The sequence below is a fragment of the Lutra lutra genome, chromosome 8, assembly GCF_902655055.1.
Source record: "Lutra lutra chromosome 8, mLutLut1.2, whole genome shotgun sequence".
Classification (NCBI taxonomy): Eukaryota; Metazoa; Chordata; class Mammalia; order Carnivora; family Mustelidae; genus Lutra; species Lutra lutra.
In genome coordinates, this window is record NC_062285.1 from 128,010,924 (window position 1) to 128,082,711 (window position 71,788).

A 71,788-nucleotide genomic window follows, 5' to 3' on the forward strand; every position below is an offset into this window, starting at 1 on the left:
AACTCTCAGTCAAGAGCTTCTCCTGGTGCAGAGGGGTTGGTGATGCACCCGCTAGATCTCCCTTGGAAAGAATGTGCTGTGAGGAGTGGAGTTGGCTGACAGCCTCCAACTGCTGACACGTTAGGTCTGTTGTGTTCCAGCTGAGGCCAGGCTCTCTCTGGGCAGCTCACAGCCCAGTCATGGTACTAAGGCCATGTCTGCCCAACAAGAGGCTATCCCACAGGCAATCTACATTTGAAGTTCTGTTTGGCCTTGGCCAAGACTTTTTCAGAGAGGCTGTATAGTCTGAAGTTCTTCCTACCCAGTCCTCTTTATATATCCTTCTTCTTATTTCTCCCATGGGTATCAGACCTGCAAGGCAGCCTGAAGGCTTTCCCTGCCTACTCCCGATCCAACTCCCCTGGATCTTTCAGGAAGTACCCATACCAAATCTCCTGTACGCCCATCTCCTAACTGCCAGCAGATGGGAACTCACAGAGCCTCTGAGTCATCATTTCACTTTTGTTCACCTTTCTTTGGCCAAAGCCAGTCATAGGTCTGTGCCCATCTCCAAGGGGGTAGGAAGCCTAATCCAGAGGAGAACTAATTCAGAAGAGTTAGTACAAAAGGGCTCATATGTACTATGACTATGACTATGACTATATGGTTAAACAGCTATTAATTGCCTCCCTTTCCTCCCGGGGCAGAGCCCCAATTTGTTCAGGTGTCTCTCATGCCCTCCCTGTCATGACTCAGGGGTGAACTGTAACTTACCAGAGCCAATTACAGCTCTCCTCTTTACCTTCCCAGTGACCGGATCAGGAAAAGTCGCATGATCCAAATCCTGGCCAAAGAAATGGGAGAGGAAGTGTTCCCAGTGCCTCTCAGCTTTAAAAAGGGACCCAAAATGCAGGGGGGGAAAAAATCCCCCTTTGTTGCTGAGTTCTGCTGTGTGTGGATGAGCTACCCAGAGCTGAGGCAGTCATCTTGCAGCATGTCAACAGGGAAAAGGAGAAAAACAAAAATTAAACTCAGGCTGCCAAACACTTTGTGGGGAACCCTTTATGGAAGAAAAACCATGAAAGCTGAGACTTATTTAGCTCCATGTTCTCCTGTGTCTTGGTTTCCTTTCCTTGCCAGATCAATTTCAGTCATGCATATCGTCTCTCTCCCTCATACCACATCAGTTCTTGTCTGAAGAATGAAAACAACAGCTCAATGGTGTGATTTAACTAGGACCAAGATAGAAGCCAAAACTGACCAGTCAGGAATGAGACATGCATTAATGATTTTCTTTTGACTCATTGTTTTTGAAAACACCCAAATGCAATTAGCTGTTATTTATAAAAATAAAGTAAATTCCTAAAAAGGAAAAAGGAGATGCTAGACTTCTTCTTCTTCTTTTTTTTTTTTTTTTTTCACTTCACAACAGGGAGAGGACTGACATTTATGGGGCACTTACTAGGAAGTTTGTTAAGAACTTTGCATACTTTGTCTCATCAAATGACTTCACATTGTCCTTTGAATAAAATTTTAACTCCCTACAAAGCCCATCATATCCGGTGTGATCTGGCTTATCTCCCCAACTACTCTTCTCCATCTTTGCTCTAGTCCTGCCATCCTGGCCTTTTCATCTGTTTATGAAACATACTCAGCACGTTCCTGCCCCAGGGCTCTTGCACTTGCCGTATCTTTGGCCTGGGATGCCCTTTGCTTGGCCTTCATATGTTTGATTTCTTCTCAACAGTTACGCCTCAGCTAAAATTTCCATTCTTCAGGGAGATCTTCCTTGATGCTCCTACCTAGAATAGTACTTCTCCCGCTACCCCTCATCACTTATTTTAGTGCCAGGCTTTGTGTTCTTATCTTTTGTTTGATTTTGATCTGTCTCCTCCCACTAGATTTTGCCTCTGTGCCTTGCTCACTGCTCCATCCCAAGCATTTAGAAAAGTGATTAGCACAAAGGAAACACTCAATGGTGTTTGTTGAAAGAATGAATAGGTAGCCCACTCTATAACCTTATAAAGCTGAGTTCATGTCATTTACGAGGGTCAGTGTCCTCCCGCCAAAGACCACCAGGAACATGCCAGTAGTTAGGCAAGTTGGGTTTGTTAATTTTGCAGTGAAAGAGAATGTGTACCACAGGAAATCATGAGGTATCTCATTCATGGGGTGTTAGAAAAGATTCTATAGGATTTGGGCTCAAGTTAGGTGGCTATGGTTGGGGTTTAAGAAAGCAGGACATCTTTTTTTCCTGAACCAGATGTTGGCAGGAAGCAGGGACAATTCTATGGGATAGTCTTAATAAATTTCATCTATGAGGCAGGGAGCCTGGGATGAAACTGTAACTGGATTAAAAAAAAAAAAGCAGATCATTCAAGTTAGCCAGGATTGAGTGATGCTCTGTTTGTGGTTTGCCAGTGAGCTTGTCTTATCAGACAAGATTACTAACTGGTATTATTTCTCGTCTCTCTTCCTCAGAGTTAGAGAGTGGCCCTGTCTGAGATTGGTCTTCTATGTAGCTATGAACCCAAAGGCCTCACGGTGTCAGGCTGCTGACTGGATGTCAGGGTCTGTTTTTCTTTTTCCTCCAAGTCTCCTACGGCTGGAGTCCAGTGTCAGCCCAGAAGTAAGCAAGAGTATTTTGTTTGGTTATTTGATAGTCCTCCTCTCTTACTCCCCCTCCTCCCCCCAACCACCTCCAATTCTGGATTTGTAAGAAGGGAGCCACTGAGCAAAGATGGTGGAGGCCAAGATAGAGAATCAGAGCTTCTAGAAGTCAACTCAGAAATACCCTTATTTGCCCAAGAATTAATTCTTATCTCAGGACATGCCCAGATATGTCTAATTTTCAAAGGAGGGATGGTGTATCCTGAATGAGATTACCCCGTGCTCTCCATTGCCTCAAAGGTCATGATCAACAGTTCACCAGGGACTCGGTTCAAGTCAAGGTTTTCTCCAAATACGACTGTTTTGTTTTAGAAAAGTCTTTTAACTGGGATCCCAGCATCCTCTGGGCTCCTGGAGCACCCTGTATTCCTTTGTTAGCATCCCTGCTATACTGTAATTAATTTGTTTATAATCCGTCTGCCTGGTTAGACTGGCTCCTACATGTTTGTATCACTGGAACTTAATTTTAACAAAGGACTTGGCACAGGCTAGGCTCTCTATAAATATTAAATGGATTTAAAATGGAGATTTAATTCCTGGCTTGAATTCATCTCACAAAACACTTACTGAGTCTGTACTATGATCCAGGAGGACGCTAGGATAAATCAGATAGTCCTCACCTTCAGGGAATTATGTTCAGTTCTAACAGGACTTAAGAACAAGAATAGCTAGCATTTATTTGGGATCAGGCACTGTGTTAGGTGTTTCCATGTGCCCGAGTTATTACTGCCATCTTAAAAAAAATTAATTTTTTTATGAACATATAATATATTATTCGCCCCAGGGATACAGATCTGTGAATCATCAGGCTTACACATTATTACTGCCATCTTGCAGGTAAAACAAAGGATACACTCAGGTTAAGGAACTTTGCTGAGATCACGCAACTGTTAGGGGCAGAGCAGGGACTGTAACTCAGAGAGTCTGACCGCAGTAACAGCTGCCAAAGTGTTAGGTTGAAAGGTGCCAAGTGAATTCACAGTTCCGTCTCTAAATGAGCCAAGGTCCGAAGGCTATTGAAATTGCAGCAAATGCAATTAAAGTGGGGTAGGCTAGTATGACCGACCTAGGGAAGACTTCATGCTCTTTCCTAGCAAAGTGTATCGGGGAACAGAGCTGCATTAGCTTTCTGTTAAAGAAGGAACGGATTTTGGGGTTGACTTCAGACCCCGTGCTCTCGAATATCATTCGATAACATTTACTGGGCGCCCATAGGCAAAAGAGGTGTTTCCGCCGCCTCCACACCTGCCCACATCCTGAAGCAGGGAGGGGAAGCAGCGAAGAAAAGGCAAAGAGGGCCTAACGGTGGGTAGCTGGGCATCTCCAGACCTCCGCCTCGCTCCATGCCCGCGCCGGCCACGCCCCCAGCCTCGCCCTCGCCCCCAAACCCACTTCAAACTCCCGCCCCCTCTTCACGACGGCCAATGCCCGGCCGGAGAGCGCGAAGGAGGCCGGGGATTGGGCGTCGCCGCGGTTGCCGAGGTGACGGGTGGGTCCGGCAGGGACCCCGACCGCGGCTAGCAAGAGGGGTGCGGGGCGGTTTCCGTCCCGGTCCGCGCCCGGCCGCCGCGCCCTGGCCCACACCCCCCGGCGGCTGGAAGGGGGAGGCCCCGCGCACCCCCTCCCCCGCCCCCGGCCCCGCGCGCCCCCGCCGGCCTCGGGTTCGGGGCGCCCCGCCCTCCGCCTCCGTCTCCGCCCCCAGGACCAGCGGCCGCCAGCTCCCGAGCGCTGCTTCCCCGGCCAGCAGCGCGATGGGCTGCGGGAACTCCACCGCCACCAGTGCGGGCGCCGGCCGAGGTGAGCGGGGGCGCGGGCCGGGGACTCGGGGCGGCGGGGAGGTCTGGCGGGCGGGCCGCAGCTGCGGAAGAGGCCCGGAGAGCCGGCGGGGACCTGGGGAGGGAGGGCGCGCAACCCCATCTCCCCGTCCCCATTATCGGGAGGGGGTGGGTGGGTGGGCCAGACTGCCCGCTTTTGGAGCGACCCGCAGCGGGGCATTTCCCCCGCGCGGGGGCGGTCACGCCTGGACGAGGGGAGCCTGCAGGGCGATCCTGCGGAGGGTGCGTGGGGAGGACGCACGGCGGGGCTCCCCTGCAGCGGGGTGCCGGGTGCCCTCACGGAGGCGGGGGGGGGGGAGAGGATTCCCGGTAGTGGCCCGCATCCGCTCCCTCCTCTCCCACTCTCGCCCCGCAGACCTCGGCGCCAGCCCCTCGGAACCCTGACGGTGCAACAGGAAAGTGCGGCAGAGCAATTCAGGACTTTTTTGGTGGTGGTGGTGGTGCCAGTGGGGTTGGGAGGAACTGCGAGCCAGGCTCCAAATTCATCTGAGTCTGTCCTGATGCCTGAGAGCGGCTGGGCTGCGTGTAGGAGGATTCCTCTGAGAAGCCGCAGTATTAAGGATGTTTTAGAGAAGTGTGACAGAGTTTTAATATCAGCAGTGATTTGTTCACGTGTTTTTCATTAGAAAAATAGACTGGAACTTCTTTTACAGCACTTCATTTTGTTGATTGGCGGGCGAGATCTCCTATCCCCCAGTCGGCCAGGCTTTGTGTCAAGTGACTTATTCCAAAACTCAGCCTTCTTTCTTAACCCAGCTCGTGTCTCCTGATTTAAGAATCAGGATCTGTTTTGAGTAATATCTGCTGGCCTCTGTTAGTATCCTTTCGGGTAAAGAACTCCCATCTCCTCCAACTGAGATCAATCAGATGCCGCGTCCTATTCCCACCCCCACCCCCCAAACCCCAGCAGACGCAAACAGCAGTCTCCTGCTGCAGTATTTCCTAGCAGACTGGCATGGGTGCCCTCTCAGTCTTCGTGACCTTGGCCATGTCACTTCCCTTAACCCAGACATCTGTGGAAGACGGAGTTTAAAATTCAAGCCTTATTCGTTTATTTATTTTAAAGTTTATTTTGACGTTTACTTAGTGGGGTCAGATGTGGAAATCTGCTCTGTGGTCTGTGAATCCGCCAACTTTCTTTTTCCTCTTTGTCTGTAAACACACATAGAATATTTTGCTTTTCCTGAGAAGACACTAAAATATGTGGGGTTCCGGTCCTAGAGCTGTGAATGAACCCAGGTGATGATTCACCAAAAAGTTGATCTCTTACAGATAATCTTTATTATCTTTTTTTAAAAAAAAAGATTTTATTTATTTATTTCACAGACAGAGATCACAAGCAGGCAGAGAGGCAGGCAGAGAGAGAGAAGGAAGCAGGCTCCTAGCTGAGCAGAGAGCCGGATGCAGGGCTCCATCCCAAGACCCTGAGATCATGACCTGAGCCGAAGGCAGAGGCTTTAACCCATTGAGCCACCCAGGTGCCCCTAATCTTTACCATCTTGAATGAAATTCTCCTCGTTGGTATATGCAGGGAGCCACCAGAGAAGAAATCTTTTCCGTTCACATAACAGTGAGATATGTTGGTTATCGTGGTTGGTGTCTTATGCCAACAAGGGCAAATGAGATTCTGAGAGCAGCCAGAAAGCTCTGCATGGAAACCTACACCAGACCTCGTGTCTCTCAATCTAACAGACACTGGGGTCCTACACCATCCACTGCAATGGGCACCCTCTCTTTAAAAAGGCTAAGAACAGGGGTGCCTCGGTGGCTCAGTGGGTTAAAGCCTCTGTTTTCGGCTCAGGTTATGATGCAGGATCCTGGGATCGAGCCCCACATCTCTCTCTGTCTGCTCTCTGCCTACTTGTGATCTCTGTCTGTCAAATAAATAAATAAAAATCTTTTTTTAAAAAAGGCTAAGAACAGTTATCCATATTTAAAAAAAATCATGGGAAGGATTTGTAACATTTCCTTTCAAGTGGAGCTAGGTTAGTTCATGTACATTTTTATTTATTAATGAACTGCTTGTCAGATCTGGGGATAGGAGGGAGGGGCACTGTTGCTAAATCAGTGATGATAAGGTAATTTGGAAATGGTAATGTCGGAAAATGAGAAAATCAGGGGCGCCTGGGTGGCTCAGTGGGTTAAAGCCTCTGCCTTCGGCTCTGGTCATGATCCTAGGGTCCTGGGATCCAGCCCCACATGGGACTCTCTGCTCAGCAGGGAGCCTGCTTCCTCCTCTCTCTCTCTCTCTCTGCCTGCCTCTCTGCCTACTTGTGATCTCTGTCAAATAAATAAATAAAATCTTAAAAAGAAAAAGAAAATGGGAAAATCGGATTCTCCTTACAGATATTTGGTTGACCTTTTTTTTTTCTCAAAATGCACATCCCTTATACCCTATACAGTTGCATTGAAAAAACCACTCCAAGTGCACGCCTTTTTGTTGGGCAGCCTGTTTATGAAGGACAGTTCACAGAAGAGCGTGTTGTTGTCTCCTCTAGCTTGCTCTTGGCTAAAAATTGTGTTTTGTTCAGGGAAATGGCAGATAGAGAGTGCAGACTGTAAAACATTAAGGAGGGAATGTGATGAGTGGGGGACTTATCACATCACCTCGTTGAAGGATCTGCTCTTTGAGAGGTCATTCCCCAAACACGTCCTACTAGAGTCCAGCTGGCTAGCTTTGGGATGCGGTCGTTGTTATTTGGAAATTTTTCTGTCAGCTCGTGGTAGGACTTTAGTTTCAGAAAGGAAATATGTAAAATGAAGAAAAATAAGCCACAAGGCAAAGGTATTTGAATATTTTTCAGTTGTGAATGTTGACATCAGCATGAAATATGCTGTTGACCAAGTTGCAATTGCATGAAATAAATGCATTAAATAGATGTTGTCATGGGGTGCCTGGGTGACTCAGTGGGTTAAGTATCTGACTCTTGGTTTCTGCTCAGGTCATGATCTCAGGGTCCTGGGCTGGAGCCCGGCATTGAGCTCCATGCTCATTGTGGGGTCTGCTTGTCCCTCTCCCTCTGCTCCTTCCCCTGCTCCCCCGAACATAAATAAATAAAAAATCTTAAAAAAAAATAGATGTTGTTCCTGTCCTCCAGGTACTTACAATGCCCAACTTCTGAAATTTCCCAGGATCATACAATTCAATAGTTACACTTAAGCTTTTCAGCAATCAATCAGTCCATCCAGCCAGCCAGCCATAGATAGGTGAATAACAAAATACAAAGAGAAGGTGGGAAGAGCGCTGAACTTGCAGCCCGGAGAGTGAGGCTCAAGCTTGACTTCAGCTCTGGGCTTGTTGCTAGGAGCGTTTTGTTTCACATTTCTGAGTTACAGAGTGAAAGTGCTGTGTAAACTGTAATTATTATAGAGTAGTGGAATAGTACCATGTTGAAGGTGAAATGGCTTTCCCTGATCATTTTTCTACAAGACCATGGCATATCTACTTCCAAAGGGTGCATTAGGACATTATAATATGACCCTTAAACCTGAAATCTCTATTATAAGCCCTGTTTTACTCTGTAAGAAATTCAGCTAACACGAGATAATTGTTTGCCCTCTCCCTGAGCCATCTGAACAACTGCCTTGCCTTTCTTGGCTTTCATCTAGAGAAATTGGTTAATATGACAAATGGATATTTAGTAGTGTGCTTGAGTAAGTTTAATTCTGTATGTCCAATAGGTGGAAAAACTGATCTGCCGTAAAATGATCCAACAGTCATAAGAAATCAGCCCCCAGATCACTCAGGCCCTAGATAATTCTGGTTAGATTTCTCCTAAAGATTTCTAACCATAAGCTTACACCCAGTCCATCTCTCCCTGCAGAGAATGGCACTTTGCTAAGAACTTGTAAGGCAAGGCTTGGGCAGCCACCAGTGGGTGGTTGAATGAAAACGAATTTTCATGCTCTTGAGAAGCTGATAGTCTAGGTAGGAAGATTAACCATTGGAGAACAGCAGCAAGGCAAAGTATGATAGAATATGCAAGCGCCCGGGACATGATGAATAATGTTGTTCAATCAAAGGAGGCTTCGGGGAGGAGTGGACTGTCGGTCCAGATGAGGTCTTGAGAACAATTTCAATTGCATGAGAGCTCTCTCCATTTTCATGTTTTAGTAAGAGCACTCTCGCAACCTAGGAATTTGATTTCCCCAACCTAGAACTGTAGTGGGAGGATTTCTTATATTTTCCACTCAGTGAAGATTCGGTATGTTTGTCCTGAATAGATTCTGGCCCCTCCACTGTAGAGAAACATCTGGCTCAAATACCCAATGTAAAAGTGTTCCATTTTCTGTATCGCAGGGAGCTCTTGATCTATTTCTCTCTGCTCTCCAGCCCCACCTCTCTCTCTCTCTCTCAACAATTAGATTCTCTGTCCCCTTGTTTTTCCTTGACCATGGTTTTTAACTAGGCAGAGAAATGAGTAGTCCTGCGTTTGAGCTAATGATCTGAACAAGTCAGCCATTCCCTTTTATACCTCATACATACAGATGGGTAAGCAAGTCTGTAATGTAAGCCAGACAATCTCTTTTCAGGTAAATCAGAAAATCCCTTAAAAAGTTTGGATGGATCTCAATATCAGCAATAGCCCATGTCCGTGCAGGCCAAGGCTGTAGACATTCTTTGCAGCAGAAGGCTTACTTCAGAAGTGTTCTGCTCATGATAGCTAACTGAATTTTTTAGTTGTAGTTTTCTAGCAGGGATATGTAATTGGCAACTGTCTGATCATAACTCCGTAGCGGCGTATTATCAGAATGTTTCTGTAATGGTTCTTCTGCTATTTATATAACAATAGTCTGAAGAGGAGGATTTTAATAATTATTTATCCTATTTTGTCAGTGTACCGAGGGAGTTAATACAGTCCTTTTGGGTCCAATTATTTAGATTAGTTTTCTTTTCATCTTCAATTAGGTAGATAATTGCATTCCCTTCTTTTGCTGTAGCTCTGTGGTCCAGCCTTAATTTACATCTATAAATGGTTTTGTAGGATTGAAATGTTGCCACTGTGCTTAGCATGAGCCCAGGCCATATCGAAGATATAGTATAAAATTTTGTTGATAGCATCCTAGAAGTCACATGTGTCTCCTGCTACTTCCCTGCCACTGCCCCCAGACCCCAACCTCACCAACCTTCTTTCAATTCCCCGAACTGTGCTGAACTGACTCTTGTTGTTTTCTCTGTTTGAAACTTTCTTTGCTGGAGAGCTGATATTTTGTTTATTTATTTATCGCCTCTTCTGTTCCTTTCCTCCAAATGCAGGCCTCATGAGAGCCTCCTGCATCTTATTCCCAGCTGTACCCTCAGCCTCTAGACTAGGATCCAAACTTTCAATGGAATTTTTGGCTTGCAAAGAATTTTTTTTGTTGTTGTTGTTCAAATGAATGAACATACTGGGGAAACGAAGATGCAAAACGAAGTCCTAGATTGTGTCACTGATACAGCAATTGAGAGAATAAAATAAAACCTCAAGCAGTCAGGGCAGCCTGCTTGGAAGAAGTGGCACTTGATTTGTTTCTGAAGAATAGGTAACTGTTCAGATAAGCAGGTAATGGAAGGAAGGGCATTCTTAGTGTTGTGTGAAATCACAGGGACAGAAATGGGCTCTGTGCATTTCAGGGCAGTAGGTCTGGCCTCACTGGCTTTAGTGGTTCATGTTGGTCATAGGGTGTTGGGAAGGAAGAGTGGGTAGAATGGAGGGTGAGGAGGACAGACAGGCAGGAAAGCCAAGCCTCGGAGTTGAGGGTGGGTTCTGGTACCAAAAGGCCCAAGTTCGAATCCCGCTTTTGTCATTTATCAGCTGTGTGACCTTGGGCAACTCAACTTGAACTATACGTTGGTTTTCTCAACTGTAAAATGGGGGAGTAAGAATAGAATTGGCTTCAACATAAAATGAGTTTATGTAAGTAAAGTGCTTAGTACAATGCCTTGTCTATTGTGAGTACTCACTATGCTGTTTATTATAAATATAGGGGAAGACTTTTGTAACTAGTGTAAAAGGAAAGAGTGGGCTTACAGCAGTGACTGTCTGGAGTCAGGGCAATAAGAAGGGCCTGGAAGCATTGATGCCAGAGACCCCTGGGTCAGCCAGGCTTAGGATGGGCTGCATGGGAGGGAGAAATAAACATGAACCCAAACTAATGCCTCGTTAACTGGAAGATTCTGCTGCCTCTAAAGGGAAGCTAGGAAAAGGCAAGTGATCAGTACACTCTTGGAAGTTCCACATTGGAAGTGACTGTGAATGACAGGAGATGTGGAAAACCTCTGTCCAGGCACTTTTCACTGGTGAGACAGAATCAGGACGTTCATGCATCCCAGCTTCCTGGAAGTGACCTTGTGCAGGGGTCACAAAGGTGACCTCTTGGGGCCATGTGCAGGGGTCACGAAGGTGACCTCAACGAGGTATTCAGTTCGGCCACAAATCACTTACTGCTGAGTATTAGATGTGGCTGGAATTATAATATAGCAGCCAGATGTCACTGCCTTACCTTATGCCCGTCCTTCTGTGGCTGTCTTTATTTATTAATTTTTAGCTCCCTGAAGTGTAGCTATTCAATAAGAACAACCTGCAAATGAAGAGATTTTTCTGCAAGAGCTTCCATATTCATGAACAGAATTTTATATTTCTAGGACACATTGACCTGAATTTTTTTCTCCTTTATTGAAAAAAATGACTTACGAATCTAGTTCTTTTGTTGGCTTCTTGAAAAATAACTTTGCTTTGGATGAACTAAGAGCTGTTGTTGTACTTGTTTTGGCCAAACTGAGACTATGACATCGTTTTGGAACTATTATGGGTCAGAGGAGACATCATGAGCTGTCAAAATTAAAGAGAATTTTGTTTATTGTTCTGTAGTTAAGTTTATACTGTTCTCAAAGGGCCTTTTCTTTTCTTTTACAAAACAAATAGAGTAGGACATTCCTGCATATTTTTATTATTTCCCACAAGAGCCACAATCATTTGTTTCTGATCATTTATGCCAAGAGAAGAATGATCTGAAAATCTTTAGTGCTTTTTAGAAACTCTTCGTGTACATAATTTTATCTTTTGACGTATGTGTTTAAATTATCACCACTCAGTCGGAAGATAGAAATACAATTTAATATGTAACTTAGCAATTCATTTACTTGTGACTATTTCCAATCTATTACATAAATTCAATATAGTGCAACAGGACCGTGATGAAGGCGTCAATAGGCTAGTTTTTTCAAGTGTAGAAACGTATGTGTCCTTTCTTTTAAGAGATAGATATCTTTTCTTTATGTTAGACTTTGGCATGTGGGAGGAAACTTGAAATGGTAAATGTACAGATCGGAACAGTGCTGAAAACCTACTGGGCGCTACATCTCACTCTTCTTTGTAAGAACAATTAGATGGCAAAGGGACATCTTCTATAGGAGCCAAGATGTTCTCTCTATCCACCTAAAACTACTGACCCCGTGTAGTGTTTTGTTTTTTTTTTAAAGATTTTATTTGTTTATTTGACAGAGATCACAAGTAGGCAGAGAGGCAGGCAGAGAGAGAAGAAGGGAAGCAGGCTCCCTGCTGAGCAGAGAGCCTGACGCGGGGCTCAATTCCAGGACCCTGGGACCATGCATGACCTGAGCTGAAGGCAGAGGCCCCAACCCACTGAGCCACCCAGGCGCCCCCCGTGTAGTGTTTTGAAACTGGTTGGCTTTATCGTGCACTAGGAATACAGGTTTGCCTGTGTTTGTGGGATGTAGGATATGTTACATTAAATTTAATGCCTCCCGCATATTAATTTTTCTATATATTTCTTTTCAAGAGAGAATTTTAATTTTTGGAAGGATGGGGGAGGACAGGGATAAGAAGGTTTAGTGGGCTGAATGGTGGCTTCTAAACAGAAGTTTCCATCCTCATCCTTGGAATGTGCGATTCTTATCTTATTTGGAAAAAGGGTCTTTGCAGATATAATTAAGGATTTTGAGATAATCTGGGTGGGCCCTAAGTCCACTGGTAAGTGTCCTTACACAGAGAGACAGCGATGGGGGTGGGGGGACATGGGTGGAGCAACAGTGTGCACCTTGTGGTCACGGGCCAGAGACTGCCAAGGAACCAAGGCTCACGGCACCGGATGCTAAGGGTGTGTGGCAGTTTGGACCTGCGGACCCTTTGATTTTATGCCTCTGTCCTCCAGAAGGCTGAGAGCATCGACTTCTCTTGTTTGAAGCCACCCAGTCTTTGGGGATTTCTTACAGCAGCCGTATGAAACTACCACAGGTTTTCCTGTAGTTCTTCAGGAGTGGGAGGTAATTAGAAAATTTAGAAATACAGCTTACAGGCTATACCCGGGGTGCAGAATGATTTGCTGAAGCAAATGCTGTGCAATCCCGTCTTGGTGTGTGATTCACAGAGCATGTCAAGGTTTTTTGGAGCCTCAGTGACTTCTCAGGACACCGCATTTTCATAAAACATGTTAAAAAACATGGAGACTGTCTGCGAGGTTTTTTCCCTCCTGATATAATCCAACTTTCTGATTCTCTGACACCCGCTGGGAGTCGCACGATACGCTTCACTTCTGGCACTACTTGGAGTTTGTCAGCTGCCGCAGGCTTAAGGACAGGGTTGCGTAAGATGGCCTTACCTCTGACACCGGTCACAAGCATTGGGTCCCCAGATGACTCCCACTTCTATCCAACTTGGCAACAAATTTGGGGGTTCCCACAGCACCCTTTCTCAGATTGGATGATTTGCTAGAATGGCTCAGAATTCAGGAAGGCACATTACTTTTGGATTTAAATTCACCAGTTTATTTGTAAAGGACACACATGAACAGCCAGATGGACATAGAGTGATGTCTGGAAGGGTCCCAAGCGGGGGAATCTCTGTCCCCATGTAGTTGGGGTGTGTCACCCTCCTACTGCATGGATGTGGTCACCAGCTCAGAAGCTCTCAGAGCCTCATTGTTTAGGGCTTTTTATGGAGGGTTCACTACATGGGTGTGGTTCGTGGAATCACTGGCTATTGGGGATTGACTCAGTCTCCAGCTCCTCTCCCTTCCCTGGTGACAGGGACCGGGACAGCATTACCAAGCTTCTAACAACACTTGGCTTTTTTGGTGACCAGTGCCCCATCCTGAAGCTATCCTGGGTCCCGTTAGGAGTCCCTTCATTGGAATGGAAGAGGCTCCTATTACCCTTATCACTCAGGGAATTCCAAAGATTTTAGAAGTTTTGTGACAAAGAGGGGACAAAGCCCAAATATCTCTCTATCGCCTCACAATATCAGATTAAGTTTTTTGAATATTTGAATAAATTGGGTTTGCTGTGCCTTTTTAAGTGACTGAGACTTTTGACTTTGAGACTCATAAACAAAATATTAAAATCTTTTGAAGTGTGTAAAGTTGAAGGTATACACAGTCTTGGTTTCCTTCTGAACAGCCAACAATGTTTAACTGTTTCCTACCTTCAGAAGGAAATGTTCTTCCTTACAGACCCTAGCCTTTTTCTTTTTTTTTTTTTTTTTTGGTCACTGAAACTGCATATAATACTCTTCTGAGAGCAAGCTTTCCCCCTTCTCTTTTTTAGCATGTTATTTAAAATTATCCTCCTTCATACAGTTTTGGAAACTAGTCATCAAATCTTTAGTCTTATGTACTTTGTGGTGCTTTCATTCTGTAAGAAGCATTATTGCCTTTCCCCCATCTCTGCTTCTTCTGAGCCATTATATGAATACATCAAGGCTACGTTTAAACAGTAAAGAGTCATTTTGGCAGGAAATGAAGTGGTGATATCAGGAATCAACACTCTATCCCAGGGGCCTGGAAAGAATTAGATGACATTATAGATATTTGTTTAACAAAGGCTAAGTCATATAAACCATAAACACAACTTAAAGCAAATGGGATTTTGCTGCTCTGAATTGTTCGAGATAAAGTGTTTTTTTTTTTTGTTTGTTTTTTTTTTTTTTTTTTTTTTTTTGCATGAATTCTCTAGAGTAGAGATCTCCATCTGGTTAATCAATATATAGGTGAAGTGTGATTACAAGGTTGTAGTGAAGGTAATATGATTTTTCTTCTATTTATTGATTTTATGATTTTATACTTTTGCAGAACAAAGAGCTGTTTTACATTTTATATACCTACATATTCTGATAGTTTTGCCAAGGGTTTCCAACAATTGCACATTTTTTTTCCCCTACTCTGACAAGTTGTATTTTGGGGAGTCATGTTCTACCTATCCTGATTATAAGCTTATCCTTAATAATACCATGCTACCTTCCTTCTAAGATGCACATTTTCTGTCCTTTAAAAAAAATGGAGCACATATTACAACACCTGCATACCTGATGTAGTGTTTCTGATATCTTTGCCCACCCCACCATTGCACGTATTAAGTAGATGGTACTCTTTAAATGAAGGACGTTTGAGAACAGAAGTAATGGTGTGCAGACTTCCTTTTGGAAGGTAACCCCAGGCATCGGCCAGGGGCCCTGCTGGGTTGCTGCATGGTGATCCCAGCAGGGAAGAGGCTCTGAGGGTGCCTGGCACCCGGAGCAATCATTTGAAGTGATGGAGGGTTCCTGGTGGCTGATTAAAATCAGTACTCATTAGACAACATGTTGCTGTTTTGAAACTAGTTACATGCACATTACCCTTGCGTGGTCCTCTCAGCTGCCTTTATGTGCCCAGTATTAGAAACCGAAGCAGTGATTTTGTGACCTTTGAATGAATGATCTGAACAAGGACTTTGTGTGTGTCTTTGCCTTCCCATTCCCTGCCACCTTGGGGCCCTCCCTGAGATGGAGTGGGGTGGCTTCTGTCCCCTCTGCTCTCTCTGTGGATTCTATTCGATGGCCCTTCCTCTCTGCAGAGGACTCAGAGTCCTCATTATGGTCTCTGCTTTCTTCTCTCTGTAAGACTTTGCAGAATCAAAGTTTCCAACCCCTCTGGCTCTCCCATCCCATGTCCATGACAAAACCCCGAAATGTTCTTTGTACTTTTCCATGAACATGAAAATATGGAAATCAGGATATTACTTTCTTTCTAGACTTTCTTCCAGATTCTCATGCTTTTTTTGACTCTGGAGTAAAACATTCATTTGCATGGATTTTTGGTGGCACCCATCCTTTGCTTATTTTTTCCTATTAAAACACTCCTCTGTTCTTATGTTAAATTTTTTTTTTCAATTTTAGGATTTTGTTTTGTTTTATGATCTCAGATTCCAAATAGGTTATTTATTTATTTGAAAGAGAGAGAGAGACAGACAGACAGCGTGAGTGGGAGGGGCAATCTCAAGCAGACTCCACGCTGAGCACAGAGCCCGACGTCGGCCTCGATCCCAGGACCCTGAGATCACAACGACCTGAGCTGAAACCAAGAGTCAGACGTTCAACTGGCTGTGCCACCTAGGCACCCCAAAGCAGTTTTTGTTTATACAATTTTAATGATTGTTGTGATGTAGAAATGTTAATCTTTCCTTAAAAAAAGGAATGAGGTTTGTTATGAAGTTAAGGTTTGGTCAGAGCCTTACAAGAATTTGTTTGAGGGTGAAATCCTGCCATTTGCTATGATGTGGATGGAACTAGAGGGTATTATGCTGAGTGAAAAAAGTCAATCAGAGAAAGACAATTATCATATGATCTCCCAGACATGAAGAATTTGAAAGGCAGGGCAGGGGTTCATGGGGGGAAGGGAGGGGAAAATGAAACAAGATGGGACCAGGGAGGGAGATAAACCTTAAGAGACTCTTAATCTCAGGAAACAAACGGAGGGTTGCTGGGGAGTGTGGGGGTAGGGATAGGTTGGCTGCTTTATGGACATTGGGGAGGGTATGTGCTATGGTGAGTGCTATGAAGTGTGTAAGCCTGCACCCCTGAAACAAGTAATACATTATATGTTAATCAAAACAAACAAACAAACAAACAAACAACCTAAAAGGAAGCCTACAGAGTGGGAGAAGATGTTTGAAAAAAAAAATTTGAGGCATACTGTTGATTATCTTTGCCCTCTGCTTTGAATTTACAGGATTAACAGATTTTAAGTTAATATTACCAGGGTACAATGTTGCAGTTTTGGCAGTGACCTTTCCTATAGGCTTATTTGCTTACTGTGTAGCACATCTTTCTTTATTTTCACCTCTGTGTGACTTAGGCAGAGATTATTTTAATTCCCATTTCATAGATAGGGAAATTGAGATATTAATTTCTAATTAATTTGACTGCTAATAATAACAATTTAGTGAGCTACTTTTAGGTACCAGACTTTGTGCTAAGTGTTGACATGCATCTTTAAAAAAAACAAATCTTCACAGTCATGTCAAGTAACAGAAGACAAAACTGCAAGCTACAAAATTATATTTATGTGGTCATTTGGGGTCTTAATGGATTGCAATCCAGGAGACTATACTGAAGCTGAAAACATGCTCTGGAGAGACAGACGAATGAGTGTAGAATTTTTAAAGAGGAAAGAGAAGACTTACATAAATCGATTTGAAGAAAAGGTGTTTGGTTCTCGTTTAAATACAGTTACATTAAACTACATGTGATTGGTTGTAGCGCTCGTGTTAGAAAGTCTGTTTATGTCTGTTATGACAAAAGTAGGTGCCTTGGCTTTCAGCAAGGTAGTTCAGCAAAAAACTTCTGAGAATTTGGGACAGAAGATGGGCATGAGCCTTGCCTCCTCAGGGTCCTCCCAGCTCCATTTGTTTTTAAATTTTTTTTAAAAGATTTTATTCATTTGTCAGAGAGAGAGCGCACAAGCAGGGGGAGTGGCAGGCAGAGGGAGAGGGAGAGGGAAAAGCAGGTTCCCCACTGAGCAGGGAGCCTGACGTGGGGACTCAGTCCCAGGACTCCAAGATCATGATCTGAGCTGACGGTAGATGCTTAACCAACCGAGCCACCTGAGCATCCTCCAGCTCCATTTTTCAATAGCTGTCTCACCAGTGGTCTTTCCATTTATTCTCTCTGTTGTATATTAACTCTTATTATCCTCATTTGACACAAGGGAAGGAAGCAAGGTTTTAAGAGGTTAAAAGACACTAAATGCTACCTGCCTAGTAAAGTTAGAATCAAGGTCTGTGTTGCTCAGATGAGGCTAGTGGGAGGAGGAAGTGTGGAAATGGGACCAACTATATGTGGCAGAGAATCTATGATGAATGATTGGCATGGGATCCGAAAGAGACAGGATGTTTTTGGCACGTGGGTGGGAAGCAAAAAATGTGGGGGGGGCGGTGGGAGGGTTCAGTAGCAAACAGGAGCAGAGTTAGAAGTGCAGGTAACTCCCTAGAGCTAGGCTGGTGTCCTTGAGACTTCTCATTGACTGAGGATATCACCTCCATTCTGTCTTGTAACTTCGCTTTACAAGTTAGTGCCCTGGTTAGTGCCCTGTGGCCCTGTGGACACCGGCTTAGAAGGCGGGTGACTTTGAAATGAAAATACTTCCCGACTCTGTCAGTTTATCTGTAAAATAAACGGACTGGATGAGGTGATCCTTTCCAGAACCAACACCTTAAAATTTATAGGAATTGGGGCGCCTGGGTGGCTCAGTGGGTTAAGCCGCTGCCTTCGGCTCAGGTCATGATCCCAGGTCCTGGGTTCGAGCCCCACATCGGGCTTTCTGCTCGGCGGGAGGCCTGCTTCCTCCTCTCTCTCTCTGCCTGCCTCTCTGCCTACTTGTGATTTCTCTCTGTCAAATAAATAAATAAAATCTTTAAAAAAAAAATTTATAGGAATTGTTAAAAATGGGCAGAATAAATTCAAAATGTAAAATTTGAATGTAATTTTGTGTGAATTGATTTAATGTGATGTTCCTACTTTCTCCTTTATTTCTTTTGAAATGATCTTTTTAAAAGGCATATTTTCAACTTGTCTCTTTTAGAATATTATTTTAGATGGGTATTGGGTTTCACATTTTTGTTGTAATTCTATCACAATAATGCAAACATTTTTTTCCCTCCCTAGGCCCTGCAGGAGCAGCTAAAGATGTGTAAGTAGTTAATATTATGATTTTCTAAACTCTTTTTTGAGGAAGACACTGTTTTTCATGATTGTGGTCTTTCACTAGATATAGGTATGCCTGAAAAGATATGGGAATATATTCTCCATTATGCAATAATCAAGATTATCATCTAGTTTATAACTAAAGCACTATTTGAAGAATATCACTGTGTTATTATTTATTCCATTACTATTTATGCTGCCTTTCTGTTGCCCTAGCACTGTAACTTAGAACTTAAACTGAGGGAAACATTTAATTGTGCTTCCTTCCCAACTTGTGCTGAGATTTCTTCTCATTGAAAACAAGTGGATACGGGAGAATTCATTAAGCACATAGCTCCCGTGACCGTGTTAGAGTGAGCCAGTGGGGAGAGGCTGGGGCACACAGGTACCAAACACACATGGGATTGGTTTAAATCCGGTGACCAGGTATTTGAGTGAATATGTATGACCATTCAGTGTAGTCAATACTGAGTTGATATTTATACCACGGGACATTAAATCAAGGGCAGATGTCTCCCAGAGGGAGGTTTTGGGAGCTCAGGAGCCCTTCCAGAATTTCCGTCATGGCCCATGTCTGCATCTTTCCATATCTCATCTAGAACAGTAAGGACTTTGCAGTAGTTCACAATTTACCCTCTGGAGAGTGGAGGGACCCCCGCCCCACCCACCCACGATGTGAGATGCTGCTTAGTTGGTTTGGATGTTAAGACTGATAGTGTCACACACACACACACACACACACACACACACACACACACACACCAAGGAGGGCAAGATGATTTCTCGCTCGCATATAATGAGACTTTCTGGGAGAGCAGGGTAGGCACCCAACTGGTCCATTCATCTTGAGTGAAGGAAGGGGAGGCAGGAGTGGCTTTGGTTTTAACTGTGGTTGGGAGTGGGCCTCCTCGAGGGGTCCTGTGCATGGGGAGAGGTTTGCCTGGCTTTATTGTTCCCAACAGCACAAAGGAAGGAATTCCCAGGCTTCCTAATCAGCTTGCACTGCTGTGAGGCAGAAGGGGGAGTGGTTGGACTTGAAAGCTGTCAGTGGTCAAACATCAAAAACAGAGTCAGATTTATTATTATGACAAAGAGGAATTCAGAGAAGATGAGAATGGAATTACAAGGTTTTCCTGGAGTTAAATATGCATTTTCTATGGGACTTTCTGTACCCAAGAAGCAATATTCATTGTTTCAAATTCCTGGTTGCAGTATCTGAGTTTATTACCAAAGCATGTAACAACCACAAGTTCCTTGTCCTTACCTTGTTTCTTTCATTGTGTATCTGGGTCTCTCCATGCCTTCTCCTTCCATGTCTCTACATTGTTGCCAGATTCATTACCTCAAGCACTCCCCTGGCTTTGTAGGGCCTTTGCTCAAAAACTTAAAATTACTCTCCATTGCCCGCTAGACTGAGCCCAGAATCCTTTGGGAACAGGAAGATCATTTATGTTTTTAGCTTTTCTCTGATGGGCTCTGCGTGAGTTGGAAGGAAGCCCTGCATTTGGAGTGAGCAAGGCCAAGGATGAGAAGTGAGCTGATGTCCCACCCTCTGAGACCTCGGACAGGGGCCCAAACTGACCTCCCATGTTCTGCCTCCGTTTTTGCTATTCCCTCTGCCTGGAATGGCCTTTTTCTCAATTCAATTTGTTAAAAAAAAAAAAAAAAAAAAAAAAAAAAAAAAAAAGCTAGTGTTCTTTAGGGCTTCTGTCTTGTTCTTTGCAGTAAGAGTTTCTTGGATCTCTCAATTGGATAGAATGTCTTTCTATTCTGAACTTTTAGAGCATTTGCCCCTTTCTTTTATTTATTTATTTTTTTACTTTTTAAAATTTATTTATTTGACAGAGAGAGATCACAAGTAGGCAGAGAGGCAGGCAGAGAGAGGGAGTGGGGGGGAAGCAGGCTCCCCACTGAGCAGAGAGCCCCATGTGGGGCTCGATCCCAGGACCCTGGGATCATGACCTGAGCCGAAGGCAGAGACTTTAACCCACTGAGCCACCCAGGCGCCCCTGCCCCTTTCTTATGACACATCAGATGGGGCTTGTATTGTGGTTATTTATCTTCTTGTCCCTCTTGGGCACTGAGGGAAGTGAAATATCTTACTCCTCTGAATGTCTCCCAGGGTTATTAGTATCGTGTTTTGAATGTGGTGTTTAGTGAATAGTTGCTGAGGGTTCCCATCATTCCTATTCAAGGAGAGATTGATATCTTGACTCCTTTCTTTTAGAGGCATGGAGATTTCTAGTAGAATTTAATGATGCCATTGTCAACAAAATTAACTATTCCACGATGTGAGATGCTGCTTAATTACTTTTTGAAATCCCGAATTCTCTAGATTTAAATTTTCTGTAACTGTATATACCTCATTGTATGTCCTAGGAAGATATAATTTTATTTAATAATTGACCCTTTTAGAAATAAATGTAATAAACTAGAAAAAGTTGAAAGAATATCATAATATTATTTTTCCTTGCACAAAAGCTATATTCAAACATGTTCTTTTTTTTTTTTAAAGATGAAGGTACAGATTTGTAAGTCTTACCTATGAATGAGCAGCTAAGAAATGAAGACAGTTTACACTTTTTATTGTAAAGATCTAAAATTTCTTTTTTAATCTAGAGAGATTGATCCCAACCCAAAGAAGTGGCCAAAGTCACATAATGGGTACTAAGAAGTACACAACTTCACATAGAGCCAGCCCCGAATTATACAGGCAACATAAGTCTTTTGCTGGGGGGAATTATGGTTATTTTCAGAAGAGAGAAATACTGTAGTTACTTCCCCTCTTAATATAACACAAAATCCATTCTGTAGGGAAGGTTTGTGATCTTTACTATCGCTCTCCCCTTGCCTGTTTATTTGCCGATTTTCTGTAAGCAAGAAGCCAGGATATAATAACAGAGAAAATGACACTTCTGCCCTTAAGTAGGTTAGTGTCTACTGGAGACCAAAATACAGTGTGATAAGTGCTAATTATTGAGATAGTCAGAATTTAATGCCAGTTTGGGTCTTGAGGGATGAATAAGAGTTCGTGCAGAGAAAGGGAGAATGGCAGCCCAGAGCAGAGGAAAGAGCATGACAAGAGGCTCATGGGTGTGAGGGAGCCTCAGCTCCCCTGCAAGGAGCCTGTGGATTTGTTCTGGAGACTTTGGGGCATGCTCCGCAGAGATGAGGGATGAGGCCACGGGGCTGAAATTGGCTTGTGAAGGGCCTTTGGCGCCAGGTCAGTAATTTCATTCGATACTGTATGCAGTCAAGAGCCATTAGGAATTTTAAGGTGGGGGGGTTGCGATGATTATATTTGAGTGTTAGGGCGCTAACTGCCAAAGCAGAGCAGTGTATGAGATGGGGGAAGGGAGGAGGCACAGGGAGGGAAGGAGGTGGTGAGGCCACCAGAGGGGCAGACTGCGGACAGTAGCAATGGGAGAGAGAAGGGCCGATGCGTACACTTGCAATATGACTGAGATTTGTTGGATGACGGAACAGGGAAGGAAAGGAGAGGAAAATCTGAGGCTCACGCTGCAGTTTCAAACCTTAGCCAAAGGGATGGGGGATAATCCAACAAGGTCAGCCGGGCTGAAGGGGGGAGAGAAGCCACGGGGCATGGGGCGATGCCCACACGGGCACCTGGGGGACTGTAGTTTCCCTCGAGGGGTGTGAGTAATAACTGAGTGAAAATGGAAGTGGGCGAGGAGCGGGGAAGGGGTGCGTGGTCTCTCTTCTTGCCGTGTCTGCCAGTAGGGGAGGGAAGGATGTCAGCAGGTTAGAGATGCTGATGTACGAGGGTGCTGAATCCCGGTGTCGCGCGCCTGAAACTCACATTACCATATGCTCACTGACTGGAATCGATGTAAAAACTTTAAAAAAGCTAAAAAAAAAAAAAGAGGAAACATTAAAAAATATATTTCTGTTAGAAAAGAAGTGCCTAGAAAATTTGGGAAATTTTTTTTTTTTTTAAAAAGAAGACATCGGCTCTTATCTACCAGCAGAGACAGGCGCCGTTAACATCTGACACGCTTTTCTCCCATTTCTTCATTTCTTCTGTTTCTGCCCAGGTGAGTGTATGGATGATTTTTTATATGGATGTTTGTTTTGCTTTTTCTATTTATTTTTTTACACACCATGGACTCGAGGGTAGGAATCGGTGAAGTGAGCCATGCTGTGGGTGGCTTGGGAAAGGGTCTGCTGTGAGGGAGGGGGATCTGTGATGGACGTGAATCCCAGAGTAGGCAGGAGGGTCCAGCCGCTTACAAGGTTAACCGTAGAAACTCGAGAGGAGGAGGGAAGCAGGGGTGAAGATAAGAGGCACAGTCCCCCCTCCACCCCTTTTACTGTGCCTGGCCTCATTGCCCGTTGTGGATAATGCTTTTTTTTTTTTTTAAATTTTTTTTTTTTAAAGATTTTATTTATTTATTTGACAGAGAGAGATCACAAGTAGATGGAGAGGAAGGCAGAGAGAGAGAGAGAGAGGGAAGCAGGCTTCTTGCTGAGCAGAGAGCCCGATGTGGGACTCGATCCCAGGACCCTGAGATCATGACCCGAGCGGAAGGCAGCGGCTTAACCCACTGAGCCACCCAGGCGCCCCGCTTTTTTTTTTTTTTTTTTTAAACAAATTGAAGCTTTGTGTCTGTCCTGCATCAGGCAGGTCTGTTGAAGCCATTTTCCCAACAGCATTTGCTCACTTCATGTCTGTGTCACGTTTGGGTAATTCTCACAATAGTTCAAACTTTTTCATTGTTAGGCTTGTTACGGTGATCAGTGATCAGTGATTACGACTTGCTGAAAGTTCAGATGATTGTTTGCATTTTTTAGCTACAGCGTATTTTTAATTAAGTTTTATACATTGTTTTTGTAGACATAATGTTATTGTGCACTTAATAAACTACTGTATTGTATAGTTATAAAAACATAATTTTTATAGGCGACGGGAAACCAAGAAATTCATGTGACTTGCTTTATTGTGATAATTCATTTTATGGCTGTGGTCTGGGAGCTAGCCTGCATCATCTCTGAGGTATGCCTGTATAGAAACTTAGTCATCATAACACAGACTCATGCATATCAGTGAGTGAGTCTTTTTTACTCTCTCTCTGTCTTTTCAAAATTAAATCACAGCACTGTAACATGCAAAATAAAACAGACGTGAATCAATGTGATGACATTTGGCTGCTTTCACAGACCTGGAAAAATCAACCATGCTTTTATTTTATTTCAGTGAATTATCTTAGCTATTTGGCACAAATAGGTTGCATTGGGATATTTTTGGTTGGAAATGGCAGAAGTCCAGCTTAAACTGGCCTAAACAAACAAACAAAAAGGAATTTATTGGCAAGTGTAATGGAAAAGCTCCAGGGGTTTGGCCCCAGTCACAGCTGGATCCAGGTGATCCAATGACAGGAAGAAACTGATTTCTGCTTTCTTATCTTGGACTCCATTTTAGAAGCTTTCCTCAAGTGGTGATGGAGATGGTCATCTTTTATCTCTTATCAGCTTAATAATTCCTGTGGAAAAACAGCTTTTCTTTCCCAGTGGTGTGATCCAAAGTCCTATGGCTTGGGCTCTCCCTGCCACAGCATGAGGTCATTTGCCTCCCTCTGAATCAACCAATGAGCCAGGGGAAGGGGGGTTTCTCATTGGCCAGGTCTGGGACACGTGCCCACCACTGGAGTCAATCAGCATGGTTCGCTCCACCTGACCAGGTGGTCAGAGTCTGGGGGCGTGGCTAAAGACAAATCCCGAAGCTGTTACCCAAATGGAGGGCACTTAGAACTGGGCGCGCAGAAACAAAGTATGTTCTGCTGTAGGTCAATTTTCATGTTATTAAAAAAGTTTCTTTATTTAAATTTTAAGCAAAATTTATGGGAATATTACAAACATGTTTTAGTAAGAAAAAACATGAAATAAGTTGATACTAATTTAATGTTTGCTGTTGAAAATAAAAGATCATAGCCACTCCCGTTTAAACAAGGTAATTCAAACATGTCTTTCACTTAACATTTGTATGGTGACATTTCATGAAGACTCCTTTCTTGACGAAGCGATTTTATTGTTATGGAAGGTAGTGACTATAGAGAAGAGTATCTCGGAATGAATGAACAAAACACTGTGAAGCATCACCTTTTAAATAAAATGAAATTATGAGTGTTTTTCATCTTGAGTGTCCTTGGAATCCTTTATGGATTTCTCATGCCCAATGCACCTGTCAGCTGAGCCCTCTCTAGTCCTTGCTACAAACCCGATGGCGTCTGATGGGCTTACTCCTCCCCTGTGGAGTAGCAGGAGGTTGAGGAGGATGATGTGGAAATAGCATTGAAAAAGCATGCGTTTTGGAAGCAGGGAGATCTGCCTTTGAATTTCCTACCACCATTTACCAGCTGTGTGATACTGTGTCCTCAGTGATCTTGGCCATAAAATTGGGATAATAAATGTACAGGGCAACCATCTTTATCCTTATCATCATCATTCTGTTACTAGAGCTCTTCCATATATATATATATATATATATATATATATATATATATATATAAAATGATTATGCATTATGATATATTATGATTATGCATTCTCTCATTCTGTACCCATAACAGTCTGATGGAAACAGTATGACGTTTCATTTTACAAATGAGGATATGGGGCATAGAGAAGTTAAGTAACTGCTCAAGGGTTGTGATGGTTATTGGTACAGTATATTTAGTATCTCGGGATAATACTTGGCATTATGCCTTCCTGCTGCTCCTAAATAGTAGCTAGGAAGGATTATCAGATGTTTGCAGTGTTGTTGAAAAGACTTGGCAGAGGCTGTGTTATGAACACCTGACAGTAGAAGAACGAGTACATCGCTGGAGTTAGGAAATACACAGTCCCATTGTTGGCCCATCAGTACATGGTCAGATTCTCCTTAGGTAGGGCCAGTGCACTGGGAAGAAGAAGAGAGAAAACGGGTGGGTGTGTTCATCCCAGGGCAGACAGAGATGGTGGTGACCAGCAAGTGTTGCCAAAATGTTTGGCTGCAAAGCATGCCCTAAGGGGCTGAGGAATGGGGGAATGGGGAGAGGGGGAGAGTGGCTTCTTAGGATGGCGGGGGGCAGGAGGTGGGAAGAGCAGAAGGATGATTTTTTTTTTCCCCTCTAGGGAGTGAGATTGTCTACTGTAAAATGTCAGAGGTGAAGTAGTTCCAGGAACTAAGCTCCTCAGAGCAGTCATGGGAGTGAGTTATTAACGTAGCAATACAAGTTGTTGGAATAGAGGAAGTCAGCAAAATGTGAAACGAAGGTCAACTGGGTGATTTTCATGGAATTTAAAATCATTTAAGATAATGAAGGTTCAGAAGAAAACCTTTGGGTCAGAGCCAAAAATCTTTAAGGTATTTGGGGCTGCTGTCACAGGGTTCCAATTCCCAGAGGAGAGGTTTTGAGTGAAGGTGAAATCGGCCCCATCTGAAAGAGCTCAGGGGGGAGGTTGGGAGCCTGCTGGCTTCATCTTCTGTTTGGAGACACGAGGATATTTCCAGCAAAGAGTTGCCATGAGGGAAAAGCAAAGTTTCTTAAGGTAAGGAGGTGGAGAGAACATTCCTGTCTTTAGCAAATGACGCTTCTACAGCCAATGCCAAAATAATCCTGAGCACTGTGTGCCTCTCAGGAGAGCAGAAGGAAGGTAGGGAAATTGCAAATTGACTCTTGATACATTGTTTCCAGACAAAGAGTGAACGTTATTCATATTTTCCGGTAGTACATTCTGGAAGAAAGAAAGGGCTCATACAAAGAGAGAGATTTGAAGATAACTGTCAAAAGGAACTTTTGAATTTTGAAGAAATGAATGAGATTACATAGACTCCAAAATAGTCAATGATAAAATATTAATCCTGTCCAAAATCACATGTAATTAAGTGGTAAAATTGCTTGAAATCACCCTAAAAAAGCAGGAGCCATCATAAGAACATATTATAAGGAAGATTAAATGATTATACTTTATCTGGAGAGCTGTAGTGTCAAGGAAATAAACATTGTGAATTAATAAGCCTATTCCAAAATATTATTGTGAATGGCAGCTAAAAATAGATAATTAGAGTTATGCACACGGTCTCCAGATATTTCCATATTTAATTTTATTGTTTATAAACCAAATAAGTTTGGCCTCTTCAGTGATATTGCAGATATGGAAAAAGAAAAGACTGCATGCTGCTTTTCTACTTTTTAGATCATTGCTAATAAGAATAGTTCTATATTTAGAACGTTTTTCTTGATAAATAAGTAAGAAATAAATACTTTTCTTTGCCACATAACTATGTTTGTCTTGAAAGGCCAGGGAAATGCAAACTTTGTGAATGTTAAGGCCTGCCGTAGCTAGGCTGAGGCAGGAGATGCTAATTGGAGTGGCCGGCTGCTGGCTAATAATTCTCATCTGTATTTGTTCTTGAAAGTGCACGTAATGCATCAGTGCCATGGTTCCATCATTTTATCTTTGAAACCTTTTTTTTTTTAGTTCACTTGGGATAGCTATTTTATTTTATTCTATTTTTAAAATAGTTTATTATTTATTTGACAGGAGAGACACAGTGAGAGAGGGAACATAAGCAGGGAAAGTGGGAGAGAGAGAAGCAGGCTTCCTGCTGAGCAGGACCCCCCCCCCCCACACACCCCGACTGCGGGTCTCTATCTCTGGACTCCGGGATCATGACTGAGCCGGAGACAGACGTTTAACAACTGAGCCACCCAGACGCCCCATCGGATAGCTATTTTACGCAACCCAGAAACCAAGCAAATACAGCGACATAAATATTTTAACTACCAGGTATTACTGAGGAAGAAAAAGTAGTGGCTTATATTTTATAGAGGAACTCTAAATAAGGTTTCTCTTCATCGAAGTGATAGATGAAAGTGCTAAGTGATCCTGAAGTGATAAGAGGAAAATCACAGTAGAATAATCTAGAAAGTTGAAGTGTTCTATTTGGCTATTTGGTTTTAAACAGGCACTCGCAACTATATTCATGCAAAAAGGAGAGGCAGAAGGGAGCCAGCCTGCCCCAGAGAGCAACCACAGACACGTAGCTGGTTTTGAGGCAGGCCATTTTCTGGAATCTTGACTTCAAAGAAGTCAGAGCTTGTTTATGTTTAGAGAGAAACTTGGGCTCTCTGGTTCATTTAGGAAAGGTCTGAAGCAGATGGGTGTGCAGTTGCCTGCATCAGTTAGGCATTCCGTCTGAGAAGGGCGGGTGCCAGCAAGCTCACAAGAAATAGGCTAGAAGTATTTGATGGAGATGCTGAGACAGAAGAAGGCAGTTGTGAAACCTCAAGTTATCCAACCACCAGCTTAGTTGTGGTGGTTGCCGTTGGTCGGTTGGTTTTTTTTTTTTTTTTTTTTTTTTTTTCCTTTTTCTGACATGCCTGTGGGAGGGCCATGGGTTGGGTCAATTTTAGTGAGACAGAGATCACCAGTCTACTACTCTGCAAGGGTGTGTCATTTTAAACTACCAACCGAGAATTTATCTTTTCAACCATCTCCAAAGTGGGAAGATACGTTGACTTGTGGTCCACCCTCAGTAACCCTTGTGTCTGCAAACGTCGTTGTGGATGCCATGACCTAGAGCCTGGGTCAGCCTGTGAGCATGTCCTCTTACTCTGGGAAATTATCATGAGTCTCAGAGGGACACTTTACCCTCAACACAGGCTTTCCCTTCGAGCAACTAGTCTTTGATAAAGAAGCTAAATCTTTGCCAACAAAAGGAGACCCAATTTTGGGGCACCTGGGTGGCTCAGTGGGTTAAGCCTCTGCCTTCAGCTCAGGTCATGATCTCAGGGTCCTGGGATCAAGCCTTGCATTGAGCTCTCTGCTCAGCGGGGAGAGCCTGCTTCCCCCTCCCTCTCTCTGCCTGCCTCTCTGCCTACTTGTGATCTTTGTCTGTCAAATAAATAAATAAAACTTAAAAAAATAAAGGAGACACAATTTTGATGAAATGCCCACTGTACTTCTTAAACCTGGTCCAAAATTGTTCATATGTGTCCCACATGTCAGTTAGAAAGGTTCCTGTGGCTTAAAAGGTTTTCCTCATAAGATGGGAGGTGAGCTTATGATTAAGATGATTTCATTGTTAACATTTTTTTCTCGAAGATTACATCACTTTCCACACATTTCCAAATGCTGTGTAGGATCAGAAACAAACAAAACACTGTCTTGATACCAGAGAAATCCACTTCCCTGCAGGCTTTCAGCCCTGCTCCCTCTGGAGAACACCAGTGCCTCCCACAAGTGTGCTCTGCAGAGAGTGGCTTACACGTAACCAGAAAGTGGAGCGTGTACTTGTTAAAATTAATTCGAGTCTGTTAGCCCTACTTTGCTCCTTGGTCCTGGGCACAACTGTGAAACGGACCCTGTTTATGCCCGAACCCCAGCTCCTAGTTCTAACCCCTTCTCTCCGGTCCCCCTCCATTCTCTCTCATGTGCCTTCCCCCCTGCCTCCCCACCAAGGCCAAGGCCCATGTGACTGATAATCGAGAACTTGAAATTATAACTTGAGCCAGTAAACAACACTATATTTAAATCTTGGCCTTTCCAGACCCTTAAAGGTATTCAAAGAGGTGTTTGCTCACACCACTGAATAAAAAAAAAGTGCCTGCCTCTTCACACTTTTCCTTCCCTCCCATGACTCTTGACTGAGGTGGGGAAACATGGAATGAAGGGCGCCATGACTTTTGTTGTGTTGGGCATTGAAACTCTGTCAAATGGAAGGACTTTTTTCTCTTAGCTGTTTGAGATTCAGTTCTACACTGCAGGGAGCACTTTGTAGCTCTTTGGTCCCTGGCTTGGCTAGAGATGGCTGTTTCGGCCTCTTCTGGTTCTCACGCCTCTCACGAGGGCACTAGACTGGCCTAAATCAGAATTGAGGTGAAACGAAGCTGACTTACTTTCCCCGTCTTTGCCAGCCAGAAACTTTTAGTTTTTCCAGGAGTGCCTTTGGGAGAGGGGTGGGCCAGCTGGGTGGGGAGGCATGGAGTTGGGTCCCCTCACCTTGTTAGCCAACCGCATCCTGCCTCTGGACACACAGAAAGAGTCAGAGCTCCATATGCTCCCAAGGGACAGACATACACAGTCTGACCTGAGAGGAATGAGCTGCTATTGCAGAGTAATTGCAGGATTTTGTAGTTTACATCACCAGAAGCTGAAGGCATGCATGTGGGACTGGCATTCTCAGGGTAGGAGACCAAGGAGGAAGGAGTATATATACTGAGTTAGACTGAATTTATTGAGCGTGTCGTATTTAATGGAGGTTCTGGATTTAATAATTTAGGTGCAGGGCAATTAACAAGTTAATTGTCCTGGTTGGTGAAACTCAAGACACAGTGAGCTTACACTCTAACCAGGGGCAGAAAAGGCTAGAACTTTTGTGGGATGTTGTAGGGGAAGGAGCCCAAAGGCTTAAGGAGAAGAGAATGTTGGTATGAATTTCTCAAGTATGACCTGCTCCCCATCACAGAGGATGCTCTTTCCACTAAGGCTTTGAGAAATTTGGGGAACACATAGTGAGAGGGTGTCCCCATTAAGCTCTAAGGTGGTGTGGTCTTCTGTAAGGGCTGTGACAGGGGAGACACTGGCCCTGGGGTGGGCGCTTTATCTCACGAGGCATGATGGGATCCCAGAGGACAGGATCACATTTCTACCAAGCGATAAAACTTACCCCCGAGACAAGATGGGCACACTTACCATCATGGAGAAAGTTGGGATGAAGGGGCAAAAGGGCTTATCCTGGAAGGAACTTTGATGATGGCTGGTTGGTTACGGTCTCCCTAGGGATAAATGAGAAGGACAGCCTTCTATTTAGTTATTTTTTTAAAAGATTTTTATTTACTTATTTGAGAGAGAGAGAGACAGAGAGCAAGCATGAGCAGGAGGGAAGGGCAGAGGGAGAAGAAGTTTCCCCACCAGGCAGGAAGGCTGACGTGGGAACCTAGGACCCCGGAATCATGACCCAAGCTGAAGGCAGACGCTTAACTGACTGAGCCACTCAGGCCCCCCTGAAGGATAGCCTTCTAAAGGTTCATTTTCTCCCTCTCTATATTTTTATAAGAGGAAAGCTTCTGTCTATAACCAGACACCTACCTAACTTGAGTCACCACAGTGGAAAGGCATAGTCACTTAACCCAGTTTCCAGACCCAAGTCAGACTCCCAGTGATTGAGGCCATGTTTCCTCGAGGGAACTTTCAACACTGCCTCCTGTAGGTACTGTAGATACCTCTCCACATCTTCCTCAAAGGGACGTGTGTCCATTTACTAGAGCAGTTATGTTCCTTCCCTACCAGAAAAAGAAATAAAAAGGGATACAGCGTCTCAAGGGGGAGTTGCAGAAGTTAGTGCTGGCACCAAAGACTTGAAAAAATGAAAACATGGAGAAACTTCTCATATAGCTGAGTTGATTATTTTCAATAAAGACCCTACAGCTTGAATAGCAGCTGAAATCACCCCTTCATGAGGTTTACAGTAATCGAAATCACTCTCCAAAATAAACCGACCTTCTGCATGGGCCACAGGCAAGTTAAATGGGGATGTCCTGGTAGAAACCTCATTCTCAATGTTTCTTCCCCATTTCTGGTCCATTTTCCAGTTTTCAGTGCCTCTGCTTGTAGGTTCCTGGACATTGACTCCAGAACTGTTTCAGAACTCTTCTTTGGGAGCGGCTTACTGTGATAGGAGGCTTATCCTGGTTGATGTGCACACTTGCTCCTTTTCTAAGGGAGCAAGCTTATGGGTAGGCTGACTTTGTAGAGATATTTAGACCAGTTAGCTCGTGAGGGGTGCTTGTTTTTGTTTTTGTTTTACGGGAGAGAGGGAGGGAGAGACAGACAGAGAACACAAGTTGGGAGGAGGTGAGGAGGGAGAAGGGGAGGGAGAGAATCCCAAGCAGGCTCCATGCCCAGAATGCGTTCTGACACTGCGCTCAATCCCCCGACCCCCAGATCGTGACCCCCGCTGAAATCAAGAGTGAGACGCCACCCCAGCACCCTCTGTCAGGTGTTTTTAAGTGCAGCAAAGCAGACCGCCCTCTTTTCCAGGTCACGGACCATGCATTGGCCTTGGTTTCACTCTGTTGACAGTTCAGTCTGCAGGCTCTTACCTCTAAGGGGAGTTTTGAGGCCAGAGTCATCTCCGTCTTTGTCCTTCCTGCCCTGTGTCAGTGCTGGGAGGAGATAAGGGAGTGCTGCCTATTTCTGAGGACCTTTTGGACCATCTGTCTACGGCTGCTGTTCTCACAAAGCTGGGGGAGGTGTGGCTTCATGTTCTGCCCTCCCTCCCACCACCCCCACTGACTTGGGGCACATATTTAGCAACTGAGCAACAGTCACAGCTGCTGGCCTCCCAGGAGCCCCTGCCCCTCTCCCTTAAGCTGTAGTGACCAGAAAAGAAACAATCAAGTCCTCAGTGAAAACCAGAAATTCCTCCATGGTGGTGGGATGCACTGGCTGGAGCACACTTCCCAGCCTGGTATTCCGCAACAGCTGGGTTGAAGAAGGACCACAGACTATTTTCATTACTTCAGAAACCTGAAAGGAAATCGGCACGTGCCAGAAAGGAGACTGCGCAGGCTTATCAAAATGTAGAATTTATTCACTTTTGATTCAGAGGACACAGGATCCCCACCCCCCAACCTCAGCTATCCCAGGCTCATCAGAAGCTCTCTTTGGCACTTGATGTCTAAGAGAATATCTGCCAGTGAATTATCAAGGTGGTTTGATAACAAAATCTTTCAAAATATGTTTTATGAGGAGAAGAAAGCTGCAGTGAGTCCTTAAAATGGGGGTACAGGTGGGGCAGCCCAGATATTCTGACAGCATTCTTCAAAACTTGACAATTTCCCCAAGGATTAGAATTTGGAAGGCTTGGTAAGCACTTAGCAGTGTGTTAAGTTCAACAACAGCCCAGGATAACGTCCACTTCTCTTACCAGTAAGAGATGGCCTTTCAGGAATCTTTACTGCTGCTTGGTGAACCGTTTCTTTTTCTAATGCAATTGGGGCAGGACCCATCACCCCAGGTGGTAGGACGCTGTCCTCTTGGACATGGATGGGGCAGTGTTTGGTCCCCAGGCAGATAAACATACTGGCTTGTACCTGTCTGTTCACAAGGAGATTGATTTTAGACCAACTACTATTTTCTGATTTAACCTCAGTCTGGACTTGGGTGTCCAGATGAAAAGATTCTAACATAACTGTCCATCAGAACAATTTTTGTACTTGGATAACAAATGAGTTCCAGCAATCCAACAAGTTCTACATAGATTGATTGTCCCTGGAACAGTTGGACGTTTATTCTAATGCTAACAAAATATTGACTAAGACTCTTAAGTGTCTTGCTTCCTTCTTTCTGTGAATGGGATGAAAAAATTGAAGAGATCCAACTTAGGAGATGGGGTGTTTCTCTCATGCATTGAGTGTGGGCTCACAGTTTGTGAAGCAGGAGTCGGAATCACACAGAATGGTTACCCACCTGTGTAACCTTGGCCATGCTACTCAACCTTTCAGAGCCTCAGCTTTTCATTAAAATGTGGCTGGGCTGCTTATGTGGCTCAGTTGGTTAAGCATCTGACTCTTGATTTTGGCTCAGGTCATGATCTTGGGGTTCTGGGATTGAGCCTCATGCTGGGCTCCACACTCAGTTCGGAGTCTGCTTGGGATTCCCTCTCTTTCTGCCCCTACCCCCACTTGCTCTCTCTCCTTCTCTCTCTAAAATAGATAAATAAAAATTTTTAAAAAGGTGGCTCATCCCTGCTGTGCAGGATGGTGATGAGGACTGAAGGAAACCATACCATAGCACTAGAGGTGCTCGTGCAGTTCCCCGGGAGGCTGTGAGGATGAGGGGATGCTTGAAGCTTCTGCAGGAGTGGTGTGGAGGCATCCCCAGGTCAGGAGCAGCCAGCAGGCAGTGTTTTTACTTTTCCATCTTCCCGTTTGAGAGGCAAGTGGTGAATTAGAGTGTGGAGCACGGTTTTTGGTGTCAGATGGGGTTTAAATGTCAGTCTTACTTGTTGGATTCGCATACTTATTAATTACATGGCTCTGTGGACCTATTTTCCCAGGTCTAAACTCTCAGAGCTGTTGTGAGAAATCACACTGATGTCCATGAAGTATCCTGCCCTGTATCTGAAATGCAGGAAAGACTCCATGATGCTGCCATTTTTACCCATGTGGTCTTCATACTGTAGAATAATTGTTTGTGGAAGGAGCGGATAAAGCCGCAGTCTCATATGTGGGGGGTGTATATACAAAGGCAGGCATTGTAACTTATTTGAAGGCTCAGAAGAGTATACGTCCAATGAGTCTTTATAAATGGTATTGTTAATGATTTAGTAATATATCTGAAGTTTAATTTATTATCCAATACATATGGCAGCTACATCATCATTTCCTGCAAGTTAGATGTACAAGGTTCTTGATTAATTTTGCTATGGGGAGTGCTGTGAAGTGTGTAAACCAGGTGATTCACAGACCTGTACCCCTGGGGATAAAAATATATGTTTATAAAAAAAAAATAAATTTTAAAAATTTTTACAATGGACACAGAGTGGGTTTCAGGGTATTGAATACTTTATAAGAGATAGCAGGTTAAAAATAGTTTACTGTTTTGTTACATTTGGGGGAGTTAAAATATATTTTAAAACCTTTAATAATATATCCTTAGACAGAATTAGGCAAGGGGAGAAAGAATTAGAATAAACAGAGTTGGGGGCACCTGGGTGGCTCAGTGGGTTAAGCCTCTGCCTTTGGCTCAGGTCATGATCCCAGGGTCCTGGGATTGAGCCCCACATCGGGCTCTCTGCTCAGTGGGGAGCCAGCTCCCCCCCCACCCCCGCCTGCCTCTCTGCCTACTTGTGAGCTCTGTCTGTCAAATAAAAAATAAAATCTTTAAAAAAAAAACAGAGTTGGATATGAAAAGAATAGCTATGCCAGAAAACGAGACATTGTATGTGTCCAAAACTACCAGTGACCTGTAGCTTCAGAAACAATGTCATGATGGCATTAGCCATTTGGGACTGGTGGTAGACAATCCTAACATACTCCACCGAATTAGTCAGCATCATTTTCCTGTTGTCTATCCTAATGGGTTATAAATCCATTTTAATTAAAAGTAGTGAACAACCACTTCAATAAGCATAACCCCATTTCTAATACAGTATGACTTTGACACCTTTGAATTAGAAAGATCCAACTTTAGCAGGAGATGAGGGAAGTTGACAATTATCGGGTGAATTTAGGTTGTGTGCTTGATTGGATAAATTGGATCTCAAAGTGAGTTTTGCACTCGATCGGAGTATTAGCTGTGGGCGCGGCCAGGGTTCCACAGATGATTTCCAAATCTGCACCTCCCTTCTTTGTAGACTGGAGACTTACTGGCAGACGCAAAGAAGCAAAATCTCCCGTCCATGTACATTGGAAACATTCACAGCTTTTACATGGGTAAAACCATGATTAGACGGTCCCTAAAATGTATAGATTCAGAAGCTGTTTCGATTTTTTTTCTTTCTTTCTTTTTGGCTGAAGCCCTTTAGAATTACATGTTGGGTTCAGCCAGATGCATTTGAATCTTGGGTTTTTTTCTTTAAGAAAAATAACTTACGTATGCTAACTAGTGCTTGAAGGAAAGTTTCCCGATCCTTTTAGAAATACGCCAAGGAATATCAGTAGAATATGAATTCCTCTCATGTAAGGAAAGAGGCTGTGCATTTTAAAAATAGTGATTCCCTCTAAAAATTTCCTTTTAAGCATTTCCTCCTTCTCTGTGCACATCATGTATAAAATGGCTTTTTTTTTTAGATAGAAGGAAATCAAATGGACACAACCTCTTCTGCGCTAAAGAAATCTTTCATACATCGAGTGGTGTCACTGAGTGGCAGGAGGATCACAGAATCCTAGTCCCCTAGGACTGGAGGGGTCCTTAGGAATCATCTGGTTGACCACCTCATTCTGTAGATGAGATGCAGCCAGGCCGCTTGCCCACAGCCTGTCTGTGCTGATAGCACGCCAATGACAAGAACCTCGGCTTACTGTGCTTTTTGCAATCTCGGTTGCTCTCTGTATGTCCTTTTGTTTAGCACTTGGATTTTTTGGCATTTGCTGGATTTGCACATTTTGTTAAGAAGAAAATGACTAATTTTTTAATGCATGAATGATTGAGGTGGAAAGGACAGTGTGTTACAAACATACTTGATGGCAGAACTTGAATAAACTCAATTGACTCTTTCTTAGTTGCCCTGTTTTCCTCATAACCAAAAATGAAGTGTCTGATTATGGGACCAGATGGCTTATGGCAAATATTTTTGACCTTTTAGAACAGAAGAATCGATAACGGAAGACGACAAGAGGAGGTATGTGTGACATTGAAGCTGGCTTTAATTTGAATAATTTTGGCCATCGTCCATGGATTAATTTAATGCATGGATATAATTTAACACTGTATGTAGTACATGATCAATAACACAGATTATACCCAGACAGCTTCTGGCACAGAGAATACAGGTAGGAGTGTGTGATCTGAAAAAGAACTTGCCATGGGTTCATAATATTTGCCTTCAGGCAAGCTTGGGTTTTGTCCTGTGCACATGGCCTGTGCTAGTTTCTATCCTGTGGCCTTTGGACGTGCCCTTCTCCCCAATGGATGACTTCATTCACTCTCCCCGTCCACTCCACCCTCCCTCTCCTCCTCTGGTGAACTCCATCCTACTCTCATTACTCATTAGCTCTCTCTCCTCTCCTTTCCTGTTTGTATCTACCTCCAGGGAAATGTTCTGTGTGTCCATAGCACCTACTACCACGCTGACCACTCTGAATTCTTGATGAACGTTGATGGATTAACTGTAACATGTTACTCTATGGATATTTGTTACTTTACGAAATAATAAACATCCTGATTTCTTTTCCTCTTTCTCATAACAAGTTAAATATCTAAAAATTCTATTCACTTAACTTAGCTTTCTTTTTTTATGTAGAGCTTCTTTTTAACATAGAAAAAATTATATTTCCAAGGGCAAGAATGTTCCAAATTCTACTTTTGAAAAGTCATGAGTTATTTTAATAATTTTGTAATTGTTGGCAATACTCCATGCTTCTATCATTTTCTGCAGATATAGAATTTCATTGATAATGGTCTGATTTTTCTGTCTCTGTTTTCTCTAAGAAACTACGGAGGGGTGTATGTAGGGCTGCCATCTGAAGCTGTCGATATGGTATCCAACCAAACAAAGACTGTACGAAAGAGTAAGTAAAATGGTGAGATTTACTTTCTCCCCATATTTATCTTTTTGTTTTGTGAAAAAAAGTATGAAATTTATATTTCATCATGCCTGACTCAACCTACATATTACTCAGTTGCTGTTAATCCTGTAGAAAAAGCCATTGTCTGTTCATTGTAATCATTTGCTGAAATTGCCACCCATGTGATGAGAGAAGTTCCAGAGCAAAATTTAGCTTCTGTTTGTGGTTATGTTCCGTGGATGAAACAAATGTTTCTCCATGGGTAAATTTACATTTGTTGTTAATTTCCGTGACAATCCGTATGACAATGAAAACAAATGTTTCAGTAAGTTTATGGAGTTTTTATAGAGATACAGGTAAATTCTTATAACATATTCCTGTAATGTACTGATAGATGTCTGGTGATTAGAGGGAAATCAAGTGCATATTGTATAATTAAATGAAGGGAAGCCCCTTTTTGTTTCAATAGGTAGTAATTGTGAAGCTAATGTCTTTTTGGTAATAGGCTCTGATAACAGTAGCCACAGAGCTAGCTTCTGGCTTAAATGTGGGACTCCTGGTAAAGAATGCTGGTTTACCAACCGCTGTACAGTTGTCTGATGCATAGTTTTAAAGAACTGTTAATATGTTTCATTTACACACAGACTGTATTATTATCTTATTTCAATATACTATCGTTCTTTGTTCCTCATTACTGTTTTTCTGCATTCTCATCTGGACTAGCAAATACATATATGTCACTACTATTTGTCATTTTATAGGAAACTAGACTATGATCTTTGTAATCTGAACATTTAACTTTTCTTAATTTTCTCTTTAAGATTAGAAGAAAATATGACTCCATAACCAAGAGGTACTGTATTTTTTCTAAATAATTTTACGTATTTAGCTTTGATGATGAATGAACTGTATATTGTTGCTAGCTCTTTCTGAGAAATCTTGAACTTAAAGATTAAGAGGGGTCTCATCTTGTGATTAAATCTGTGAAATGGAGCATATAATATTGTAAAGGGGTCTTTGGTAATTAGATCAGTTTTCTTTCCAATTAATTTTATTTTTCGTTTTATTTTGCTTCAGATGCAAACTCATTTAATAAGTAAGCCTAACTCGTTTAATAAGAGCAAGCTAAGTGTTTGCCTAAAGCATGAAGGTTTCACTCTTCACTGCCAGAAACTGAGGTGCTAAGACTTTGGAAATGACAGATAGGGAGTTAGCATTATCCTAAGACAAGCAGGAACAAGGACAGGAGAAAACAGGCTCTCCTTTATTAACCCTCTGTGTGCCAGTTTCTAAAAGATCCCATGCAGGATTTTCATAGAGGCAGGAAGTCTCCGTTCATCTTGGTCCAGTGATGCACGTGATGCTCGGTTCCCCACTGCCTCTCAGTCTTGCTGACTGACATCTGGCTTCTTGAATATCCCACGATCAGGAATGCCCTATCTCCTGAGATAGCCCATTCTCTTTTGGGAGTCAGACAACCTTGGATATGAATTCAGGCTCTTTCACTCACTAGTGGGGCAAGTTACTTCCCCACTGTCGCCTCCATTTTATAATCTGTAAAATGGCACCAATACTTAGCTTGAATAGGATTCCATATGAAATGAATGATTGTTTCTGTGATATTGTTAGGATTCGATGTGATATAAATGGTAGTTCTGGTGATTGTTGTTTTCATCATCCCACTCTTCTGTTTTGTAACACTAATCCAGGCTTTGGCAGACTCAAAGCAAACTGACTTGATACAGAACCCACTTCTTGCTAATGGCCCATTACTGGAGCTGGTGTTTGGGATGGGGAGGGGTCATGGGATAAACTTAACAGGGGGAGACAGATAAGCTTTCCCACTGGGGGAGAGGGACAGAGAGTATAAGCAGTTTCTTCCTGACAAGAGGTACAACAGTCTTGGGTAGCCAGTTCTTTGAAGACCATCTCCTCAAGGTGAAGGCTTTATGGAGCTTTATTCCCTAGTGCCCATGACCACATCATGGAGTTTGAGTTTCTGTTTGGACATTTGCTGAGATTTTCTATTTCTAGTATTTTTAGGAGTTCTAATCCTCTAGGTTCCCTGCCAGTTTTCAACTGTGCAGAAGTACTTTTGTTATTTGCATCAAATAGAAAAGACAGTCTAGTTGAATCAAGCATATGTTACCCTCCTGAAAATAGGTTGTTTTTCAAAAAGCGTTGGAACAGAGTGGAAAGAGATGTCACGTAGCTAGGTATCAGGAGGTGTGGTAACTCTGTCACTAACACAGGACCTCGGAGGAATCCCTAACGTCCTCTTAGGCTTTTTCAAGTTTGGTTTTCTCATGGGATGGTTGGATAAGATGGTTGTTCAACTTTGTGTGTGGATCTCAAATTCCCTGATAACAATTTAGCAATCTTGCTGGTAAAGCAGCCCACAACTTGAGACTGCTAGCTAAAATATCTCTTTATTGCCCATGACTATAAACATAATTTATTGCCATCCCTGTCCGTTTGAATTGCCTGAAAAGTGCTTTAAGTTGAAAGGCTGTCCTTTTCCATAGTTGGTAAGCATCTACCATGATACTTGCCTGTGACATGTCTGAGCTCATGGCTTTCTGGGCTTAAATTATTGGAAAGAGGGGCACCAGGGCTGGCTCAGTCTGTTAAGTGTCTGCCTTCAGCTCAGGTCACGATCCCAGGGTCCTGGAATGGAGCCCCACGTCAGGCTCCCTGCTCAGCGGGGAGTCTGCTTCTCCCTCTCCCTCTGCTGTTCTTCCTGCCTGTGTTCTCTCTCTCACAAATAAATAAATACATAAATAAATAAATAAAACCTTTTTTAAAAAAAGTAATTGGACAGAAACACTGAGAAGACTGTCCTTTGCAGAGGAAGCTATTTTATGGAAAGGATCGGAGACACTTTTTTTGACCTAACATGTCAAATCTCTCAAAATAATGCCACCAAACTCCCTCAATGACAGGAGTTCAAAGTTATTTTGGTGAATTTTTGAAGCAAATTGCGGAATGACTTCAGAATCTGTTACAATACTTACATTACGGTACAAATGTGTAGTTTCTTCTACAAATGACCCTCGGCTGAGCGTTATGCCCACCTAGATGTGGGGAACAGCCAGGGCGGGGGGTGCTCTCAGATGCCCGTGGAGGGACTGGCTGGAACAGGTTCTCCTGAGAGAGCTGGAGAGAGCGTGGAGGGCTACCCCTCTCCTAGCAGGGTCTGACCCCACAGGGGAGGGATGGCATCACGGCTGAGCAGTCTGTATCTTTAATTTGGGTGATGTTGACGCGCAGCTTGACCTGGCCATTATCACATCATATTTTACTTCTAAGTTCATCAGTCTCTCTCCCCACGGCTCTTCATCGCTTTTGTAAAGTGTCATCAGTGCCTAGCGCTGTGCCGGCCACATATTCAGTCTTAAGTATTGAGTGACTCTTGGATATGTGTCTTACTGAAAAGAAAATCAGTAAATAATTTGTAGGTTTAAAGCTGATTTTTTTTTCTAAGCCGTCCTTTGTCAAGCTTGCTAACTCTTTTTCCTCTTCTGTTTGTGGTCTTCACAGCTTGCTCATTAAGACTTGGAAGGAATTGCACTCCATGGGCCATCCTGACGTGCACAGAAGGTTCCAAGGAAATTCTAACTGGTCGCCCTTTCTGCCTCCCCTCCCTTCTGGAGTCTGTAGTTGAGCCCACGGGTACATGTTGAATGTTGTGGTCCTAGAAAGGAATCGGATAAACAATGCACGGGTATCTGGAGCTTTCTGGGGTCCTCCTGAGAAAGACAGGCTGACAAACCTGGTGTCTGGAGCCGGCCTGCTGTGTCTGGTGGCATTTTTTCCCCCTGGCTATTCAACACAGCTCATGAGAATCATGTCTTTTCACTGATACTTTTTTGATAGTTTTTATATAATGAGATCTGTATTCTATTTATAACTTCAGCTAAGAAGGCACTATAAATGAACTCCCTAAAGTAATATATTTGTGGGTTACCTTTCACTATTTTTATGTTACATTGATTTTTAGCTGTAAAATGGTTAAATTGATTCTTACTTTTCTCTTTTTCCCTTTTTTACTTTGGGTTTTCTCCTTTCTGTGTCAGAGACTGTCTTCTGTTAGGAACAATGTATGACCTTGCAATGTTGAAAAAAGCCACCGAAATTTGCATGCCCTACGCACATTTTGATTAACTTTCCATTTTCTGTAGTTGAAGGCTGATGTCACCACGAATCCTTCACAGTCATTGATCCTCCCACCCTCCTTTGTGGGATCCTGGCCTCCCTTCGTGTTAATCTATACTCTTTTCAATGACTTGTGACTGATGGGTTAGTGGGGTGTTTGGAAAGCTCTTAATCTGAGACTGGCCACGGGTAGCCATTTGGTACTGCAATGTAGATTACTCAGTTTACCAATATATTTCAACAATTAAAACATTTTTAGTCCTCTTTACCTGGATTTTGTCAGTTTTTTTTGAAAAAGTTCACTTTCAAAGAAGTTACACATGGCATTGTGTATAGATACTATATCAGTCTGTAAAGCTAGTGAATAAATAGGTTACCATGAAAAACCAAAATTTTTCATAAGAAGGAAAAGATTATCTTATAAACCTGTCCATAGGGATATCAAATTTATAAATTATCGAAAGTGATTTTCTGAGCCGGTGGTGGGAGCGGAGTCTCAGATCTTGCTTGCAGTGGCTGCTAGCTGTACCTGGAGTGTGACGAGCCCTGGGACCCAGCTCCGAGGAAAAAGTAAAGCACACCTAGGGGAGCTGCTTGGTTCTACCAGCTGTTGTCAATATTTTATTAAGACGGTTTATTGGGAGGAGGTTCAATATGGCAACATAGGAGCAGCCTAGCCTCATCTCCTCCCACAGACACAAAAATCTACAGCTACCTATGAAATTGTTCCCTGTGAAAAGGGTCTGCCTGCTAGCGGAACAGCAGCTCCACCACAAAGGATAAAAGGGCCACATTGGGATGGGTGAGAGGGACAGAGGCATGATCTTGCAAGAAACCTCAGGCTAGGCACAAAGACCAGCAACTGGGAGCGATCTCATTACTACAGAGCTTGTCCCTGAGGAGGGAGGGCTTTGTGCTCCACATCAGACACCCTAGCCCTTGGGAACTGCATCAGAGGGATGAGCCCCCAAAGCACCCATAGGCTTATGGCCAGGGGAACCACAGGGCTTTAGGGAGTGGAAAATCCACTCTTAAAGGGCTCATGTACAGACCCACTTATCCCAGGACCCACCACGAAACCCCGACCATATACTTAGGAGACTCATGTGTTAACCCTAGCGTGTCTGCCAGAGCGACAAGGATCTGTTGGGCCTCTCTGGGGACAGAGGTGCTTGATCAGACACCAGTTTTGCATTTTCCTTCTGCCTTGTTGGGACTAGTGCTGGGCGGGTGGTCGCCATTTTTATCCACCCCTTTCCCCGCCCTAGCCCGCTACCTCTGGCGGAGGTCCTGCCCTTGTGAACCACAGCCGAGAGTGACCCTCCCCTGGGGGGTACCTTCCCCCACACCCACTCTGCCAGCCACAGAACATGAACCCCCCACACCGGTGAAGCCCCTTGAGCCCCTGGCTCTGGTGGCTGAAGAGGATTGTGCTCTGGACCCCGTGGACCTGACACAGACAGTCCTTGACAGGTCAACACCCCCAGGCCACTGTACAAACAGTAGATGGAAATACTCTCAGCCTTCATGGGAAAGAAGCATAGTTTCTTGTCCCGGAGCTCCGGCCTGAGGGACAGGCTTTAGGTATGGCTTATAGTCCTAGGCCACAGAGGTGCCCCCAGGGAAGATGGGCAGGGAGATAACCATATTTATTCGTGCTCTCCCGTGGCCACACATACCACCCCAAAAGGAGCTTATATACCTCTAAAGCCACAAGCTTTGCAGTTGTCGCCCTGAGGACACCTCTAGACTTCTTGGTCTGGAAGTCTGCAGGGTTTAGGATTGCAGACCCACAAGACTGTGTCTATTTACACACCCTGAAAGCTGCTGGCTGTGGATCTGGCTTGATCCATACCTAAAAGAACTAGAAGAAGAACAAATGAGGCCCAAAGTTAGTAGAAAGAAGGACTCAATAAAGATCAGAGTGGAAATAAATGAAATAGAGACTAAAAAGATAACAGAAAAAGACCCATGAAATTAAGAGTTGGTTCTCTGAAAAGATAAAACTGATGAGCCTTAAGGCAGGCTCACCAATTAAAAAAGACAAGTCTCGAATAAAATAAAAGATGAAAGAGAAGTTACAGCCGATGTTATGGAAATATAAAACATCATAGCAGACCACTACAAGCAATTGTATGCCCCAAACCTGGACAATCTGGAAGAAATGGATAAGATCCTAGAAACACACAATCTTCTAAGACTGAATCTTGAGAATCTGAATAAACCAATCTAGCCAGGAGATTGAATCAGTAATCAAAAACCTCCCAGCAAACAAAAGACCAGGACCAGATGGCTTCACTGGTGAATGCAATCAAACATTCAAAGAAGATGACGTACTTATCCTCAGACAAGGATGCCACAGAGAAGAACATTAAAGGTCAGGCCAGTAACCCTGATGGACATAGATGCGAAAGTCCTCAACAAAATCCTAGCAAACTAGGGATGCATGGGTGGCTCAGTCAGTTAAGTGGCTGCCCTTGGCTCAGGTCATGATCTCTGGGTCCTGGGGTCAAGCCCTACGTTGGGCTCCCTGCTCATCGGGGAGTCTGCTTCTCCCTCTCCCTCTGTGCTCTCTCTCTCTCTGTCTCTCAAATAAAGAGATAACATCTTTTAAAAAAATTCTAACAAACCAAATTCAACTGTACATTAAAAGGACCATACCCTGTAATCAAGGTTGATTGATCTTGGAGATGCAAGGATAGTTAATGTCCACACGGCAATCAATAATGTACATCGCATTAACATTTGCACATAAGGATGAGCTGTTGTGTGGCAAGAAGCACGAATGAGAGGCCAGGAGATTCCACAGCAAGTGCAAAGGGAGAGCTGCCTCTGTTCTCAATGACTCAACAGTCCTGGACCCAGTCTGCTCAGGCCGTGTGACTTGGCTTCTGTGAAAGAAATTCATGGCGCTGTGATAAATTCTCCCCTTTGCTTTAGCTTATGTTGGTTTCTGTCCCTAGATACAAAGACACAGTCTCATTTTTCCATTTACACTGTCCACCACCTCAGTCTCAAATCTCACAAACCTAGAATTTTATAAAAGCCTGTGGACTTTTAACATTAAAATATATATATATATATATATATATATATATATATATATATATATATAGACATAAGACTCAGTAAGACATGACTATAATACACATGCTCTTGTCCCATAATGGCATGTAGGTGGGACATCAGCAGTTTATCCCACTGAGGTTAGCAGGTTACTTTTTGAAAACTTTTAATTTTGAAGGAATTTTAGATTTACGGAAGAGTGCAAAGTTAGCACAGACTGTCCCTATATGCCCTTGACCCAGCTTCTCCTACTGTGAACATCTGACATAAACTTGTCAAAATTAAGAAATTAAACATTAGTGCAAACTAAACTAAAGATTTTCATTGGATTCCTTTAGTTTTTCCATAAATGTCCTTTTTCTGTTCTGGGACCCAATCTGAGATTTCATCGCAGTCCATTGTTTTTGGTCGTCCTGTCTCCTTAGTCTTCCTGTCCAGATGGTTCCTCAGTCTCGCCTTGTTTTTCCTGACCCTCACACTTCTGAAGCATCCTGATAGATATTTAGTGGTATTTCCCTCAATTTGGATTTGTCTGATGTTTTCTGATGGTCGGACTGGGGTTATAGACCGAGGGGAAGAACACCGCAGAGGCGATGTTCCCCGTCATCACATATCCTAGCTCATGATTTCACCATGACTTGTTGCTGATGGTACTGACCACAATTACTTGCTAGGTTAGGGGACATCTGTCAGATTTCTCCACTACAAGGTTTCTAGTTTTTCTTTTCCAAACTCTGCCCTATCTAAGTGAGTCACTAAGTTTCTAACATACTCAGAGGAAAGGAGAATGAAACTCCAGCTCCTGGAGGAAGGAGCACCAAGGGATTTTTAGACACCTGTTAAAGCATGAGTATTTTGAGGGAGATACTTGGAGATCCCGACAATGTCTAGTTTCTTCTCCCATGAATTTTAGCATTCACCCCTGGAAGTTGCCTGCAGCATTGAACACTGTGGTGTTCTGGTGGTGATTTTCTGCTTCCCTCATTCCCTCATATGTATTACTCAGAATTCTTCTCCAAGGAAAATTTATCCCTTCTCCCCTATTTACTTATTTATTCAATCACTTATTTATATCAGCATTGACTCATGGATATTCATTTTGTTCTTTAGGTTATAATCCAGTTCTGTTAGTTTCATGGCTCAAACTCTTTGAGGTTTGACCATTGGTCATTGGTTCAAGTTGATTCTTGACATGACCCAAGCTTTCCCCCAACCCCCTGCCTTAGGTTGACTTTTAATAGCAAGCTGGCCTATAAAATAAAAATCCAATTCAAAAGTTAAAACATATTCCTAAAACTTCATCAAATTTTATTATAAATGAATAGTGTTTTCCATATTATGACAGGTCTTCACATTTTCCTTCAACTAGACATTATTTAAATTTAGAACCTTGTGATTCTGACATGCTAATAATACTTGCCACCCACTTACCTCTGTCTTAAGGTTAGTGCTTATAATCTTTATTAAGTACTTCAAAAATCTTGAGTGAAAGACTTAAAGAAGGAGAAACATTAACATTAAGATCTTTCAAAAGAAAAGTGAAAGACTAACGGAGCCTTGAAAATGCCTGAAATTTAAGGTAACGTCTTTTCAAACACTATATCCTGGTTCTGTGTAAGATAGTTATTAAAAGATATAGATGAGTTTCAGAGAATTTCTGATTAATAGAAAATGTTTTCTTAAGCATCTTTCTAAGCTAGGAGACATTTATTCTTAGTCTCTGTTAAGAAAGATGGCTTGAGTTCAGTGTTGGAAGAAACTGCTCCAATCTGGAATGGAGAAGTCTAGTTTTGGCAAATGCAGCCAACTCCTGGGGTGGAAGGAAGAATGGTGGGCCTGATAAATTGCGTTCTCCAAAGTGATCTGGAGTAGGCTCTAGGGATGGAGGCAGAATGATAGACGATGCTAAGTCAGCACAATGGGGAAGCTGTCTCTGAGTGTTTGACTTGGCAAGAGTTTGAAGAGGAAGAGAAAACAGGTTGAGTTCTGCAAATGAGAGCAGGGTTATGAGGAATTTCAGGAGGGAAAAGTTACGTAAGAGGCCTTCCCAGGAAGATATTTGGTTATTTGCTTATTTATACTTGATACGTATGATAAATTCAAGCGGTACAAAGTGATGTGCTTTTTCTATAGCTTGCATCCTAACACCCAGTTCTGATTTTCAGTTGCTGATCAACAATTGCCAGTCAAGTTCTTTTTGTGTCTCAGGTGGGTACTAATTACTAAGGGTATGGCTGAAAGCCCCAGTCCCTGAATTCTTGGCTTTTTATTGTTTTTGAAGATTTTATTTATTTATTTGTTTGAGAGAGAGAGAGAGAGAGAAAGGGAGAGAACATGAATGGTGGGGAGGGGTAGAAGGAGAGAGAGAAAAGGAGACTCCCTGCTGAGCTGAAAGCCCAACTTGATCCCAGGACACAGAGATCATGACCTGAACTGAAGGCGGACACTTAAACCTACTGAGCCACCCAGGTGCCCGCACTGTAGGCTCTTTATAACAGTGGGGGATGTACTGGGTAACCTGATATGTATGTACAGAGCAGTGGCCAGTGTTGGCGTGGATTACTTTGGGAGCACAGACCAGGAGCAAATAAGTCAGACTGGCAGGTTAGGAAAGACTCCCACAGGGCATCCCCTGCAGAACCACAGAGGAGAGTGTGAGTTGGTCAGCTGGAGATGGGAGAAAGAGACTTCAGGCAGAGAACCTTAGGTGCAAAGAAGGCCCTGAATTCCCTTGGAGTATCCTGGAAAGTGCTAGGACTTCATCTAGGTGGGAGCTGGTGGTGATGGGTGGGGGGGGTGACACGGTGAGTTGGTGAGGGGCTTCCTGAGCTACGTTGGAACTTCTGAAAGCAGTGGGAAGGCCCTGGGGAGAGGCAGTCATGGAGCTTATGTGCTGGGTTCTTTCATTTACCCCTTGTCTGGGGCCATTTGAAGATTTGCTCTTGCCATCTGTTCCAATTCCTGGTTTGTGGGTCTCTTTGTGGAAGCCATGAGTGATACTATTAATAGTACTATTACTCTAGTAAATAGTATTTACTAGAATAGTAATTTATAGTACTATAGTTCTTTCTGTGGGAGGCCACAGAGTAATTTACTATTAATAGTATTTACTACAGTAAGTAGTATTGACTAGTATTTATTGGTAATAGTAATACTATTAGTTCTACATGGTGAAGGTGGGGCTTCCCATTTAATTTATAACACAAAATACTTGGAGTTTTCAGACACAAACAGTGCAATTCATAGAAAAATAATATTTTGGAAAAATAACTAAGAGTTTGATAAGGTTTGTCTCCTACACGAGACCACATCTTCAAGACTGGAAGAGGTGACTGTTTGTCTAATGTTATCTAATGTATAGAAACCAATGTAGAGAGTCAAGAATAACGAAGAAACATAGGCATCTGTTCCAAATGAAACGTTCCATTGAAAATATCAGAAACATTGGGGCACACGAGTGGCTCAGTTGGTTGAGCATCCAATGCTTGTCTTTGGCTCAGGTCATGATCTCATGGTTGAGGGGACGAGCCCCATGTCCGGTGCTTTGCTCAGCAGGGAGTCTGCTTGAGATTCTCTCCCTCTGTCCCAGCCCTTGCTCTCTCTCTCCAGTAAATCTTAAAAAAAAAAAAAAAAAAGAATATCAGAAACATTGCCTTAAGACAGGGTCATGCCCCTCCCAGCACCAGATATAACCAGATGTCTAATCATTAGGTTTTTGGTAATGTTGAGGTCATCCTATTGTTTCATGCATTTCTCCCATTTCTTTTTCCACAAAACCATTCCATTAAATGAAGTCAAACTTCTTTGTCCAGTGGAGACATTAATGCTTAGATAACTTAGCACTCAATGACATATTTTGCTTATTCTCTAAATATTTAATTTTGAAGTACTGCAGACTCCTTAGAAGACAAGTATATTCTTGTATATTTGTATAAAATTGTTTATTATTTTTCATTATTCTTAGAATTGGGTCCCCTAGACCCACACTGAAGAAATGGCCTTATGTTGGTAAGTGAAAGCAAAATAATTTGTAGCTCTCTCCCAGACAAGGAGCAACTGTGGTGTCTTCTCTAGAGCAGTAGTACCTTTGAGATGATTTCAAAGCCTTTGGCAACTCATTTGGTATTAGTGGCAACATTTCCTTTTTCATGGGTGAATAATATTCCATTCAATTTATATATAATAATATAAAAACATAATATTAGCACAAGAAATATAATGGAATATTATGTATTATATAAACTATATATCATTATTATATATCTTCTTTCTTCTTTATGCCCTCATCTGTTGATGGACACTTGGATTGTCTCTGTGTCTTGGCTACTGTGAATAATACTGCAATGAACGTAGGAATGCAGATATCTTTTTGAGATACTGATTCTATTTCCTTTGTATATATACCTGGAAGTGGAATGGCTACATCATATGGTAGTTCTATATTTAATTTTTTGAGGAATCACCATATGTTTTCCCACAATGGCTGTGCTAATTTATATTCCCATCAACTGTGCACAAAGGTTCCCTTTTCTCCACATTCTCACCAACACTTGTTATCTTTGTTTTTCTGATTAAAGCTGTTCTAACAGGTGTGAGGTGATATTTCATTATGCTTTTGGTTTACATTTCTTTGATGATGTTGAGTATCTTTTCATATATCTGTTGCCATTCATATGTGTTCTTTTGAGAAATGTGTATTTGGGGTTTTTGCCATCTTTTAAATTGGGTTATTTCCTATTGAATTATTTGAGTTCCTTATATATTTTAGATATTAACCCTTTATCAGATGTATGGCTTGCAAATATTTTTCCCATTCTGTAGGTCCTCTCTTCACAATGTTGATTGTTAGCTGTACAGAAGCTTTTTAGTTTGATGCAATCCCATTTGTCTATTTTTGTTTTTCTGCATGTAGATCGTTGGCTTTCATTCTGTGAGGTGGGAAGCCCTTGGGTGGTTTGGAGCAGAAGAGTCATGTGGGCTAAGTTTTAACAGAATTATAGGCTGCTGTGTTGTGTGTGGTGAGGATGGAGGCAGGGACATCAGTTGCAAGGTGGTTGGAATAACCTTGGAAAGGGGTGATGATATTTTGGAAAAGGGCGAGAGCTTTGGAAGTAGTCAGATTCTAGATATATTCTGAAGGTAGAGCAGATAGAATTTGCTGATGCATCAGATGTGGGATACAAGAGTAAAACAAAACAAGAATTAAGGAGTTCTCCAAGGATATTGGCTGAGCAACTGGGAAAATGGAGCTGCCATTTGCTGAGATAGGGAAGATTTTGGGAGGAGCAAGTTTGAGGGATTATCAGGTGACTGGGCACATGGGCACATTAACTTTGAGATGCTTCTTCCACTTCAAAGTGGGGACATAGAAAAGGAAGGTAAGATGGCAGGAGGGAGGATGTATACATACAGCATACTCATGGAATTTATAGCCATAGGGTGATGGGATCACTAGCAGAGTTAAGTAGATGGAGAAGAGATTGAAGGGCTGGGTCCTGGCCACTCATTGTTTGGGGCTCAGAAGATGAGGAGGGACCAGCAAAGGAGAGTGAAAAGGTGGAGAGGGCGTGGGGTGGGAGGTGAGAGAAAATGTGGGAGTTTGGTGTCCTGGAAATCACACACAGAGAGCACGGAACAGGGTACTGTGTTAGAAGCGCCCAACAGTGGCAAGTGGTTAGGACAACCATACTCTCACAGGCACGGATTCCCATAGAAACAAACTCATTAGGAACAGAGAAGAGAGTCTGGAGATTCTGATTTCGTTTTAGGCAAATGGTCTGTTAAAAAAGCAACCCTCTTTAGATCCATTATGATTGTTGACTTAAATGTATTTTCAACTGATGTATGTTCTGTTTGGAGCTAAAGAATGATATCCATAGTTTGGGATTTCCTAATTCTGTGCACAAGTGTGGTATATTGAGAGGAACTGATCGAAGGATAGAAGATTGTGTCTTTTGTGGACAAATTATTGTCTTTCCAATTGCACTAAAGCTACAGTTACAGTTATTAAAAAAAAACATGTAAACTGGGAAAGTGATGAGTGGACCATGAATCTGACCTCTTGGATCTCAGAGCACTAATTAAGCCACAACAGACACAATAGGGCTGGTCCAGGAGTAGATAGATTGACAGAAAAACACATCCAGATCAATATAAATTTTGCATATGATGTCATAATAAATTAGAATGTAAAGGAAGATTATATTTTTAAAATGGTCCTGAAAAAAATTTACTACCTGGGTGAGAAACTGCAAGAGTCACCAAATAATCTTTCAATATATTTGAGTGCATGTAAGCATTATGTGAATTATAAAACCATACTAAAGGAAAATATTGGTGACTGTTTATCTGACATAGACTGGAAGAGATTTATGTAAATGGCACATAACACTGAGTCCATAAAGTGTTGTTGGATCTATGTAAAACATGAAAGCACATGTATGTTTGAAAAAACAAGCCTGGGAACATTTAACAGCAAACAACTGAAAAAGACACAAGCAACATTTGTGACAGAGGGTTAACGAGTTTTGAAAAGTGCTCCTAGATGAAGGGCTCAAGAAAATTATGAACAAAGAAACAAAGGGCAATTCACAAAAAGAATACAAATGGCCAGTGAATCACTGCGGGGTTGGGGTGGAGTTCAGCCTCATTAAAATCAAATATTGCTAATAAAAGTAACAATTTTCACCTCTGAAACAGTACTCCCCTACACTCCCTTGTGGTCATCCGCTGTAGTGCAAGCACCTGCTGCTCCATTAAGAGGGCGGGTCTTGGTCTGGTGACTCTCCAGCCTTCCTCCACACTTTCAACATCCCTGCGTGGTCTCCCAGCTCCTTGACCTTATCTTCAGCAATTAACTTGCTCTCTATGCAGCCTCTGACACTCACTGCCACTGCACGCTCCAACTCTTATTATTTATAACTACAACATTTTTTTTCACAGTGACACTTTCTAACATTCACACTTTGCTCACTATCCTCTCTTTCCACCTCCTGACTCCAACAGTCTTTCAACCCCAGGGGGACCATTCATGGCTGCTTTCATTGCTAGCCTCTCTTGTGCCTTCACGTCCCTCTTAGGTTGATCAATATCATCACTCTGTTGCATACATCATCAACTCCCTTGTTCCTGTCTTTGCTGTAGTTACTTGACTATGACCCGGACTGGAGCCATTCCCCTGCCTGCACAGGTGCAGTTGGATATAGGCACATACAAACAGACCATCAGCTAGCAGACACTTCAGGTAGGTCCACAGTGCTGCCCGCCCTTCACCTTCAATATCCATAGTCCATTCATACTTCCGTCCTCGCGGATGGCTATTTCATATTTTCTCATTTTTCAAACCTCCACCACATCCTTCCCCATCCTCACTCTTAGCTGACATGATTGCTTTCTATTTCACCAAACAAAAATAAAAACAAAGAAACAGTCAAGTCCCCCCCAAAATTTATGTACCCCATCTATCCTTTCCCTGGCAACTCCAAATAACCCTGTCCTGTCCTCTTTTAACCAATCAAAGGCTTTGCTCCCACAAGTCTCTCTAATTCCCCAACAATTCCCAAATCAATTCTCCCCCTTTTACCAGATTATTTCTATATCATAAAAATGTGGTTTTATTTCTCCTACCTTAAAAATCCCTCTCTTTTGACCTAATACCCCCTTCTTCCCTTCCCTTTGCAGCAGAACTCCTTGCACTATTGGTCTCTACGCACTGTTGCCAATTTCTCTTCCTATCTTTGAACCTACTCCACCCAGGTTTTCACTCCTCTTTTTCCAACTAAAACTCGTTCCCACGGTCAGCAATGACCTTGTTGCTAACTCTCACGGTCAGTTCTTGGTCTTCATCTTGTTCTCGATGTTCCCAGCCTTCTTGAAACACTCTGCACTTAGCTTCCAGGTCACCATGTTCCCCTGACTGCCTTCCTGCCCGTCTGGAGGCTCATTCTCAATATCCTGTGCAGATTCCCTGTTATGATCCAAACCTCTCCACCTAGGTGTGCCCACAAGCTTGGTCTTTGGATTGTTCCTCTTTTTCATCTATTCTAAGGGCTGTCGATTCCTAAGTGTTTGTCCTCAGCCTTGACCACTCGTGAACTCGAGTCCTCTAAGCAATTTCCTTCTATATCACTTGAATGTCTTAAAACATATCTTCAACTTAGTAAGTCCAAATCTGTATTCTTTATCTTTCTTTCCAGTTTTGCCCCTGCTGTGGACTTCTCCAACTTGGTAAAGGGCAAGTTCATTCTTCAAAAAGCTGGGTGTCATCCCAGACACTTCTCTTTTTCACCTATCTTCCTCCTGCTGCATCAGCAGATCTGGTAGGCAGAGGCACCACCTTCATGATGTGTCTACTGTTCTATTTCTTCTCTCCATCGCAAGTATGGCTATCCCAGACCATACTGTTTCTGGGTTATTGCAACAACCTCCTGAGTCCTGTCTCAGCTCATGCTTCTTCCCTCAGCCCAGTCCAGCCTATTGTGAGCACAGCACCCAGGAAGTTCTTGCTAAATGCCAAGTCAAACTCTACAGCACTCCCTGCCTGTTCCAGGGAAAGAGCCAAAGTCCATATAGTGCCGCACACCCGGCCCCTTACACGACTCCTTATTCTAGCTACCTTTCTGCCCTCTCTCTTTGCTCTAGCCACACCAATTCTGCATTACCTTGAAATTGCCAACTATTTTCTTGTCTCCCATTTCCACACTTGACAGCCCATGCCTGCAGTCTTTTTTTTTTTTTCAAATTTTATTTCTTATAAACATATATTTTTATCCCCAGGGGTACAGGTCTGTGAATCGCCAGGTTTACACACTTCACAGCACTCACCATAGCACATACCCTCCCCAATGTCCATAACCCCACCCCCCCTCTCCCAACCACCTCCCCCCATCAACCCTCAGTTTGTTTTGTGAGATTAAGAGTCACTTATGGTTTGTCTCCCTCCCAATCCCATCTTGTTTCATTTACTCTTCTCCTACCCCCTTAACCCCCCATGTTGCATCTCCTCTCCCTCATATCAGGGAGATCATATGATAGTTGTCTTTCTCCGATTGACTTATTTCGCTAAGCATGATACCCTCTAGTTCCATCCACGTCGTCGCAAATGGCAAGATTTCATTTCTTTTGACGGCTGCATAGTATTCCATTGTGTATATATACCACATCTTCTTTATCCATTCGTCTGTAGATGGACATCTAGGTTCTTTCCATAGTTTGGCTATTGTAGACATTGCTGCTATAAACATTCGGGTGCACGTGCCCCTTCAGATCACTACGTTTGTATCTTTAGGGTAAATACCCAGCAGTGCAATTGCTGGGTCATAGGGTAGTTCTATTTTCAACATTTTGAGGAACCTCCATGCTGTTTTCCAGAGTGGTTGCACCAATTTGCATTCCCACCAACAGTGTAGGAGGGTTCCCCTTTCTCCACATCCTCACCAGCATCTGTCATTTCCAGACTTGTTAATTTTAGCCATTCTGACTGGTGTGAGGTGGTATCTCGTTGTGGTTTTGATTTGTATTTCCCTGATGCCGAATGATATGGAGCACTTTTTCATGTGTCTGTTGGCCATCTGGATGTCTTCTTTGCAGAAATGTCTGTTCATGTCTTCTGCCCATTTCTTGATTGGATTATTTGTTCTTTGGGTGTTGAGTTTGCTAAGTTCTTTATAGGTTTTGGACACTAGCCCTTTATCTGATATGTCATTTGCAAATATCTTCTCCCATTCTGTCAGTTGTCTTTTGGTTTTGTTCACTGTTTCCTTTGCTGTGCAAAAGCTTTTGATCTTGATAAAATCCCAATAGTTCATTTTTGCCCTTGCTTCCCTTGCCTTTGGCGATGTTCCTAGGAAGATGTTGCTGCGGCTGAGGTCGAAGAGGTTGCTGCCTGTATTCTCCTCAAGGATTTTGATGGATTCCTTTCTCACATTGAGGTCCTTCATCCATTTTGAGTCTATTTTCGTGTGTGGTATAAGGAAATGATCCAATTTCATTTTTCTGCATGTGGCTGTCCAATTTTCCCAACACCATTTATTGAAGAGGCTGTCTTTTTTCCATTGGACATTCTTTCCTGCTTTGTCGAAGATGAGTTGACCATAGGGTTGAGCGTCTATTTCTGGGCTCTCTATTCTGTTCTTTTGATCTATGTGTCCGTTTTTGTGCCAGTACCATGCTGTCTTGATGATGACAGCTTTATAATAGAGCTTGAAGTCCAGAATTGTGATGCCACCAACTTTGGCTTTCTTTTTCAATATTGCTTTGGCTATTCGAGGTCTTTTCTGGTTCCATATAAATTTTAGGATTATTTGTTCCATTTCTTTGAAAAAAATGGATGTTACTTTGATAGGAATTGCATTAAATGTGTAGATTGCTTTAGGTAGCATAGACATTTTCACAATATTTATTCTTCCAATCCAGGAGCATGGAACATTTTTCCATTTCTTTGTGTCTTCTTCAATTTCTTTCATGAGTACTTTATAGTTTTCTGAGTATAGATTCTTAGTCTCTTTGGTTAGGTTTATTCCTAGGTATCTTATAGTTTTGGGTGCAATTGTAAATGGGATTGACTCCTTAATTTCTCTTTCTTCTGTCTTGTTGTTGGTGTAGAGAAATGCAACTGATTTCTGTGCCTTGATTTTATATCCTGACACTTTACTGAATTCCTGTACAAGTTCTAGCAGTTTTGGAGTGGAGTCTTTTGGGTTTTCCACATATAGTATCATATCATCTGTGAAGAGTGATCGTTTGACTTCTTCTTTGCCGATTTGGATGCCTTTAATTTCCTTTTGTTGTCTGATTGCTGAGGCTAGGACTTCTAGTACTATGTTGAATAGCAGTGGTGATAACGGACCTCCCTGCCGTGTTCCTGACCTTAGTGGAAAAGCTTTCAGTTATTCTCCATTGAGAATGATATTTGCGATGGGTTTTTCATAGATGGCTTTGATAATATTGAGGTATGTGCCGTCTATCCCTACACTTTGAAGAGTTTTGACCAGGAAGGGATGCTATACTTTGTCATATGCTTTTTCAGCGTCTATGGAGAGTATCATATGGTTCTTGTTCTTATTTTTATTAATGTGTTGTATCACATTGATTGATTTGCGGATGTTGAACCAACCTTGCAGCCCTGGAATAAATCCCACTTGGTCGTGGTGAATAATCCTTTTAATGTACTGTTGAATCCTATTGGCTAGTATTTTGGCGAGAATTTTTGCATCTGTGTTCATCAAGGATATTGGTCTGTAGTTCTCTTTTTTGTTGGGATCCTTGTCTGGTTTTGGGATCAAGGTGATGCTGGCCTCATAAAATGAGTTTGGAAGTTTTCCTTCTATTTCTATTTTTTGGAACAGTTTCAGGAGAATAGGAATTAGTTCTTCTTTAAATGTTTGGTAGAATTCCCCCGGGAAGCCGTCTGGCCCTGGGCTTTTGTTTGTTTGGAGATTTTTGATGACTGTTTCAATCTCCTTACTGGTTATGGGTCTGTTGAGGCTTTCTATTTCTTCCTGGTTCAGTTGTGGTAGTTTATATGTCTCTAGGAATGCATCCATTTCTTCCAGATTGTCAAATTTGTTGGCGTAGAGTTGCTCATAGTATGTTCTTATAATTGTCTGTATTTCTTTGGTGTTCGTTGTGATCTCTCCTCTTTCATTCATGATTTTATTTATTTCGGTCCTTTCTCTTTTCTTTTTGATAAGTCTGGCCAGGGGTTTATCAATCTTATTAATTCTTTCAAAGAACCAGCTCCTAGTTTCGTTGATTTATTCTATTGTTTTTTTGGTTTCTATTTCATTGATTTCTGCTCTGATCTTTATGATTTCTCTTCTCCTGCTGGGTTTAGGGTTTCTTTCTTGTTCTTTCTCCAGCTCCTTTAGGTGTAGGGTTAGGTTGTATACCTGAGACCTTTCTTGTTTCTTGAGAAAGGCCTGTACCGCTACATATTTTCCTCTCAGGACTGCCTTTGTTGTGTCCCACAGATTTTGAACTGTTGTGTTTTCATTATCATTTGTTTCCATGAATTTTTTCAATTCTTCATTAATTTCCTGGTTGACCCATTCATTCTTTAGAAGGATGCTGTTTAGTCTCCATGTATTTGGGTTCTTTCCAAATTTCCTCTTGTGATTGAGTTCTAGCTTCAGAGCATTGTGGTCTGAAAATATGCAGGGAATGATCCCAATCTTTTGATACCGGTTGAGACCTGATTTAGGACCGAGGATGTGATCTATTCTGGAGAATGTTCCATGTGCACTAGAGAAGAATGTGTATTCTGTTGCTTTGGGATGAAATGTTCTGAATATATCTGTGATGTCCATCTGGTCCAGTGTGTCATTTAAGGCCTTGATTTCCTTGTTGATCTTTTGCTTGGATGATCTGTCCATTTCAGTGAGGGGAGTGTTAAAGTCCCCTACTATTATTGTATTATTGTCGATGTGCTTCTTTGATTTTGTTATTAATTGGTTTATATAGTTGGCTGCTCCCACGTTAGGGGCATAGATATTTAAAATTGTTAGATCTTCTTGTTGGACAGATCCTTTGAGTATGATATAGTGTCCTTCCTCATCTCTTATTATAGTCTTTGGCTTAAAATCTAATTGATCTGATATAAGGATTGCCACTCCTGCTTTCTTCTGATGTCCATTAGCATGGTAAATTCTTTTCCACCCCCTCACCTTAAATCTGGAGGTGTCTTCGGGTTTAAAATGAGTTTCTTGTAGGCAACCTATAGATGGGTTTTGTTTTTTTATCCATTCTGATACCCTGTGTCTTTTGATTGGGGCATTTAGCCCATTAACATTCAGGGTAACTATTGAGAGATATGAATTTAGTGCCATTGTATTGCCTGTAAGGTGACTGTTATTGTATATTGTTTCTGTTCCTTTCTGATCTACTACTTTTAGGGTCTCTCTTTGCTTAGAGGACCCCTTTCAATATTTCCTGTAGAGCTGGTTTGGTGTTTGCAAATTCTTTCAGTTTTTGTTTGTCCTGGAAGCTTTTAATCTCTCCGTCTATTTTCAATGATAGCCTAGCTGGATATAGTATTCTTCGCTGCATGTTTTTCTCGTTGAGTGCTCTGAATACATCATGCCAGCTCTTTCTGGCCTGCCAGGTCTCTGTGGATAAGTCTGTTGCCAATCTAATATTTTTACCATTGCATGTTACAGACTTCTTTTCCCGGGCTGCTTTCAGGATTTTCTCTTTGTCACTAAGACTTGTCAATTTTACTATTAGGTGACGGGGTGTGGACCTATTCTTATTGATTTTGAGGGGGGTTCTCTGAACCTCCTGGATTTTGATGCTTGTTCCCTTTGCCATATTGGGGAAATTCTCTCCAATAATTCTCTCCAATATACCTTCTGCTCCCTTCTCTCTTTCTTCTTCTTCCGGAATCCCAATTATTCTAATGTTGTTTCGTCTTATGGTGTCACTTATGTCTCGAATTCTCCCCTCGTGGTCCAGTAGCTGTTTGTCCCTCTTTTGCTCAGCTTCTTTGTTCTCTGTCATTTGGTCTTCTATATCACTAATTCTTTCTTCTGCCTCATTTATCCTAGCAGTGAGAGCCTCCATTTTTGATTGCACCTCATTAATAGCTTCTTTGATTTCAACTTGGTTAGATTTTAGTACTTTTATTTTTCCAGCAAGGGCTTTTATATCTCCCGAGAGGGTTTCTCTAATATCTTCCATGCCTTTTTCGAGCCCGGCTAGAACCTTGAGAATCGTCATTCTGAACTCTAGATCTGACATATTACCAATGTCTGTATTGATTAGGTCCCTAGCCTTTGGTACTGCCTCTTGTTCTTTTTTTTGTGGTGAATTTTTCCGCCTTGTCATTTTGTCCAGATAAGAGTATATGAAGGAGCAAGTAAAATACTAAAAGGCTGGCAACAACCCCAGGAAAATATGCTTTAGCCAAATCAGAGGAGATTCGAAATCATGAGCGGGGGAGAACGGGGATAAAAAGAGGTTCAGAAAAAAAAAAAAAGAAAAGAAACAATTAAAAAAAGAAAACCAATAAAGAAAAAACATAAAAAGGGAAAAATATATATATATTAGATAAACTAGTTAAAAAACGTTAAAAAAGAAAAGGGTAAAAGTTAAAAAATTTAGCAGAAGAAGAGAAAAAAAAATTGAAAAAGAAAAAAAAATTAAATTAACTGCAAGGCTAAAGAATCATGGGGAGAAAGCCATGAGTTCCGTGCTTTGCTTTCTTCTCCTCTGGAATTCCGCCACTCTCCTTGGTATTGTAACTGCACTCCTCGGTAGGTGAACTTGGTCCTGGCTGGGTTTCCCGTTGATCTTCTGGGGGAGGGGCCTGTTGTAGTGATTCTCAAGCATCTTTGCCCCAGGCGGAGTTGCACTGCCCTTACCCGGGGCCGGGCTGAGTAATCCGCTCGGTTTGCTTTCGGGAGCTTTTGTTCCCTGAGCGCTTTCCGTAGAGTTCCGGAGGGCGGGAATGAGGATGGCGGCGTCCCGGTCTCCGGCCTGGAGGAGCCAAGAGCCTGGGGCCCCACTCCTCAGTGCGCCCTCAGAGAACAGCGCCCAATGACTCCTGTCACCCTGGCCTCCGGCCGCACTCCGAGCTGACCGAGGCTGCGACCGGTTCAAGGTAACCCCGAGCTGAGAGTCACTCCTCGGCTCTGTCTCTGTAGCCGGCTTCCCCGTTCTAATACCGGTAAGCTCTGCGACACTCAGACACCCCCGATCCTTCTGTGACCCTGCGGGACCTGAGCCCACGCTGACCCCGCCTGGGCTTCACCCCGGTTAAGCCTCTGGAGCGATGTCCCTCAGCAGAACAGACTTTTAAAAGTCCTGATTTTGCTCTGTTGCTCCGCCGCTCACCGGGAGCCGGCCCCTCCCCCCGCGGTCTATCTTCCCGTCGCTTTGGATTAACTTCTCCGCCAGTCCTACCTTTCAGATAGTGGTTGATTTTCTGTTTCTAGAATTGCTGTTCTTCTTCTCTTCGATCTCCCGTTGGATTTGTAGATGTTTGCAATCTTTAGATAAGCTATTTAGCTGATCTCCCGCTACCTGAAGTAGTCTCAGCTGCTACTTCTCCGCCATCTTGACTCCTCCCTCCCATGCCTGCAGTCTTATCCTCTAGATAGCCGTATACCTTCCTCCTTCCTTCAGGGAAGATGCCTCCCCATGAAGGCTTTCCTTGCCCACCCCATCTAAAACCCTTCTTACCCATTCTTCTTATTCAACTCCTTCTTACTCACGCTTCTAGTCCCACTCCCTGGGGTTACATTTTTTCTATTTCTAATTTTTCTCCTTAGCATTTATAACTAACACATTGTGCACTTTACTGTGTATTTTCCTTATTTCTCTGTGCCGTGCTCATGGGACTGGATGCTCCAGGAGGCAGAGACCTTTGTCCTTTTGGCTCACGGCTTTATCCCAGCACCCAGCATAGTGCCTGGCACATCATAGATGCCTCATAAATATTTGTCTGAGTGACAGAGATGTCAAATGTGATAACACTCAGCCGTGGCATGAGTGTGGTGAGATGCACACCCCCGTCTTTGCTCGGGAGCTTCAATTACTAAAGCTGTTCTGAGGGCAGTTCGGCAGTTTGGATCAAGAGCTTTTAAAAATGCCCATATCCTGGATACCAAACTTCAGGGTTTTAATTTTAAGGAAATAATAAGGGGTGTAGAGATTTACATGAAAAAATGTCCATCAAAATTTTGATAGTAAAGGGGCACCTGGGTGGCTCAGTGGGTTAAGCCTCTGCCTTCGGCTCAGGTCATGATCTCAGGGTCCTGGGATCAAACCCGGAGTTGGGCTCTCTGCTCAGTGGGGAGCCTGCTTCTCCCTCTCTCCCTGCCTGCCTCTCTGCCTACTTGTGATCTCTTTCTCTGTCAAATAAATAAATAAAACCATTAAAAAAAGTAGTCCTTTAAAAAATTTTTGATAGTGAAGAGAAATTAGAAGCAATATAATGTCCAACAAGAGGCTATTGCTTAAAAATTATGAATCAGCTCTTCAGGGACATTACATAGTCATCAAATCACGCATTTGAAGAAGATATAATTTAATGGGAAAATGTGCTCAGCATATTTCAGAAAACAAAGATACAAAATTGTATATAGATTTGTCCCATATATATGTACACATACACACACACACATAGAGTTTTTCCCCCCCTGCCTATCCAAAAGTAGAGCATTCCTATGAAAGCTTTGGTAAGGTGAACCAGTATAAAACAAAGAAGTAATTACTATTAATTTGTATGGAAACATTTTTGAGGGTTCCCAGACCTAAAAAGTAAGCTCTCTTAGACTTTTCTGATACTTCAGGACACAGCTTGCTAATGGATGCACAAAACAAATTGAGATAAAGCGCAGATGGTCCCAGACACAGTTCACAGCTCTGGGGGCCTGAAGCTGAGATGCTGAGTGTAGTTTCTGGGGAAGGAGCTTGGCGGGGCCACTCCCACTGCTCCTCTGATGGAGGGTGGGGGGGGGGGGCCCGGATGTCTCTAGGGGCTCAGCTGGATTGCCAAACAAATGCTAAATGCTATTTTCCCTTCTTGCCTTTTTTCATAAAGGGGCACATCCTCTTTGGATTTCTTTTTGGTTAGCAAAACCAGACACTAATGGAGATCTTTGGTAAAAGTGAAGTGACATAAAGTAAACTTTCAAAAAGCAGGGGACACCTGCATCAATATAATAATCTGTCTATAACTGAGACAATGAAGAAAGGCTGCTTTTCTGTGAGTGACAAAATGTATGTTCCTTATACATTTCCCAGAAATGTTTGTGAGACTTTTATACTCAGAAATACATACTTTATTTTTCAAGGCAGAACGTTACTCTTCCACCTCTCACGGGTGTGTCATATTCTGACTTGGGGGTAAGGAATGGAAATCTCTCCTCCTTCCCCTCCAGCTCCTCCCACAGGGCTTGCCGAGCATCTTCTAAAGGCACAAGGACCTTCCATGCTCTGCAGCCTGTGTCCAGAGTATTTCTTCCTGGACCACTTCCCCATTTCCCTCCATCTGATTGACAAGCTTTCTAAAATCTTAATGCTGAGTTCCTATGTCCTCTTTAGGCAGAACCGGTCGTCCCTCCCCCTCCTGCACTGCCTGGCATGGGGGCTTCAGTACAGTCCTTGCTACAGTGTTTTCCACATTCAGTTTCACCTAATTGCTCCAAATATATACAGAACCCGTGGACTTCCTTCTCTGTCGCCACCACACCACCACCATCGTGTGCTCAGACTATTATCATCTTTTCACACAGGACAAGGGAGAGTGGTACAGCGGCGTGGCCGGTCCTTGTCTCTCATTGTTCAGTGACTGTCATGCCTGGGACACCCTGACCCCCAGAAGTAGAGCAGCGCCAGTCTCATCATGATGAGCAAGTAACAACCGTTTACTGAATGTTGATGGAAGGAGGCCTTTCCTTTGCTTGACAGTTAACAAACTCATTATTTTAATCCTCACAGAAGTATTTTTCATTTTAAGGTAATAAGGAAATAATTTCAATCAGTTTTTTCCTTAACAGTTGGCATAAACTCTGTGATAAAACTTTCAGTGTTTAATGTCTTAAAAAAAATAAAATAAAATCCCATGGGTAGGCGTCATGCTTGTGTAATGCATGCGTCTACTGCCCCCCGGTGGATATAGCTTATAATAGCAGTTGTATGCGGTTCCCCTCCCGCCCCTCCTCCGTAATTGCTGGTAGAAGTAATCTGGGATCTTTCCTTAATATATTCATGGATTCCAGGATTCGGCAGGAATTTATATCCTGGCTTTGCCACTTAGTTGCTGTGTATCTTGGGCTGTTTACTTCTCTGTCTCAGTTTCCTAATTTGTGAAATGGAGACAGTATCAATGTTGTCCTTAAAAAGTAGTATGTATGGGGTGCTTACAACATGCCATGCATTACTCATTGGATTTCCACAACAACCACATTATATAGGAACAGATAGTATAGGAACAAACAAGGAAACCCAGGGCCCAGAAAGAAACAGTTCCTACTTCTCAGAGAAGTTAGAGAATTGAAGAAGTTAATATATATAAAGTGATCACAGATCACAAGAGAGTTGGACACAGGGCACTTGGTAACTTCATCATTAGTATCACAAGACTGTGTCTGTGACAAAGACACTGCTGCACACAGACCCTTATTTGCATGTGGGTTGCTCTCATTTGTAACATATGACAGTTACCCACATAAGGAAACATACACTGTATCAAATGGCAAGACATGCTTGCACATATTTTTCTAGACATTTTAATTAACTCAAGACATAATTCCTTCTCATTGCTCCATTTCTGATATGAGGTTGGCCTGCACAGGGGCAATACTGGGAGAGAGAAAGTAAGAGGCAGATTTAATATTTATTAGTTTGCAGTCTTCTGGAGGTAAGTGGAATCCCCACACATTTTTCCAGATCTGAGTCTGGGCAGTGGGGACTAGAGAAAAAAGACGGCGCCCAAAACTCTTCCTGTCACTCCTTGGGCTGCCCACTTCTTCATTGTCTACTCAAAAAAACATATACTGAGCCTCTCTGTGTCTTACGTTGTTCTAAGTGCCGACCTATCTCTTGGTTCTACCTTATAACATGCTGCTGACTCCAACAGAAATACAAGAACCAGAAACACAGATTAAGTTGTGAACACTGCCAATGAATGGATTTTCTCATAGATACATTTTTTACATTGCATTTTAGAAGGATTAAAAAATAGGTATTGTTTTAAGCAACTCAATTGTGTGAACATGTTGAATTCTTCATGTCTGATACAAAATTTGAATCTTGATCAAAGGGCTAATCATGCAAAATTAAATATTGAACTTCAAATGAATAAAGCTTACATAATCAAGTTCAATATTTATGGAGGCAGATTACTGGGGGTGAGACATCTTGGAAATTTATTTGAAAAAATAGGGCACTAAAGGACAGGCTGTGGAAAGCTGAGGAAGTATTAGATAATGCTCCAGGGAATGACCGGGACACAGGTGTTCCACGGAAAGATGGGCTTGGTGCCAACTTCAATGTGAAGATCAGTGGTACACCGGCAGCCCGGGCTGCTTCATGGGACACAGGCAGCTGCCCCATGGGGCCTTTTACCTAGGAGCACGAGCTCTCACCAATGCAGGTAAGTGCGCACTTGAAAGTGCACACTTGAGTGCAGTGGGGGGCAATTGTTGCCTTCCAGTGTTCTACCCAGCACAGAGTAAAATTTCATCCTCGCTCATTTAACTTACCTGGTAGTTTCAGAACCCAAGTCCCAGATACAATTTGGGTCCCATACGTGTCTTTTTATTGAACACTTACTATGTAGGTTGGGCCTGTGTTAGATCCTCCTATGTACCATCTGATTTAATCCTTATAGCCACAAACAGGAGCACCTGGGTGGCTTAGTTGGTTAAGCATCTGACTCTTGATTTGGGCTCAGGTGATGAACACAGGGTTGTGGGATTGAGCCCTCTCCCATTCCTGCCCACCCCTTTGCCCCCACCAGCATTTGTGCACACACACACTCTCTCTATTTAATTATTTATAAATAAATAAAATCTTAAAAAAGAAAAGCCACAAACATATTTATCAAAGCTATAGAGGTTGTCATAATGCAGCAAGGTAAACCTTCTAGGCAAAGGGCTAGGAAGAATAAGATGTCACCTCTATTACTGATAAAGCTAATTTTACAAATTGTGGCTTTTATTTGTGGGCCGGTAGTTTTCTTCATTCTGAACTCACCCAGAATTAGAGTTGTTTGCTCACCCAGCCACAGGCAGTGCTGGGCCACTAAGGGGCCTCCACTCATGCCGGTCTGTCCCTGCAAAACCTCCAGGGTAGAAAGGGGAGCAGAGGGTAGATTTCCCACGGACAGTCACATCCCAACAAGAAAGGGCCACAGGGATGTGTGTTCCTGCTCTCAAGGGGAGCCTGAGTCAGCGGACACTGGCTTGTGCACAACTCTGCTTGACTTCATGCTGGTAGCTTGGAACCAGCCGCGGTGAGATGGGAGTCTCCATGCCATGGGAATCATCTCACACACTATGAATCAGGGCTTCTGTCCCCTAGAGCCAGTTGTTAAATATGTACTTGCATACCACTGCCTGCTCCCCGGGTTTTCCAGTCAGAAGTTCCTCTTCTTTCTCAGCAACGAGGTTAGTGAGGAGACTGGAGTGAGGCGGGTGGATGGACCACACGTACCCATCCAACGAATGGATATTTATTCCACTTGGAAGGAATATCAGGAGGTTAAGTGGAGTTAAATTGGTCTCAGGGGTTCCAAAGTGCAGCAGGCTTGAGAATGACCCCTCCGGCTGGAGCTGCTTCTCCTTCCCCCTTAAACTCTTTGGGGTTGCCTACACTGGTCTGTCTTCAGAACTTTCCTTCAGGCCAGACAATCAACAGGGTGGGGGAGCTGCTCACCCCATGGAGAGTCACTGTTAAGTTACCGGCTAAGGGTGGGTGTGTCACCCTTTTTCTTTTCTTTTTAACTGCTGTGAGGATGCTTCATCCTGAGAGGAATGAAGAAATGGAGACCAGGATCCATTCTTTCCCCCACAGTCCTTGAACTCACAGTCCATCACACTGTCCAGGACAATGGCCACGTTCCCCTTCCCTCCCCCAAAGCTTTACTTGTCAAGGACATTATGTTTTGAGAGATGACAGGTAAGAATTTAATTGGTGGATTTTCCCATGAAATGCCATGTGCTGCCAGAGTCCCATCCTCCAGTTTTAGCTTCTTTTCTCTTCACTTTTGACCCAACCAAGTCAGAAAATCCATTCTTGATAGCCATGTCCTTGAACATCTGCTGCGTGGGACCATCCTGGTACTAATAACTGTAACAGGCAGGCCTGGTGTTGAACTGGCAGAATTTGCTTTAACTAATTTTAGCAGAAGATGCATTTGCTAGAGAATGTTGGTTAGGAGTGCAGGGATCTGGGGGGATGGGGGGTGGGGGAGGGAAGCAGAGAGTGTCAGGCTCTGAGGCTTTTTTGCCCAGACCATCCCCCAGCGGCTGTGTCAGGGAAGACCCCACCACCCTGCTGCTTGGCATAGACACTGGTGTTGATGTTGGGACTGGACACCCAAGGCCCTGCCTCGGCTGCCCGTCATGCGTTTTCTCACCACTGAGCTTCCAAACGAGCTTCTCCCTTTGTCTGAGATGCTTGACTCACTTGGCCACCGCTCCTTCATCAGAGTTACCTTGAGGTGGGCTTCGGGGTCACTTGTCACCTCTTCTGGGAAGACTTCCTTGGCCCCACAAAAACCAGGAGGAATACTTTGTCCTCCCTCCTGCCCTTCCCTGGTAGCCCGTGTTCATGTCGCTAAGGCATTCATCATCATGATGGCGCCTGCACAGACCCTCAGCCACTGTCTCAGAGCTCTGCAGTCAGGGCGCTCCGCCTCCCGCAAACGCTCCTCCGGGGTTCACCCCCACACTTCTGCTTTGCTCTTTCCTCAGGCTCTGGGGGTGCAGTTATGTCCATTTTCTTCTTGCTGATGCCTTAATGGAGAAGGTCACTTTTTTTTTTTTAAAGATTTATTTATTTATTTGAGAGAGAGAGAATGTGGGGGGTGGGGTGAGGGGTAGAGGGGTAGAAGAAGACTCTCCAGCAGACTCCATGCTGAGCACGGAAAAGGGAAAGAGAACACGGAGACAGAGACACAGAGACACAGAGACACAGGGAGACAGAGGCAGCCAGCCAAGGATCGCCAAGGATGGTCGGGAGGCACCAGAAGCTGGAAGAGGTAAGGGAGGATTCTTCCCCCGAAGTAGGGTCCTGCTGACCGCTCGGTTTTGGACTTCCAGCTTTGGGAACCGTGAGAGGATAGATCTGTCGTTTTAACTACCCATTTGGTGGCACTTTGTTACAACACTCGCAGGAAGCGCATCCTCCCATCAAGCCATCTGGAGAACTTGGTTTTCTGTTCCCATGAAGTGGGTTTGTGGGTGCATCATCCCCGAAGAGATGGGCTTCCTGCACCCACCCTGAGAAGCAGGGACCGTGCACTTCCCGAGGCCACGCGGGATCCCCAGGAGAGAGAGAGAGAGATAGAGAGAGAGACGTGCGCATGCCCAGATCTTCCTCAGAAACTCACCCATCAGAGACAGACAGGAGGTTGGGCTAGGCCTCGCTGAAGGTCCTTCCACCGGAAACAGGAGGAGTGCGGAATAAGAGTTCCTGCCTCCTGGTGGACCGCAGAGACCAGTTTTCAGACTGCAGTGTTTTTAAAAGCATTTTTTTTTTTTTTCTAAAAGCATTTGAATCAGTGCCTAACGTTTAAATGTTGGGAGATTTCGTATAAAGTTCAGATTTCAAGTTTCTCTTTGGGAAATGAAAACTGTGGCCACACAGGGCCGTGACTGGCTGTGGCAAGGGGGTGCCTTCCCTGGATGGGGTGCAGGCTCTCCACCTTACCTTCTGTTCGCCTCGCCTCACGCCTTCCTCCTGGTCTGTGTCGCTCTTGTCTCTGCCTGCCTGGTGCCTGTTGACGTTTTGGTTTAGGATTCCCAGAGTGGTGGTTTAAGAGCAGGGGCTCTGGGGGCATCTGGGTGGCTCAGTGGTTAAGCCTCTGCCTTCAGCTCAGGTCATGATCTCAGGGTCCTGGGATCGAGTCCCACATCGGGCTCTCTGCTCTGCAGGGAGCCTGCTTCCTCCTCTTTCTCTCTCTGCTTGCCTGTCTGCCCACTTGTGATCTCTCTCTGTCAGATAAATAAAATCTTAAAAAAAAAAAAAAAAAAAGAGCAGGGGCTCTGAAGTCAGACAAGCCCTGGGTTCAGATTGGAGCTCCTAAGTGTGTGTGGCCTTTGGTAATTTATTTAGTTTCTCCATTTGTAAAATGGAAATAAGAACAGAACCTGCCTTATCGGGCTGTTGTGAGAATTCAATAATGTAATCACGGGAGTCTTTTTGTACAGGTGTGAAGCCCATGGTAAGGGCCCAGCAGGTAGGAGTTACTGTTACTCTTTGAAAGCAGCGGTAGGAGGGAACCTGGAAGAGAAGGAGCCTCTGGCCCAAGGATGCTTGATCTATTTTAGCACTGCTCCGCATCTCACCAAGTTTCAGAAAAAAATATTTTAGTAAGTCAGCTTCCAAGGAGACTCCTTTCTGTAGTAAGGTGTCCAATAGCAGTTTGGGGAATTAGAGGTCCAATTAAGGTGGTTTTCCTCCTCCCCACAATTTCATTCTCTTCTGGAAGGAGGTTGCAGGGAGGCAGGAGACTCTGGATCCCATCCAAATACTTTGATGTCTGGGTTTTAGAATAGCAGCGATCTTAGCTGGCTTTGCAGACTTCCTAGTGGCCCTCAAAGGACAGCTTCTGTTTTGACTGATCACTTCTTCTCCATGGCCCAGAATGATGGAAGATGCAGTCTACTTTCCGGTAGAGGCGAGAAACCAGATGGAACTGGGAAAGGGGCAGGATGACAGAGAGGAATTATTATTATTAGTTTTTATGGAGAATGTATACACTTCTCATTGTGTAAAGGGATGCCCGGTTAGGAGGCCATCAGCCTCTGAAATGATTGCAAGCTATGAAAACCAACTCAAGACGGTGCTTGCAAAAAGGTCAATTTCTTTGGAAGGCTGCTAAAGTATTCCATGGAACCCAAGGACAGCGGGACCTCCCTGCACACTAGTTCCAGGAGCTGGAAAGGGATCGAGTACACACCTAGCAGTGTGAAGTATGGATGCAACTTAGCTATTGATAAAAACGTAGGGTTACTTGGTTGTTCAAACACCAAGTATAGAGTAATCTATCTTTCCTCAACTGGTTTGAAATGCCACATTTATCACCTTCTAACTTTTGGTATGTGTTTTGGTCAATTTCTATTGACCAAGTTTCTATTCCATCTGCTATTCATGGATGTTATGGGTTGACTAACCTATAATGAGGCTCTGAGGAGGGCCCTAATCCAATATTACTGGTTTTCATTAAAAAAAGGGGAAATTTGGGCACAGCAGTAGATGGGCACAAGAGGGTTAGGACTAGGGGGATGAATATATAAACCAAGGATGCCAGAGGTTTCCTGCAAACCCCCAGAAGCCAGGAAAAGGCAAGGAGGGATCCTTTCCCCCACAGTGTTCAAAGGGAGCACAGCCCTGCTGACTCCTTGACTTTAGACTATTAGCCTCTAGGACTGGGAGATGATAAGTTTCTCTGAGTTTGTAGTACTTTGTTATGACAGCCCTAGCAAACTAATGTAATACTCCAGTACCAAACTGTCTTAATTATTAGAGCTTTATAGTCTTTAAAAAAGCACTTGGTCCTGTTAATCCTCAGGAGGATATTTTTAAGATGGGAAAGATTAGATCCAACACAAATGCTGAAGATTACAATCTAGAATATCATTTAAAAAATTTATTTATTTTTTTAAAATTTCTTTTCAGTGTTCCAAATTCTCGTTAATTTTTTTAGAAAACTCATTGACATATACTCTTGAAATGAGTGCATTTTATTGCATATTAATTATTCCTCAATAAAGTTGATTAAAAAGGACTGTGGAAAACACACACTAGAACGTATTATATATGACAAAGTAGCAAATGAAAAATACCACCATTTTGCTTTTTAATGTATGCTGTATGGTTTAATGCAGACCTTGGACCAGAGCTCTGCATATATTTAAAATTCTTGTGGAAGTCTTATTGATTTGTGGGACAGGACTGTTACACTAGTATTTAGAAACAATATAGGCCAGCACTCATCTGCTTGTCTCTAACTGTGCAAGAGAGTAAGCTCTTGTAACCCATGTGCAGGCCATTCCCAAGTACAGATTGGTTGAGGCTCAGTCCTAACTTAATAGACCAGCTGGGTAGGAACAGCAGAACATAAAACATGCTGAGTTGTGACAATATAATGTCACAGATCATTTCCATATTTAAGTTTTTGTTGCAGTTCTGACTTTAGTAAGCAGAATGACTTCAGTATAGCAATTAGGGGCTCACAAAATTGCCAGGCCTGGAACAGCTAACACTTCATTAAAGCAACTGAAAGGTTACATTTTGGACTCAATATTCAATACAAAATAGATAGTTTTGAAGTATTCTGCGCATAGCCTCAGGAACAAGAATTGAGATTTCTGATTATTAAAAATGTTGCCATTGAATGTTTCAAGATATATTTGAAAAGTGTTCTGGTTTTTCAAAACAAGAAAATTTAAGTTAGCTGAAGATAGTGTTCATCAAATCCTTCCTAAGGTAACTCTTAATAATTAAGGAATGTGATAATTGTTAGTGATTCATTGTCAGACCAAAAATTCCTTCTATCCCTCAAGCTCGGAGGCTGTTCCATTGTACTGAGACTGGAAGGTGAGCTATCAAAACTCTTACATGGGTGACTATTTATGCATGTTAAGTGAACTCTGGTAGCTGTGGGTTTTGTCTGCCCAGCACACTTCCTGTTCTGCTAACAGAAACCCTCTTCCCTGTGGGAAACCCATTCCTCATGGATGGGAGGGGCTGATCTCATATCCCCGTTCACCACCAACATGGCAGCATGACCCTAACCTGGCCAATAAGTGTTCCTATTTTCCTTCCCTGTGGTGATCCCTTCTGAGAAGGGTGTGTGACCCAAGCCTGCCAGATCAGTCTGTCCTCAAATTTTCTCTGGAACTTTCAGGGAAAAAAGATTCTGTTTTCCTCTAGGACAGTGAGCTTTCACTATAATGTAAGCCTAGAGCTACTAGGGCCATATTTCCCTCCAGTGTAGGGAGGTTCTCTGAGAAAAAAAGCCAATCCTGGGCAGAGCAGGGCTGAGAGGTGCAGAGACTGCCATACCGAAGCTAGGTAAGCCCTTGACTTCCTTATGTGAGCTGAAAAAAATGCTCCCCTCCACTTTTTTCCCTCTTGATCTACACTGAATTGAGTTTTTCTCATTTACAACATAAAAATTACTGAGAAATAGTTATTGCCTGATTGTGAAATCAGGATTTTGCAACTGTGCAGTGCTAACCACGGCAAAGATACAAAGGAAAAAAAAAAACTCGATGCTGAAGCTAATCTAGGACTGAACTATCCCCCTATATTATGCACAATTTCATAGTATAACTTGTTGGATTCATCAGAGAACCTCCATCCAAATCATTGACAGATAACTTGAAATTAAAATGATATATTTACACACACAAAAATACTACTTTAGCTCCCCATTATCTGCCTTCGGGTTTTGGATAAAATTTCCTTTGACAAAAGTGTTCTGTGCTGAAACTAATTTGAAAATGATTATGTTGGATGGTCTCTCACGCTCTTCTGGTCTTGACATTTTGAGATTCAAATATCCTTCTCTAGATTGAATGGAAAAAAGAAGAAAAATATCACAGAGAAGTTGTTAGTCTCCATTATTTCTTTTTGCTTTCTTGACTAACCAGACTTTGTTGGCCCTCTGGTGGGCTGTGAGGCCAAGGAAGAGGCAGCTTCAGGGGAGTACATGAATACACTGGTGCCCAAGACAGGGATGGATCCCTCAGGGAAAATGGCCAGAATAACTTTGAAAAGGTAAACAGAGATTACTGAGGTCATCCTATTTATAGTACTTCTCACCCAAGTTACTCAAAGAGCCCTTCTCACCTAGAGTTCTTTGGCTCAGGGCAGACATACTCATTCATTCCGTACTAGTTTTCTTTTCTTTTTTTTTTTTAAATGATAAAGAGAAATGAACTGGCTTCCTCTAACTAACAATAGTGGGCTATTTCTGAAACTTTCCTTTATTAGCTGCATGTAGATGCCAGGAGACCTCTCTGCTGTCCCTTTCATTTGCTCTCTTTCCAACAAGAGTTGGCGTCCCACTGCCAGTTAGCTCTGAGGTAGAATGAGCCACAGAAATGCAGGGCAGGAATGGCATGTTGAGCAGGAAACATGGCATTTGTACACTTGTCAACCCCCCAAGGCTGACAGCTGACTGCCCTGAATAACAGAAGTAATGACCATTTGCAGAGCTCTGGCCATGTGCCAGGCAGTACTCAGGCCCCCAATCTCATTTAATCCTCACAAGAATCTACGAGGTAGGGACGCCTGGGTGGCTCAGTTGGTTGGACGACTGCCTTCGGCTTGGGTCATGATCCCGGAGTCCCGGGATCGAGTCCCACATCGGGCTCCCAGCTCCATGGGGAGTCTGCTTCTCCCTCTGACCTTCTCCTAGCTCATGCTCTCTCTCACTGTCTCTCTCTCAAATAAATAAATAAAAATCTTAAAAAAAAAAAAAGAATCTACGAGGTAAATATGATTGTTATCCATGACCTCTCCAGGCTAAATTAGTGTCTCCCATAATTCTTGTATAATGTTCTGCAATTTTCCCTGGGAGCACATACCTCAGTTTGGAATTATGTATGTCTACTCCATGGGAATGGAAGCTTAACAATGTCAGAAATTATGTCTGTTAATTATGGATGCCTAGACCCAACACAATGCATGACATGCAGCAGGCACTTAAAAAACATTTGCTGAATAAGTGAATCCTCATTGAATATGGAGAAAAGAAAGCTCAGAGAGGTTAAGCTTCTTGCTCAAGATCACACATCCAGCAAGCTGCACAACCAGTGTTGGGACCTGCATTCTTATCACTTTGCCTCTCAGGAGGGAAGCCGGCTGTCCAGGCTCCTTCTGTGATGCTTGCTCTAGGCAGGGAAGCAGTGTGTCCAATGTAGCTTAGCAGCAGTGTTAGGTGGGAATTTGGGTGAGAATCTTGTACTAGTTGATGGGAATGTGTAGGACTGGAGGGGAAAGAGTAGAGCAGCATCGTTATGATGGAGATGACATTGGCTTTCAGCACTCATGCATAGGCAAGCACTGATGTTTGACTTGTTATTTCTGGAAGATAGTAACCTAATAGATCATTCTTTCCCAAAGTACTTGATTCATAGGGAGTAAGTCCTTCTATCGTAGGAGTGGCTGTCTTGAGATCTCTAACTTATTAACTGATTACCAAACCATATCT

At 43.1% G+C, this 71,788-nt stretch overlaps 1 protein-coding gene and 1 long non-coding RNA gene across 3 annotated transcripts; one reads left to right on the plus strand and one right to left on the minus strand.

The window, feature by feature from the left end:
* The first annotated feature begins 3,977 nt into the window (after positions 1–3,977).
* On the plus strand, positions 3,978–41,098 carry C8H12orf75 (chromosome 8 C12orf75 homolog). Of its 2 annotated transcripts, XM_047742425.1 has the most exons (6): positions 3,978–4,446; positions 18,401–18,425; positions 35,754–35,789; positions 36,599–36,678; positions 37,497–37,528; positions 40,216–41,098. In XM_047742425.1, the coding sequence occupies exons 1-5, from the start codon at positions 3,993–3,995 to the stop codon at positions 37,499–37,501; spliced, it is 600 nt and encodes a 199-aa protein (XP_047598381.1). In that variant the 5' UTR covers positions 3,978–3,992; the 3' UTR covers positions 37,502–37,528; positions 40,216–41,098. The 2 variants fall into 2 exon arrangements, with proteins under 2 accessions (XP_047598381.1, XP_047598380.1); XM_047742424.1 differs by lacking the exon at positions 37,497–37,528.
* Positions 28,453–31,655, minus strand: LOC125107392 (uncharacterized). The gene is made up of 3 exons (XR_007129534.1): positions 31,546–31,655; positions 30,137–30,219; positions 28,453–28,576 (listed from the first exon to the last, which is right to left on the minus strand). It is a non-coding gene; the product is annotated as an uncharacterized LOC125107392 (long non-coding RNA).
* Positions 41,099–71,788: the final 30,690 nt, after the last annotated feature.

Excerpts from the sequence above, each read along its gene's own strand:
- C8H12orf75 (XM_047742424.1), top strand. The coding sequence starts at position 3,993 with ATGCCCGCGCCGGCCACGCCCCCAGCCTCGCCCTCGCCCCCAAACCCA. Across the intron at positions 18,426-35,753 it reads GCAGGAGCAGCTAAAGATGT|AACAGAAGAATCGATAACGG; the intron begins GTAAGTAGTTAA and ends TTGACCTTTTAG. Across the intron at positions 36,679-40,215 it reads AACAAAGACTGTACGAAAGA|CTTGCTCATTAAGACTTGGA; the intron begins GTAAGTAAAATG and ends TGGTCTTCACAG.